The sequence below is a fragment of the Rhinichthys klamathensis genome, unplaced genomic scaffold (assembly GCF_029890125.1).
Source record: "Rhinichthys klamathensis goyatoka isolate OS25496 unplaced genomic scaffold, OSU_Roscu_1.1 h1tg000234l_1, whole genome shotgun sequence".
Taxonomy (NCBI): Eukaryota; Metazoa; Chordata; class Actinopteri; order Cypriniformes; family Leuciscidae; genus Rhinichthys; species Rhinichthys klamathensis.
Genome location: NW_026606757.1, coordinates 549,469 through 610,416, shown reverse-complemented (window position 1 = coordinate 610,416; position 60,948 = coordinate 549,469). Strand labels below are relative to the sequence as shown.

Sequence of the window (60,948 nt, the reverse complement as noted above, 5' to 3'; positions counted from 1 at the left end):
TGACTTTTTCTCACAATTCACGAGTTCACACTTACATACAATTAAAGGGAATAAAGTATAATGCGTATTTGGCGTGCTGTCCGGGGGGAGGGCTCCGAGCTCGGAATTCGGCCGAACCCAGAGTACTCCCCCTGTATGTATGTAAAGTGGTTTAGGACTAGAAGAGTGGAGAAGGGGTGGTGGAGGGACGCTGCCAAACTGTCAGATAAATGAGGTGAGACTGCTGAGTCTATATATACGTTTTAATCATGATTGCCGAGTGCTCTCCACCCGTGTTAATTATCTGAACGTGCTTCTCCCGAACTTTTTTAATAAAACATATTTAATCATGGTTGCTGAGTGCTCTCCACCCGTGTTAATTATCTGAACGTGCTTCTCCCGAACTTTGTTAATAAAACATAATTTGTAAGTTTACAACTCACACTTTTTACTTTTTTCAGAATTGCGTGATTCAGTCACAATTGCAAGTTATAAAGTCACAGTTGCGTGTTATAAAGTCACTATATCTTAAAATTCTGACTTTATAACAAGCAATTGCGACTTTATATCTTAAAATTCTGACTTTATAACAAGCAATTAAGTCGCAATTCTTTTTTGTGTGAGAAAAAAGTCTGAATTGCGATTTATGACTTTATAACTCACAATTGCGACTTTATATCACATAATTCTGAGGAAAAAAAGTCCAAATTATTATTATTTTTTATTCTGTGGCGGAAACAAGCTTCCATACACGGAGACAAAGTGAACCTAACTAGGTCTACCAACGTAACATACCCATAGAAACCAAAGCAGATATTCCGGAAAACGATAGAGCTCCACAGGACACAAATAGGCAGTGCTGGGTAAATTACAAATTGTAGTCAATTACTGAACACAATTTACATGATGAAAATTGCAGTTTAGGTAATATAATCTGATTACATTTAGATTTTTTTGACCTAACTCGTTTATCACATTGATTTGAAAAATACAAAGAAAAAGAAAATGTATTCCATTCTTTATCAACAACATGAAGTGCATTTGCATTAAATATTACATCAGGGTTTTCCGAACTATAGGGTTTGTGAGGAACTGCTTATAAGCTGATGAAAAGCTAATAATTAAATCTAAAAAATAATAAATGTAGATATTTTAAATTTGATGAAAGAACATGATACCCTTTATAATTTTTGGCTTACTAGAGATTATATGTCGTTATAGAGGCAGCTAAGATGTTTATGCATTCTATGGTTATGTCACACATTATCTATTGTTTAACAATCTGGTCTCAGGCGAGTTCAGTGACTCTAAAACCATTAGAGTCTATACAAACGTACACTTAAAGTTCTTGATAAGAAATCGATACACTTTCATCATTGTTCAATATTAAAAAAATATATAATCTGCTGAGTTGGGAAAATATGATTAAATATGCCAATGTATGCCTGATGTATAAGATTATCTATGGTTTAACTTCTCCCCCTCTTAGTCAGTTAGTTAGTATTAGTATTAGTATAGAAATTTATAATAATAACCTCTCAATTTTGTGTGTAATTACAACCAGCTGACTAGTGGCTGGTCTGTGCGTGCAATTCCACAAAACTGAAAGGCTATCTGAACAGAAGAAATACGTTTTTTTTAGAAAGGAAAATTTAAAAGATAAAAAAATATCAGGGAGAATAGATACATTTTGTAACGTAATGTAATCATGTAATCAATACTGTAAAAAGTAACTGTAGTCTATTCTGTAGTATTTTAGATAATATAATCTAATAACAAGTAATTTTTGGAATCTGATTGTGTAATCCAGATTAAAAATTATCAGCTACTACCCAGCACTGCAAATAGGATCTGAACACACACAGTCAAACAAATAGATCAAATTACAATCCGATACACAAATAAGTGGATTTGGACTGACAGTGTGAACCTAGCCTTAGATGGAACGCTCTATTTAAGGTATGCTAGGGCTGTGTCATTGATGTAGGAGTCTTTGTCATGAGCACTGGGCATTTCAGAATTCTGAGCCTTTGGTCCAATCCACTGCCATTAAAAGTGACGTGTTCCATCTTTTATGGGAGGTGTTGAGTAGTGGCTAAAGCTCAGTCAGAAACAGGACAATGAACCTTGTACCCTTAAACGCGGCTCCTATAACCTCAGGATGCTCCAGAGTGATTTTCTTTGTAACAGTTCTGTAAATCACTGGATAAACGCACTTCAGAGCACTGTGATTTCTGGGTTCAAAACTTCATCACCATTACATGCCCCTGATGGGTTATTAGACTGTCTATTTCTTGAAAAACAGGACTGCCGAATGTAATCCTGCCCTGGATGTACAGGAACAAATTCTGGTTTCACTGTTTGGATGGATGGACCCTGAATCCCAATCATAGTGACCTGCTGGAAGATCTCCATGGTGGTGTAATCACTCATGAACACAACAGCAGGTTGGGATGCTGGGATGAAGTCCGACCGTGTCATGTTGGAGATGGTCTCTCCAGGGTCTTTGCTTTCTAAACTTGTGATGTCATTGTCAACAGAAGTGCTCAAAGTGGAGTCTGTCATACCAAAGTCCATAGGGAAGGTCTCTGTGGAAACAGACTCTCTGGAGGGGACTTGTGTTGGGGTGTCTGGGGGTGTGATCTCATCCAGGATGGATGGGCTGTCCTGATCTCCACTGAGAAGATGGATGGTGGGCTTCACACCAGCGTGAGAAATGGGAGGACTGCTGAGAGGAGTCGCCTCCCTTTTGCTCTCAACAACACACACTGTACTGGAATCACATCCCTCACTCTCCTCTAACCGCTGCCTGTTCAGTGGCTCCAGGATACCCTACAGAGAAAAAAGAAAGAAAGTGACCAAAGGATTCAAAGTCCATATAACTTACACTGTTCAAACATCTCATCATGAATTAAAACTTAAACATTTTAGTAGTCCTAGAGGATCCATGCTGCCCGTGGCTTTTTCGACATAGTACCATGGTAATAAAGTGTTGTTTTGGACACCATCAAATTATTGAATACTATGGAGTTATAAATACCATAGGAACATGGTAATCATTCAGTATGATTAATGTTAATCTACTTATTCAAAAAATACATTAAAAACGCAATTCACACACTACAAAATTGATACTTTTATTCAGAAACGATACTTTAATTTGTTTTAAAAGTGACAGTAAAAACTTTACACCGTTACAAAATTTTGTTTTTAAATAAATGCTATTCTTTTAAACTTTCTATTGATCAAAGAATTCTTAAAAAAAAAAAATTTTAAGTTTCACACATTCCACAAAACTATTAAGCAGCTCTTTTCAACATTGGTAATAAGAAATGTTTCTTGAGCACCAAATCAGTATTTCAATCATTTCTGAAGGATCATGTGATACTGAAGACTGGAGTAAAGAGTCCTGAAAATTCAGCTTTGCCATCACATAAATATAAATTACATTTTCAAATAGAAAATGGTTATTTTAAATTTTAATCTTTCAAAATATAGCTGGTTTTACTGTATTTTTTATCAAATAAATGCAGCCTTGGTGAGCATAAGACTTGAATGAAATTCTTGCAAATAAAAAGTAGTTTGGTATAATCCTCAATTATTATTTCGTAGAAAAATATTTTAACAAAACTGCTTATTAATATTTTAACATGTATGCATTAAGCTCAAAAAGTTTCTTAAAACAACAGATAATTGCACCTTTTTATGGAAAGGTTGATTTAATAATATAATAAATACTTTTTGAGTTTTTGAAAGTAATTATTGGATGTGTTCAATCACAAGCATTCAATGTGTAAAGGAAATATGTTATTACTGTTTTATTTATGGTTACACCACATGACACCACGTGTCATTACATTTTAAAATTTTATTTTATAAACGTTTTTCAAAAACACGAAACAACGTGAATACAAATATTCAGTACCTTGGCATACCATGTAAACCATAGTATTACCATCTGAGGTCATCACTGCCTCAGTAGTTTTTGTATATTATTTTTTATATATTCTTTAGTATATTCTTATCACAAAGTATTGTTTTATCATTATATTGTCTCATATTGTCTTATATTGTATTATATTATTAAATTGTCATTATATTGCATCATGTACTGTATATTGTCACTATATTCTTCTTACCAGTTCATAGGCAATTTCAATTTTCTGAACAGCATTGCTATTCTCAGGATTTGGTATACTTGGCCACATCAGTTTCTTGGCTCTGTAAAAATCCACATTGAGTTTTACATTAGTTATTGGTTATATAGTGTCAGTCTTTCGGAAAATGAAATGCGTGTGTCTTTACCTGTGCAGAAGCCGACAGCTGAAGTGAACCGCTAGTAAAAGAACTATTATTCCCACAATCACCGCAGCTATAATGCTGCTCAAAGCAGTGAATTCTGTCGGAATAAGCCATGTTGTCAATGCATTTGTGACTTTTTTTAATTCATGTAATTCGAAAACAAACCTTCTGACAGACAGACACATTCTCAAACACATTTACTGTGTATCATGAACAGCTGTAAGGCAGATAAACTTTGAATAGCAGCTCAATGACAGACACAAGCATCTCATGAGTTATGAGTTTACCTGGCGGGTTTGTGACAAAGTGTTTGAAATCGGTGCGCTCTCCTTCTCCAGCCGCTGTAAATGCAGACAGCTGTACACGGTACGCACTGTTGCTTTTAAGATTCAGCAGCTTAAAACTGTTTAGGCTGGGATCCACTTTAAAGGCTGTGAATGTCAAATTTAATAGAAAACAGCCCAAATCACAGCAGTTAAAAAAATATCACATTTATAACCGTATTATCGTGCATTTCACTGATTCTTTCTTGAGAACTGAGACAAAAAAAAAAAGGTTTCATTAATTTTATTTTAATTTCAATTTATTTTAATTTTGCCAAAGCGAACTTTCCAAAAAGTTTCGCTCTGGCTGGTAAACAATATCGAACTACCATTGGTCCATGGCAATGATGTAACAGGTGATGCGAGTGATGATATAAACGCTGGAGAGCTGCTTCATAGTAGAAATTGAACTGTCATTCTCATTTAAAAGCAACACTGACACTTTTTCATGTTTAATATTGTAAATCTGCTATATTAATAAATGTGACATGACTTTAGTTGACTGGATTGCCAAATTGCTGAGCTCATGCAAACATCCACATCGCAATGATCAGATGTTTTCTTAACTGTTGTTTTCTCTCTGTCATTTTTGTTAAGTTTTTATTTTGTTATTGAGAGGACAGCAGTATACCACTGCAAAGGTATTTCTAACTTCTTTTTACCCCTAATCGAAGAACGGAAAAGAACTTTGCTGTGAGTATATTGGGCCTTAATTGTCATGTATTGTTTTGGTTTTGTTTCATGATCTTGTTTCATATCTGTCATGTTTCCTGTTACCACTGTTGGTAAGTGTCATGTCCGTGTTTCTGTTTTGATGTCCATGCCACGCCATGTCTTTGTTTTATGTCTGATCTGAGAATTAAAGCTGCACTTGGGTTCTTTCTTCAAACTTGCCTTCAGTGGATATCATTACATTAATAAACCACGCTTTGGTACAATTCCAATTGTCATTACATTTCATCAAAACATTTTTCAAATGATAATCAGTGAGCTGTTTATTAATATAATGCTAAATGTTATAAGACCATTATCAAGCCTGAGTTGACAAAATTTAAATTCTACTGTCTACTGAAAAATAAAATCTGTTAAATATTATAATTTTCTTGAAATAATTCCAGATCTTTCAAGAAATATGGGGTTGATGTGGCTGTTTTAGAGCACAGTTCAAATTAAATGTACGAAACTTAAGACCTAAGATCAGAAACAAGTGGTAAAGGAATGCTCAGAATTTTAGAAATATCTGACAATGTTGACAATCAGACACAAATTCAAGCCAAGTGACAAATAATAATAATAATAATAATACATTTCTTACATATAATTTGAAATCTACCAGTAATGTGTCAGATATTTCATTTTAAATATTAACTTTATAATAAAACATTTTAAATAACTAATTAAACGCTTACCTGTCACATCACAAGTTTCCTGGTATACAGTTGAGAAAGTTAATTCTCTTAATTAAGTAAATGAAGGTGAAAGAAACCAGCCTAAAATGTTTTGTCCCAGTTCTCAAGAATCTCTGATAAGCATTTTATGATGGTGAATTATATAAAGCTTCTACTCACATGTTTCATTATTGTCCTCTGTGTAGTAGATGTAGTAGCCTAATAAGAATCCACGCAAGTCTTCCTCAGACACGGGACTCCACGTGATCACTGAGGAATACTGGGTAATATTCAAAATGCTCACATTCCCAGGAGCACTAATCGGACCTGAAAGCCCAAAAGTGCTTCAGTTCAGTCAGATAGAAAGATACATCTGTTGTCTAGCAGACCAGTTAAGAATGTAAATATTCTGACAGTATATGATGTGAATCTTCTGCATTTTACCTAAAATTTTAGCTTGCACACATTTCAGTAGCACATATTTCTCAGCCAGAGAATTCAATTTGACACTTTTTTTAGACTACAAATAAATTATTTTCAAATAAACAATAGTATTGCATTTCAGATGTTAGCTTCTTAACTAGCATAACCAGCAAAACATCCTTTGTTAATCAGCTTAATAGCGAGGTTTTGCTAGTTAAAAGCACATACACTCAGCTAAAGGATTATTAGGAACGCCATACTAATATTGTGTTTGACCCCCTTTCGCCTTCAGAACTGCCTTAATTCTACGTGGCATTGATTCAACAAGGTGCTGAAAGCATTCTTTAGAAATGTTGGCCCATATTGATAGGATAGCATCTTGCGCCCGTTTCCGAAGCTCCCGTTCCACCACATCCCAAAGATGCTCTATTCGGTTGAGATCTGGTGACTGTGGGGCCCATTTTAGTACAGTGAACTCATTGTCATGTTCAAGAAATCAATTTGAAATGATTCGAGCTTTGTGACATGGTGCATTATCCTGCTGGAAGTAGCCATCAGAGGATGGGTACATCGTGGCTATAAAGGGATGGACATGGTCAGAAACAATGCTCAGGTAGGCCGTGGCATTTAAACGATGCCCAATTGGCACTAAGGGGCCTAAAGTGTGCCAAGAAAACATCCCCCGCACCATTACACCACCACCACCAGCCTGCACAGTGGTAACAAGGCATGATGGATCCATCTTCTCATTCTGTTTACGCCAAATTCTGACTCTACCATCTGAATGTCTCAACAGAAATCGAGACTCATCAGACCAGGCAACATTTTTCCAGTCTTCAACTTTCCAATTTTGGTGAGCTCTTGCAAATTGTAGCCTCTTTTTCCTATTTGTAGTGGAGATGAGTGGTACCAGGTGGGGTCTTCTGCTGTTGTAGCCCTGTTACGTTCCACGTGGGGTTTGTTTTGTTTTCACTAGTCTGTGCACGCTGGCATATTCCGCACGTGTTGATAGTATATGCTCATTATCTGTTTCTGTTTCTAGCTCACTCTTGGCTGGCAGGCTGTTGTGATTGGCCTAGCGGGACGTCACTCATCGTTGGGGCGGCGCCCGGGAGCCAATCAGAGTTGTCCAGCTGGGTTCAAAAGGATGGCGTTTTCATTCATTCGATCTCTCGGAAGCGGCCATGAGCTCGTGTAGCGTTGTGAGGTTACTAAACCTGTGAATGGAGATTCAGATAGTGATGACTGGCTCTTTGTAGTGGAATGAGTTGGGTGCTTTATGCTTTGTTTATATGTACCTTAATATTCAGTATGTTTTAGTCGTAGAGATCATAGTTTCAATGTGTATCCCAGTTTGACGCTGTGGGGTCCTGTAATTCGACTCTCTCTGGGAAAGAGAACGACAGGTCAGTATGCCGCGGTATACATAATGCCCGTAGTGTTTATTTGTTAGATACACTAGGTTAGGAGTGAGCGCCACTCTGTGTATGTTTTGTTTAATAGTTAGTTTATTTAGGTGCCGAATGCACTGAAGATTTCGGTTTTCTTTTCACCTTTTCCTTTGGTTAGGTTTAGGTTTAGTATAACGCTTGTTTTGTTATATTCTGTTCTTTTCTTTGGCGCCACTTTTTGGTTCTCTTTCCTATTATTTGATTATTGTTATTCTTTAAACATTGTAAATAGCACACCCATTGATCATCCGAACTGGAACTAGTGGCTTCGGCTTTGTGACAATAAAAATCCAGTTTGTTTCTCTTCAAGTTGAGTCTGTCATGGTTTCCTCTCCACCGTATACAGCCATCAGCAGTACTAATAAAACAAATGTTGCGTAACATCTCCTAGACTTTAAAAGGATCGTAACATTTAAGGGGGGCTCGTCCGGGATACTTTATATTCTTATTGTTTCCCGAGTTATTATCTACTGCTGATGTGAGTGGTGGAGTGACCATGTTCAGTACTTTCCTTGTAGAGTGTTAATTCGCGAGGCAGTGATTAGTGGATGGGCTGGTTGATTGTATGGTTAGTGATTCTGATAAGAGTAAGTATGGGTGATTTTGATTTAGACACCTTTTTGAGTGCACCTACGGTTGAGCAGTTAAATAAATGTAGGAAAGATGATTTACTGCGCATCGCTGCTCATTTTCAGGTTACTGTTTCGAAGCAGCGGCTTAAAAAAGAGATTAAGTTTGCTGTATCCCAAAGGTTGGTGGAACTTGGTGTTTTAGTGTTGCCTGCAGGTGTTGGGGAAGTTTTTCCTGGTGCTGACAGTCGCCCTGAGGAGGAGGAGCAGAGCGAGACGGCTGAGGTAGAGGGTTCCGAAGCCAAAGCCGTTTTGCCGCCCTTCGAACCTTTTTCGCCGGACTCAGATGAGTCTACAGGAGGTGATGCACGACTGAAGGTTCGTATAGCGCGACTCCAGATGGAGACCCGCGAACGGGCAGAAGTCCGTCGAGCGGATTTGGATTTTCGACTGGAAGTCCGCAGACTCGAAATAGAGGCGGAGACGCAGATTAAGCTGCGTGAACTTGAATTGAATGCAGCCAAAGTGACCCCTGTTCCAGTTGTGCAAACCTCACCGCCCGCTGATGCTTCGGCAGGGGCTGGGCTGGTGAGAACCACCTTTGAGGTCAGTAAACATATTTCCCTTGTGCCGCAGTTTCGAGAAACAGAAGTTGACTCATATTTTAGTGTGTTTGAGAGGATTGCTTCCACACTCCATTGGCCTAAAGAGGTTTGGCCTTTGCTGCTGCAGTGTAAGCTGACCGGTAAAGCTCAGGATGTTTGTGCTACATTGTCCTTAGCGGATAGTGTGAATTATGAAGTAGTGAAAGCTGCGATTTTGCGTGCATATGAGCTGGTGCCCGAAGCTTATAGACAGCGTTTTAGGGGTCATAAGAAAAATTCTAGTCAGACTTTTGTTGAATTTGCAAGGGAGAAAGGCACTTTGTTTGACAAATGGTGTACATCTAGTAAAGTGAATGATTTAAAAGACGTGCGGGAGTTAATTCTTTTGGAAGAATTTAAGAATTGTATTCCTGAACGTGTTGTCGTTTACTTGAATGAACAAAAAGTAACGTCTTTGTCTCAAGCCTCCGTTCTGGCAGATGAGTTCTCTTACGAGAGGTTCTCTCGTATTGCGTAAGCTAGCTTACGCTGCGGGAAAGATTCATCTTTGCTGAGATATTGAAGCCAAAAATTATTTCATAATTTGTATCCATACACAACGCAGTTCCTCTGCGGCAGACCTAGAGCAGGCTAGCTAGCAGCTCATTGGTTCGCTCAGAGAGAACTGCTTAAGCCTATGGGAGAGCGGGGCTGAACCCGCTTCCAATGAGAGGCGCCCGCGCGCTCATTGCGTCATGGCCCGCCAGAATGGGCGTGGCCATGGTGTATATAACAGTCTCTCCCAGGCTTATATGTTGATTCATTTCATCTTCAGCAAGCTGCACGCTTCTGCTGTCCTGAGAAAAGCCGTCGCCGTCGAGAAGGCATCACTCTAGCGAGCTCCCGGACCCTGAAGAAGCCGGCCGTCTTCGCCACCTTCAGCCGCCCTGCAAGCTAGCGCCATCCGACGACTGTATCCTTCTCTATTATATCTAAAAGAGCCGAGCGTCTTTTTAAAGATGTCTCGTTTTTCCTGCGGCTCTTGCCGCGCTCGTCTCGAGGACGGAGACCGCCATGTCATCTGCGCTCTCTGCCTGGGACTCGAGCACGCAGAACTCGCCCTCGCGGATGGAGGATGCGACTTCTGTGAGAGCCTGCCGTTGTCGTCCCTGCGGGCACGACTTCTGGCAGCAAAATCCGCTCCCGCGCCGCCTTCCTCTTCGCCGCGTAAGAAAAAACGCCGCTCCCAGAGGCCGCCGGAGCCCCCAGCAGAACAATGCGGGCCGCCACCGCCGCCTCCCGCTTCCCGCTCTCCCTCCCCGCCCCTGCCGGACATACAGTTGCCGCCGAGTGGCCGCTCTGTCGCTTCCGATGACGCCGCGGAGGAGAAGGACTCCTGTTCACTGCTCGCTTCTGACAGTGAAGAATGGTCATCTCTCGGATCCACGAGAGAATCGGCGGGGATCCGCGCCGGGATAGAGGAGGAACTAATGCGCCTCCTCTCACAGGCCGTCGAACGCCTCGGTCTCGAGTGGTCTCCTCCACCCGAGCAGGCCCCGAACCGGATGGACGGCAGCTTTTTTCATCGCAGAGCTGACGAAGTCCTGGAATGCCCCGCTCTCGGCTAGAAACCGCTCTGATATATCCGCCTCGCTGCGCTCGGTGGACGGAGCCGCCGAGAAAGGCTACTCAGCCATGCCGCCCGTCGAGGACTTGGTCGCCGCACACCTCTGCCCGCCCTCTGCTAGATGGCGCTCTTCCCCCACGCTTCCTTCGAAAGCTTGCAGAGCGACCTCGAGCTTTCATGCTCGCGCCTACGCCGCCGCCGGTCAGGCCGCCGCAGCGCTACATTCGATGTCTGTCCTCCAAGTATTACAGAGCGATATTCTCCGTGAGTGGGCCGAAGGCGGTAGAAACCCCTCCCCCGCTGTCACGGATCTGAGAAGTGCTACGGACCTCGCCCTTCGCGCCACTAAAGCCGCCGCACAAGCTCTGGGGAGATGCATGGCCAGCCTTTGTGTTGCCGAGAGACACTTATGGCTCACGCTCGCCGACATGGGAGATTCTGAGCGCGCCGCGTTTCTTAACGCGCCCCTCTCCCCGACGGGCCTTTTTGGATCTGCTGTCACGGGAATCGTCGATCGCTTTTCTGAGGTCCAGAAAGCTACTCAGGCGATGAATTTGTTTCTGCCCCGCCGCGCTAGCTCTTCCGCGGGCCGCTCTCGCGAGCCTCCTGCCAGAGCTCCACCACAGCGCCCCCCTCCGCAGACTCAAACAGCCCAGCGCAGACAGGGCGGCCGCCGTCAAAGCTTCGCCCTCTGTCAGTCCCCGTTATTTCGCCGACTGCTGTAGTGTTGACCGCCACAAACAAGCCGGTATCCCAGCCCGCTTGCGAGCGACAAAAAGCCGTTTTTACGGCTACCCAGAGAAATCTCAAAAAGAGAAAATTTGCCAGTTGTGTAGAAAATGTGCCCACAATCATGTGCTCACCCATACACACAAGCATAACATACCCCGTGTCTCTATCAGAGCCCCATCACATGAAACGGGCACAGCCCGCTCTAATATCAGAGAACATAAACACGCCCACGAGCTCGTGCGCGTGTCCCCTCTCTGCTCGCTCTGTTTCACGGCCCATAGACTCCTCTCTGAGTGCAAATCCCGTTGCCACACACATTCAAAGCGCGCCCACACACTGTGTCCAGCCCGCTATGTGCAGCAATCAGGGCGATATAGCCATTCGGCCACTAGCCGCATGCTCCAAAGCGTGGGAAGCCATTCCAGGCATTTCCCCGTGGGTGCTAAGCATTATAAAGGACGGCTATCTGCTACAGTTTCGCCGCCGCCCGCCTCGTGCGCGCGCGCGGCTCGAATCTACTGTCAGCCCGCTGGCCGCCGGCACGCTCCGCTCAGAAATTGCGACGCTGTTGCAAAGGGCGCCATAGAGAGAGTCCCACCATCTATGACCGAGTCGGGGTTTTACGGCCGTTATTTTCTGGTTCCCAAGAAAGACGGCGGCCTCAGACCGATTTTAGATCTCAGGTCTTTGAACAAAGTGCTCATGAAGAGACCCTTCAAGATGCTCACTACCAGGAAACTCCTCGCGCAGGTGCGCCAGGGGGACTGGTTCATCTCTCTAGACCTGAAAGACGCCTATTTTCAGATCCAGATAAATCCCCGTCACAGGCCATTCTTACGTTTCGCCTTCGAGGGTCATGTTTATCAATACGCCGTTCTCCCGTTCGGCTTATCTCTGGCGCCCCGCACATTTACGAAGTGCATGGATACGGCGCTCGCCCCCCTGCGGAGCCAGGGGCTGCGCATATTGAATTATCTGGACGACTGGCTGATTTTGGCCCAATCACAGACGGAGCTTCTGTCGCACCGCGCAGTTCTCCTCGACCATCTGAAAACGCTGGGCCTCTCTGTCAACTGGACAAAGAGCTCCCTTCAACCCAGTCAATCGATTTCCTTTCTAGGAATAGATTTGAACTCGGTCACGATGACGGCTCGCCTGTCTACACAGCGCGCGCGCAGTGTACAGCGACTGGCCGCCTCGTTTCAGATGGGCACCCGCTCACCTCTGAAAACTTTTCAGAGGACGCTGGGTTACATGGCCTCAGCCTCCGCTGTGCTTCAGCTGGGCCTTCTGCACATGCGTCCGCTTCAGCTTTGGTTAAACAGCCGTGTACCCCACCGCGCGTGGAACACGGGCCGCCAGCTGATCAGAGTTACGCAGACATGTCTCACGGCGCTGCAGCCATGGACAGTAGCAGAATGGTTTCGACAGGGCGTCACGATGGGGACCTTTTCTCGCCGAAAAGTCATCTCGACAGATGCATCCAACACGGGTTGGGGTGCAGTCTGCGAGGGCTCACCGGCCTTCGGCCATTGGTCGACACAGGAAAGCCCCTTACACATAAACTGTCTGGAAATGCTTGCGGTCGAGAACGCGCTTTTGCGCTTCCTCCCGCTCATTCGGGGACACCACGTCCTGATCCGTTCGGACAACATGGCTGTGGTCTCCTATCTCAACCGTCAGGGCGGTGTCAGGTCCAGGAATCTCTTCCTACTGACACACCGCATTTTAGTTTGGTCTCAGAGCCGCCTGCTCTCGCTCAGAGCGACGCATGTGCCGGGCCATCTGAACGACGGCCCAGACATTCTGTCCAGGAACCTCATCTCCTCAGGAGAATGGTCCCTGAACACACAAACGGTCCAAATACTGTGGCGGCTATTCGGCAGAGCAGAGGTGGACCTCTTCGCGTCAGAAGAGAACGCTCACTGCCCAATATTTTTCTCAAGGAGCGAGAACGCGCTAGCCCAGGAATGGCCTCGCCGCCCGCTCTATGCATTCCCTCCGATCGCTCTGCTACCACAGGTAATTCAGAGGATCAGGGACACACGCCACTCGGTGCTCCTCATAGCCCCGCGTTGGGAGAGTCAGAATTGGGTTCCGGAGCTCACTCAGCTGTCGCAGACAGCCCCGTGGCCCATCCCAGTCAGAGCAGATCTCCTCTCTCAGGCTCGCGGCACGATCTGGCACCCCCATCCACGGCGCTGGGCGCTACATGCATGGGTGATCAACGACTATTCGTTGATTTGCCAGAAGGAGTAAGAAACACTATCATACAGGCTAGAGCACCTTCCACGAGAAGGCTCTATGCGTCTAAATGGTCTGTGTTCTCAAAATGGTGCACCGACAAACATCTGGACCCACGGTCATGCGAGGTGCCGTCTTTGCTTGTTTTCCTTCAAGAGATGCTGGACAAGGGCAGGTCCCCCTCCACTCTCGGCGTTCTCTGAACCCCGACGCGCTCAGTCCCTGGGCAAAGACGAGTTAGTCATCCGCTTCCTCAGGGGAGCTAAGAGGATGAACCCTCCGCGCCCCCCTTCGGTTCCTATCTGGGATCTTTCTATAGTTCTCGAAGCTATGAAAGCACCCCCGTTCGAACCGCTCGAGTCTGTGGACCTAAAATACCTCTCGCTCAAAACCGTTTTTCTGACGGCTCTGTCCTCAGTAAAACGCGTGGGGGATCTTCACGCGCTCTCATCCAGCGCCGCGTGTCTCGAGTTTGGTCCGAATGATTCTGTTGTCATTCTCAAACCTAGACATGGCTATGTCCCGAAGGCGATTGGTACCCCGTTCAGGGCTCAGATTATTTCCCTATCGGCTCTGCCTTCATCCGATAGTGAGCGCGACGCCAATCTCCTCTGCCCGGTGCGGGCTCTGAGATTGTACACTACGCGCGCTGCCGCGTTCAGACGCGCTGAGCAGCTTTTCGTGTCGTTTGGGGGGCGCACCAAAGGTCTGGCCGCCTCTAAACAGACACTGTCTAGATGGATAGTAGACGCTATCGCCTCTGCTTACGCATCTAAATGCCTGCCCTGCCCTCTGGGCATCAGGGCGCACTCCACAAGGGGCATGGCCTCATCGTGGGCATGGTCCTGTGGAATTTCCATTCATGACATTTGTGTGGCCGCGGGATGGGCCTCCCCGTCCACTTTTGACAGATTTTACAACTTGGAAGTTCCCGCCTTGCAGGCAAAATTACTAGCTGTCTAACGACCAGCTCCCTAAGAAGCTGCATTACTGGGAGTCCCTCACACAACCGGTTCGCCCCTTGTGCTCTCCTTAAATGCTTATACACTTCATGTGCCCGCTCTGCCGGCCTCATACATGCTTATGTATACACTTCATGTGCCCGCTCTGCCGGCCTCATAATACATTCACTCCACGTTAAAAATCCCCCGGTATCACCCTGGGATTCATGAGTGGATTCATAGCGCGCACGGCGTTGACCAGGTGTTCCCGCAGCGTAAGCTAGCTTCGGTTACCTAACGTAACCTCGGTTCTCTCTAGAAGAGGGAACGAGTATTGCGTTCCCGGCCGTGCTTGCGCTACTAGCGTTTCGCTTCACGCTGAAATAAATCAACATATAAGCCTGGGAGAGACTGTTATATACACCATGGCCACGCCCATTCTGGCGGGCCATGACGCAATGAGCGCGCGGGCGCCTCTCATTGGAAGCGGGTTCAGCCCCGCTCTCCCATAGGCTTAAGCAGTTCTCTCTGAGCGAACCAATGAGCTGCTAGCTAGCCTGCTCTAGGTCTGCCGCAGAGGAACTGCGTTGTGTATGGATACAAATTATGAAATAATTTTTGGCTTCAATATCTCAGCAAAGATGAATCTTTCCCGCAGCGTAAGCTAGCTTACGCAATACTCGTTCCCTCTTCTAGAGAGAACCGAGGTTACGTTAGGTAACCGATTCGTTTTCATTGACGCATAAAAATGTGTTTGCTGCTGTGCGTTTTGAGAAAGCTGCTGTTCAAGTGAGCTCGAGTAGTCCATCTCGACCAAAATCAGGTACCCCAAAATCAAAGGAAGATCGAGAATGTTTTTATTGTCACAAACCTGGCCATTTAATTGCCGATTGTTTTGTACTGAAACGAAAACAGTCAAGCTCTGTACCTAAGAGTGCTGGTTTTGTGAAACGGATTGATTCTAAAAAAATTGAGTGTAACGGCAAGCCTGATTCCAGTTACGTACCTTTTCTGATGGAAGGGTTAATTTCCGTTACGGGAAATTCTGAGGAACGGGTAAGAGTTCAGATGCTCCGTGATACTGGGGCCATGCAGTCCTTTATTAGTGCTGATGTACTGCCGTTCTCGGAGCAAACGTTTTGTGGCAGTCATGTTCTAGTACAGGGCATAGAGATGGGTCTCGTTCAAGTTCCGTTGCATCAGATTCACTTAGAATCAGAACTATGTACGGGTTTTGTGAAGTTAGCTGTTCGTGAACGTTTACCGGTGAGTGGGGTACAAATTATTTTGGGCAATGATTTAGCCAGTGGCAAAATTATGCCTTTGCTGGAAGTCCTCGACAATCCAGTGGCGCTCGAACAGCCTGATAAGTTATCCCAGTCATATCCAGAAACTTTTTCGACTTGTGTAGTGACGCGGGCCCAAGCTCGTAAAGCAGATGCAGATGATTTGGCTACATCTTTTATCGCACCTGTTTTTTTCTCATTGATGTTGTATCTGATGACGTTAGAGCTGTTGAGAATGCGCATGTTCAAGATACTATGAGTGTAAATCTGCGCGTGACGCGTGAGAGACTTATTGTTGCTCAAAAACAAGATAAAAGTCTCCAGAAGTGTTTTGCTGCTGCTGTTTTCACAGAGAAAGCTCAACAGAGAAAAGCTGCATTTTTCGTTGAGGACGATTTATTGATGCGTAAATGGTGTTCGGAGATTGGGGATGCTGAATGGAGTAGTGTGTATCAGATCGTGATTCCCTCATGTTACCGACAGCAAGTTCTATCTTTAGCTCATGATCACGACCTGTCGGGACATCTAGGAATTAAAAAAACTTATCACCGAATTTTGAGACATTTCTTTTGGCCTAGATTAAAAACTGATGTCACACAATTTTGTCGCACTTGCCGCACTTGTCAGATCGCTGGCAAACCGAATCAAGTCATTCCGTGTGCTCCACTTGTTCCTATTCCAGTGCTGGGAGAACCGTTTGAGCACGTTATCGTCGATTGTGTCGGCCCTTTGCCTAGATCTAAGACCGGTAATCAGTTTTTATTGACCGTAATGTGTACTGCCACTAGATTTCCTGAGGCGATCCCATTGAGAAAGATCACGGCACCTGTCGTAACGAGAGCACTTGTTAAGTTTTTTTCTACGTTTGGTTTACCAAAAATTGTGCAGACAGATCAAGGCACAAATTTTCTTTCAATAATCTTTTCTCAAGTGTTGTCCAGTTTAAATATTTCCCATAGGGTAGCAAGTGCATATCACGCGGAGAGTCAGGGGGCACTCGAACGTTTCCATCAAACGTTAAAGTCAATGCTCAGAAAGTACTGTATGGAAACCGGGAAAGAGTGGGATGAGGGGGTACCATTACTTTTATTCGCGATCAGAGAAGCAGTTCAAGAAAGTCTTGGATTCAGTCCTGCTGAACTAGTATTCGGACACACTGTCAGAGGACCTTTGAAAATGCTCAAAGAGAATCTGTTGTCTGTTGAGTCTAGCCCGAAAATGAACGTGCTGGATTACGTGAGTAAGTTCCGTGAGCGCTTGCATCAAGCTTGTTCTGTGGCAAGAGAGTCACTTGAAGTGGCTCAGGGTAAAATGAAGAGTCTCTATGATCGTAAATCTGTACAGCGTACCTTTAATAAGGGCAATCAAGTGTTGGTGTTGCTGCCTATGGTAGGGTCTGCTTTATCAGCGCGGTTTTCTGGACCATACGAGGTGGTAAGAAAACTTAGTACTACAGATTATGTGATTGGAACTCCAGATAGGAAAAGGAAGACTCGTGTGTGTCACGTGAATATGTTAAAGACTTTTTACAGTAGGGAAGCTGTTCAGAATGTGTCACTTGCAGAAGAAGTCATTGATCCTGTGTCATCTCCTGTGTTATCTCCTGTGTTCACTTGTGCTGCTGTCGAGATTGCTGATCCGGAGGATGATGGAGTTGTTCTTCGTCACACACATCAACAATGTGCTCGACTTAAGAATTCTGAGGTATTATCTGATCTTACATCTCATGTATCTCATTTATCTGAACAACAAGGATGTGATATTATGCAGTTGATTGATGATTTTCCTGCTTTGTTTAATGATATACCTTCTCGCACTACAGTTTTGGAGCACGACATTAATGTGGGTGATGCTGCCCCGATCAAACAGCATGCATACCGCGTAAATGCAGCGAAAAGAGATGTGATGCGAAATGAGGTTGAGTATCTAGTAGAGCATGGACTTGCTCGGTTCAGCTGTAGTCCCTGGAGTTCTCCATGTTTATTAGTGCCGAAGAGCGATGGCACGGCGCGATTTTGTACTGATTACCGAAAGATAAATGCGGTGACGGTGCCCGACTGTTTTCCTTTACCGCGCATGGAAGATTGTGTCGACAACCTCGGTTCAGCCCGTTATGTCAGTAAGTTAGACTTGTTAAAGGGCTACTGGCAAGTGCCTCTTACGAGTCATGCTTCTGACATTTCTGCATTTGTTACCCCTGATAGTTTTCTTCAGTACTCGGTAATGGCTTTCGGCATGCGTAACGCTCCGGCTACCTTTCAGCGGCTTATTAACATCGTGTTGTCTGGAGTGCCCAAGTGTAATGCCTACTTAGATGACTTGGTAGTTTACTCGACCAATTGGATAGAACACATTTCGTCATTGCGAACAGTTTTCGAGCGTTTGGAGAAAGCCTCGTTGACTTTAAATTTAGCCAAAAGTGAGTTTGGGCAGGCCACTATTACGTATCTCGGGAAGGAAGTCGGTCAAGGGGAGGTGCGCCCGTTAGAAGCGAAAGTTACGGCTATAGCTGAATTTCCTGCTCCAACCACTCGACGAGGGCTCCGTCGATTTTTAGGGATGGCTGGCTATTATCGTGGCTTCTGTAAAAACTTTTCGACGATTGCACATCCATTAACTGCGCTTCTTAGTCCATCCCGTGCGTTTCTATGGTCTGATGATTGTCAACATGCTTTTAGTACGATCAAGGATCTTTTGTGTAATACACCTGTTTTAGCCGCACCGGATTACAACACCGCTTTTAAACTTGATGTAGATGCGAGTTCTGTTGGTGCTGGATCTGTATTGATTCAGACAGGTGAGGATGGAATTGATCATCCGGTCTGTTATTTCTCACGTAAGTTCAACAAACACCAGTTGAATTATTCAACGATCGAGAAGGAGGCATTACCACTTTTAATGTCACTTCAATATTTCGATGTGTATGTCGGATCGAGTAGCATTCCGGTCACCGTATTTACCGACCATAACCCTTTAGTTTTTTCATCACGCATGTATAATCAGAATCAGCGTTTGATGCGCTGGTCTCTGATTGTACAGGGTTACAACTTGGTGATTAAGCATAAAAAAGGTGTCCAGAATATAATAGCCGACGCACTGTCTAGAGCTGCCTATGGTGGCATTTGAGCGAATGCATTTGATCAACTATTTGTTGAGTTAATCCATATAGTTGATTCTTAAGGGGGGAAGTGTTACGTTCCACGTGGGGTTTGTTTTGTTTTCACTAGTCTGTGCACGCTGGCATAATCCGCACGTGTTGATAGTATATGCTCATTATCTGTTTCTGTTTCTAGCTCACTCTTGGGTGGCAGGCTGTTGAGATTGGCCTAGCGGGACGTCACTCATCGTTGGGGCAGCGCCCGGGAGCCAATCAGAGTTGTCCAGCTGGGTTCAAAAGGATGGCGTTTTCATTCATTCGATCTCTCGGAAGCGGCCATGAGCTTGTGTAGCGTTGTGAGGTTACTAAACCTGTGAATGGAGATTCAGATAGTGATGACTGGCTCTTTGTAGTGGAATGAGTTGGGTGCTTTATGCTTTGTTTATATGTACCTTAATATTCAGTATGTTTTAGTCGTAGAGATCATAGTTTCAATGTGTATCCCAGTTTGACGCTGTGGGGTCCTGTAATTCGACTCTCTCTGGGAAAGAGAACGACAGGTCAGTATGCCGCGGTATACATAATGCCCGTAGTGTTTATTTGTTAGATACACTAGGTTAGGAGTGAGCGCCACTCTGTGTATGTTTTGTTTAATAGTTAGTTTATTTAGGTGCCGAATGCACTGAAGATTTCGGTTTTCTTTTCACCTTTTCCTTTGGTTAGGTTTAGGTTTAGTATAAGGCTTGTTTTGTTATATTCTGTTCTTTTCTTTGGCGCCACTTTTTGGTTCTCTTTCGTATTATTTGATTATTGTTATTCTTTAAACATTGTAAATAGCACACCCATTGATCATCCGAACTGGAACTAGTGGCTTCGGCTTTGTGACAATAAAAATCCAGTTTGTTTCTCTTCAAGTTGAGTCTGTCATGGTTTCCTCTCCACCGTATTCAGCCATCAGCAGTACTAATAAAACAAATGTTGCGTAACATCTCCTAGACTTTAAAAGGATCGTAACAAGCCCATTTGCCTCAAGGTTGTGCGTGTTGTGGCTTCACAAATGCTTTGCTGCATACCTCGGTTGTAACGAGTGGTTATTTCAGTCAAAGTTGCTCATCTATCAGCTTGAATCAGTCGGCCCATTCTGACCTCTAGCATCAACAAGACATTTTCGCCCACAGGACTGCCGCATACTGGATGTTTTTCCCTTTTCACACCATTCTTTGTAAACCCTAGAAATGGTTGTGCGTGAAAATCCCAGTAACTGAGCAGATTGTGAAATACTCAGACCGGCCCGTCTGGCACCAACAACCATGCCACCCTCAAAATTGCTTAAATCACCTTTCTTTCCCATTCTGACATTCAGTTTGGAGTTCAGGAGATTGTCTTGACCAGGACCACACCCCTAAATGCATTTGAAGCAACTGCCATGTGATTGGTGGATTAGATAATTGCATTAATGAGAAATTGAACAGGTGTTCCTAATAATCCTTTAGGTGAGTGTATATACTGGTCAATCAACAACACTACAAGCACTAACCAGTATATACTGTATCAGGCTGGAAATGAATGAACAATTCTGTATATTAGCAGTTTTATGAATATTTGGACTTACTTTCTTCACTGAAGTAAGCTTGGGCTGTGCCATATGTCCTCTCACTGTTGTTCACATTCTTCAGGTCGCAGGTGTCCAGGTATGGTCTGGTGTGCAGAGAGAAATAATATCTCGTATAGGGCTGAAAAACTAAATTCAAAGAAAGACAACAACAAAAAATGTAGAGCACTGTTGCAATTCTTAATGCTGTTAATAAATAAAGTTCTTAATCACCTTATAATCGAGGTAAAATAAATATGGAAGTATCTGCTATGCTGAAAGTATCTACTATGCTGATAGCAAAGCATTAAATAATATACAGTGGCCAAAAGTGATGCCTGGCCTAGGAAAATGGACATTTTCATAAATGTGTTAAAGATTTTGTAATCATATTACGTAGTTGTGCTTGGAGTCACTTGTTTTATTTGTGAAAACAACGTAATGTCTTTGTTCCCTCCTTCAGGGATGTTCAGCTGTGTGTGATTACCATAGTTAAAATTTGCCTATATAAGCCCTGTGTTTTCACTCTAACTTTGCAAAGTCTTGTTTTGTGTAAAGCCTGGAACACACCAAGCCGACGGTCGGCCGTCGGGCAGTTTTTGTGCGTCGGCCGACTGAGTTTCCTCGGTGTGTTCCGCACGGTTCCGTGCCGTCGGCTGAAATTGGTCCTCGTCGGCTTTGTTTCGGCCGATTCGACATGTTGAATCGGCGTCGGGCCGTCGGTGAAAGAGGGAACTTTGATTGGCTGTTCAGCTTACGAGAGGCAACGAGAGGCGACAACACAGTCGGCTTTCATCGGCGCTAGTTCGTCGGCGTCGGCTTGGTGTGTTCCAGGCTTTACAATGCAATTCTGAGTGCTTGTATCCTGGTTTCCCATATCTTGGTTTCCATGTCTTGCTCTCCTGATTATCCTTGTTTGCCTGTGTTTTGGACTCCATTGAAGGGATGGAGAAATGAAGTCTTTTAAATCTTAGAAGCTTTTCTCTGATTCTTTTGGGAAAAGATTCAAACCATCAAGAGTGTCATCTTGTGGCAGGTCAAACTTTTAGCAGCCATAAACCCGAGAGCACAGCTCCGTTGTTTTATCCATTAAGCACAAACAAAAGCCGGTTTTCTGATAACATAATTCACATATTAAAGTGTGGCAATAAATTAAATCTAACAATAATTATAATAATACTAATTATAATTATAATTATACCAACAGAGTTCTTTAATGCAAGTAAATGGTGCTCTATTTTTTATACTGTTTATATGGCAGAATATATGATCATGTATTATAAGCAGGGTCATCCGGGTCACTGAAGTCAGCAGTGCTATAAGCCTGCTAGCAACGGTTTTTCTTCATGGAAGTTTTGCGTTTGGTGAGCTAAAATATTAAAACTCAGTCGAATCAATATTTTGTGTACAGTTATTTAATCATGCCATCCATTTTCGTGGACTCGCTCTCTCTTGTTTCATAAAAACGCAGCTGCTGCCATTTTGTGACTATTGTTTTGTCTACTGTTGGATTATGAGATACAATCAGGTACGATTTTAAAACAGTTTAATCTGAAATCAGTATATCTTACCCTCATAATTATTTAGGTGGTGAAATTCTGTGTAATAAGTGGTATGACTGTATACCGTATCTCTTAAATGTCCGTTTAGTTTGAACTTGCCGCGCTGCAACTGCTCTCTCCGCGGAAGCTTACGTTTAAAGACCTAATAAAATATTTCAACTCAGATCAATATTTCGTGTCTAATTATTTACTCGTGTAATAAGCGGTTACTTGCTTCAAGTCGGGGTCCTCCGACCTCCATTTCGCGTTGGGGTCCTCATCATCCTGTCGGAGGTTATTTTGAGAGAACCACCGGCTGGATGTACATTATCCCTTACTTAAAAGTAATTAAAAACACTTTTTACCTTGAGAAATAAGTTTGAAAACCTCTGAAATGTATTCCCATATTAAAATATCTATTACTTCTTTCTTACAAGATACTTAACGTTACACCACTTTTATTTATAGGCCTACCATGTTTTTAGAGTTATTAAATCAATAATTACAACATTAAAACTAAGATTACACTCCTAAGAACTTTTTCTTTTTCATCATTTTGGGCATCTTTGGTGTCCATTAATCTATTATACGAATATACTGTTATACATTTATTTCATCCTACTTATTATACGAGAATTAAAGGGAACAGTACTTCTCTTAGATTTCTCGGTTATTTCTCTGTGCGTCTGCTTCGCGTAGAATGATTGGAAAGCTGGAATCTGTCCTTTGGCCCACCACTCCACACAGTAACACACGCTAGAGACCGAGCTGCTCCAGGACAGACTGAAACTGTTGTTCCTGGTTATGTTAACGCTTAACAGCCCAAGCGAATCTAAAAAATAAATAAAATAATACCTCATTGAATGTTCAAATATACAGTGTTTACTCATTGGACATACAGTAAACCTAACCAGAGTACTCTGCATGTAGCATGTAACAAAATACGAACGCAATGTAGCCTACCTCTCCACTCATCCATTTGCTCAATGGCTATACTGGAAACAGGAGACGATCCAACACTGTTCAAAGCCCTGACGCTGATATTGTATGCGGAGTAAGACAGGATTAGGGTGAGAGATGGATCCTTAGTGCTGAAACTGTTACACAGAGTGATGTTTTCCCCAGATACTTTCCCCACGGTCACATTGTAGTCAGCCACAGCCTCACTGTTTGCATACTGAAAGAAAGAATGTTCACGATTGACAAAAAATCCTAATGTATACAGGGTTCCAATGGGAACTTCTATTCTTTTTTGGAACTAATCTTAAAGGATCTTGGTAATACTTTAGAATTTTGCTCCATCATTAATGAGTAACTACACAGGAACAAATGTGTAGTGCATTATCAATATTCTAACAACTAATATTAACAAGAAACTCTGATTACAGTTTTTTTCTACAATTACTAGGACACATTTCTCAATACTTGGGTCACTTTTTTCAAAACTCTTTCCACAGTGAGCACAACAGCAGTATATCTGAGTTAAACTGTGGATCATTTATCATTGCTTTGGCACAAAATGCATTCAACTACAGCATCATTCAAATTACGCGAACTTATTTCTCACTCAGACACAAACACCACCAAAACTCTTTACACAGTTCTCTTTAGCATCACTATTATTATCTCACATACATCGACTTTTTTCTTCTTCTTCTTCTTCTTCTTCTTCTTCCGTACAAATCTTAACACCTAACTCACCCCACAACATTTGCCATGATTGAAGTGTCAAATTGTGCGGCTTATTGAGGACAACAGACAACACTGCTCTGACTTTTATAAACGACTGGCGTATAATGTTCATCCAGCGGGAGAAAAATCCCATAGACTTAACATTGGACAGAAGTTAGTGACATCATATCTCCACATCACAATGTCATTGACACTTGTGGATGGGCTCATTTGACTCTGCCCAGCAAGCAGCCAATAAGTAGTGACATAACAATGACATAGCCATGCCCTAGCAACCACATCATAGATTTCCATTGAAATAAGATGAGAGGGTTACCTGTGGATTAAAACATCGTAGAGACATCTGGGTGGTATCTTTTGACTCATACTGGCAAGCAGTCTTTAAATATCACCATGGAAACCTTCTAGCCACGCCCTAGCAACCATTTAGAGCACCATGACAACTGTATGGCAGCATGAATAAACCATATCTCAGCACCAGAACATCATAGAGACACAGGGTTGGCCCAGACATTCAGTCATAACTTTCAACCATGTAACTGTCTAGCCACACTCTAGCATATGGCAGCATGGTTGTAAACAAGTATCACCATGGTACTTGTGTAGCCACACCCTAGCAACTGTATAGCAACATGAACAAGCCATATCAAAGCATTAAAACATTGCACAGACTTGAGAGTTAGATTTCTAGCAGTCACAGAAAAAAAAAAAAAATCCTTGTAACTGCCTAGTGCCGAGTTTTGCAAGGACCACTTCTTCAGCACAGCACACTTACTTCTAGAAGTCTTCTATATATTTAAAAATGCTATATAAAAATTAAACAGATTTACTTTAGATGAAAAACTTCTTGATTCTGTAATCGTATTACAGTTTTTTCACAAATAAAGAAATTGTTTTTAAAAAAATCTGATTTTTTCTCTTGATTTTTTTCTCTTGCATCCTTGTGTATTTAAGCCCTGAGTTTTCCTTAGCTCCCTTGTCTAGTGTTAACATTATGTTATAGTATGCAGTTCTTTGTTTTCCCTGCTTTTCATTAAAAAAGTCAGTTTGATTATCTTCTTGCATTCTCCCTTGGATTACTACAGCAAACTTGTAACAGTCGTCGTCTTGTGTAGTTATTCATTTATGACAGAAACATTTATTCTAAACTGTTACCAGTATCCTAAAGAGATAAAATAAGACAAATCTAAGAATCAAATAAGATTTTACTATATAAAACAAAAGTTATTATCCAGAAGGATTATCTTATTTGATTCTTAGAGGATTAGTATTGGATCCAATTAGGATACAAATGTTCCAAATAAAATAGTTAAGATATCTTAGATATCTTGTCACACATTGGGCAATTTTAAATGAAATACAGTTTTTCTCAGTCGCTTGGGTACATTTCTCGAATCATCCTCGAAATTTGCAAAACAGTAAGTGCATTTCTCAAAACAATTCGTACAAAAAGCAAAACACCATGGATTACCTGCAAAAGCCAGTCTCTTGCTCACAATCCTTAGTTCATCTCTCAAAAGTAAATGCCTGTGTCAATGAACATGTCAGTGCCATCAGAATGACAAGTCCTTGTGTCATTGTGTACGGATAAGACAGTCAAATTGCTTAGTCATGTTGTCAATATAACAGTATATTCTGGAGGGATGTTCTGATGTAAACTATGGCTAAAGTTTTGATGACAATTATTGTAAATTGTAGGTTACACTTTAGTGTATGTGGGAGTTTGATTGCAAGAGACTGGACAAGATTCACATTACGCTTTTACTGTTTGTACTGTCATTTGTTGACAGACCATTGCGATACAGAAAGGAAAAGACAGCACTGCAAAGCACAAAAAAAACAAAAGTAGAAATGTGAACAAGACAGATTTAGAAAAAAAGCCTAATGGAAATGAATATGCTTGACATATTATGACAACTGGTTCAACCATTTTGCATGTAAAGACTTATGCTATGAACTAATGCCTAAATGTTGTGGGGGGTGAGACTATTCAACAGAGACCCATTATAATACATTTTGATCAACATGACATAAGCAATTGATAATGTAGGAAACAGCAGAGAATTGTACATAATCATTCGCATGGATGTACCAAAGCATATGAAACTTGTTCAAAGAAATGAGAAACTGCTTTTTTGATATGCACAAGTGACACGATGATGTGAAGATTGAACAGGTTTTGAGAATTTCAATTCTGATCTGAGAAATGTACCAAAGCGACTGAGAAAAACTCTAATAGATGAAAAAAAAACACCCAACACCTAAAATATACATTGACACCACAGTTGGCTTTGGGAAATGACATAACTTAGTACCTCCCACATCACGACCACTTTTCTCTGTCCTGCTGATATAAAAGGGTTTTGTATATGGTCTTGAAACTCCCATTGGATTGATGGTGCATCTGTGAGTTCTGAAGAAGTAAAATTTTGAAAATACAGTGGTCAATTAAATATTAAATATAAAGTGTGTAATTTCACTGCCACCAGCAGCACAATATAGAATTATTTGTTTGAGCGGAGCAGATGGGAATAACATCGTCTCAACTAATGCTGTGAGTGTAGCTCTAAGATTTGTGTTTGAATTGAAGAAGTGTTTGTAACTTGTAACTGTTTGTTTCATGACAGAAATGACACACTTCTCTATTAAAACAAAAGTATACAGTTTCAAGAAAATACAGAAATCAGTAAATACACACATTTGTATTTAGCCACTTTGAAAACCCCTGTCTTCAACTCACCCCGCGGGACCACGATGACCTCACTGAGTGGACACTGCGCGCACTCTTCATTGTGAACACAATGTATTTGCAACTCATACGGCAGAGAAGACGTCACATTCCACATATCACACTCTCTGCTGTTTTTAGACTGTTTCTGCAGAGTACAAGAGTACAAAATGAGGAGAAACAAGCTAGCACATTAACATCTCTGGTGTCAGTTGGAAAAGGCCCTGTAGAAGGACTGAACCTATATCTTTATGATTGAAGTTGAAAAAGTGTAAAAATTTGAGGGTTTAAAGGATGGATTTATGGATGGATGGATGGATGTAGATAGATAGATGTACAGACAGACAGACAGACAGACAGACAGACAGACAGACAGACAGACAGACAGACAGACAGATAGACAGACAGATAGACAGACAGACAGACAGACAGACAGACAGACAGACAGACAGACAGACAGACAGACAGACAGACAGACAGACAGACAGATAGATAGATAGATAGATAGATAGATAGATAGATAGATAGATAGATAGATAGATAGATAGATAGATAGATAGATAGATAGATAGATAGATAGATAGATAGAATATAAAATGTACCTCAGATGGAAATAGATATAAATTCAGATCAGACTTAACTTTCATCCAGGTGTCGTAATCATCATAACTAACTGAATAGGGATTGTACATAATAAGATCCTCATATTGCGTAGTTTGTGCTTACGCATACTTTTGGGGTTTAAACCCACACAAAGGTTTGGAAACAAGGCCCCACATCTTTAACCACAAAGCCACACCACACCCTAGTGTACAGTGCTTTCTCAGATCTACACTGATCCACACTCTTTTACTGTAAACTCCAGTGCTGTGAACAAACACACCCAAGATATTCATAATTGCGACGGCAAAAAATGTCCCCATTTTGTACTCATCTGACATAAGGAAGGTTAAATTATTTAATGTGTGCTAGCGAAAATACATTTGTAATTGATTTGATTTCATAGATATATAAGTATTCATAATGAGAATTTATTTCAAGTAATTTACACAAATGGATGTCACAATGTGTGTTATTTGGTTAAGAAATAATATGCCCTCATAAAGTTAATAAATGTGTCTGAATATCAATTCCACGGGGTGAATATTGTCCCAGGGCTTTACACTATTAAGGTAACAAAATGAGTTGCACATTATGATGTGTCATATTATTTTATATGCAGATATGCAGGATAAAAAAGGTGACAATGATTGATCGTTGCAAATAGACACTGATATACTCTGAAACTGCCGGGTGCAATAATCAACCTGATCTCACAGGAACTATTTTGCGAGGTGTCGATTTCGTATGAATTCGTACAATGTATCATACAAAAACAATTATTAGGAAAAAAAGTAAGCATGAAGGCCCACCGCTAATCCCACCCCTAATCATACCCGTCGTTGGGGCGTAAGCAGAATTAGCCACCAATTCACTAAAATTAGATTGTGTTAGTTGTTACTGACCTCTTTCCACATTGCAGTGTTGAACTCTCTATACTTTACAGAGAACTTTTTAATATAATTTCTTTCATCTCCCCAGTCCACTTTAACAGACAAATGACCAGAGCTTCTTTTAAAAATTAGATTCTGTTTAGAGGGAGGACCGCACCGCGCTGAAATGAAAGAAAACATCAAACATTCTAATGCAGAATCACATACTAACCTGTGGAGATTTCTGTCTGGTAACAGAATTGTCAAGCAACTTTTACTAATATTAAAATTTCAATAAATCAGTATATTAGATTAAGGTCAGAGGTTAGAATACATTGAAACTGATTTATAATATTGTTGATTAACATACTTATCTGCGTTGAATATCCACTGAAATTTTTGTAGGTGCACCGGCTTTGATCTTCACTGGTTGCAATTACGTGAGCTGTTATACTCCATTTTATTACTTTAAAGGCATTGAAAGTAAATTCAGTTGCATTCTTCTTATTTATGGGTTCACAACTGCATCGCCTCCTATGCAAGAAACAAACAGTGTGGATTGTTTAATATAATTCTCAGTTATCACGTGGATAATTGTACATTAACTTTTACATTGTATTAAGCATCAAACAACAGCAAGAAAGTGTGAAGCTCAGCCTCAGACTTCTTACATTTACTTACTGTTGTGCGTAGAGTGTTAATGGGGTTGATAAGTCTCCTCCGTTTTTCCATTCACAGACGAACTTACGATTATTTTTATTAATCGTATGTTTTATGAAGCATGTAAAATCATTGACTCCTAATAAATGAGAAATAGCCACTGATAATATAAACAAAAATGAATGTCACTTTCTACAGATACTGAAACAAAAACTTGAAACTCTTCCAATTGAAATGAAGAAGCGCTCGACTTTTAGAAAATATTGTTCATCCAACTTTTATTTTCTATTCATTTTCAAGATTTGCAAAGATTTTGCACACACACACACACACACAAATAATAATAATACAAATAAAATAATTATATTGTCAACAAATGTTGGTTTTGTAAGTTACTGTAGTTACTGTTTCCCACTCATCTCATGAAAGTGCAATAAAAGCAAGGAATATTACCATTTCGTCCTAAAATGTAACTAACTTCATTGATTAAAGGGAAATATTTGTTTAAACATTTTTTTCTAATGCCTTTGGTAACAGGGCTGAATGTTGAGCTGAATGTTAAGCTAGTAAAGATAGTTACACTTTTTGTGTAAATTTAGAAATGATGTCAAAATGATGACATCATTTTAATTGTTTGTTGTTGTTGTTGTTGTTGCATAGTTTAGGCCTATTAAATGCCAGGTAGATACTTTATTCCCTCTATTGAATACACGTTAGGCACTTTATTTAAACTTTTTGAATATTTTCTTCATTATTTTATTTTATTTTAAATAAACACCTCTCCAAGCTGATATGCAATGGAAAAGGGAAGAAGAATGGGAATTGGAAAAAGGCAAACTCGAACTTGATCTGTCGCATCAAAAACTACATCCACTGTCCTTATACTTTCCACACAACTGTCCAATTTGTCAGATGGGTTTCTTTTGTAATTTCGTCTGGCTCAATCAGACAATGGTGTGTGGAGTTAGCGTAAATAGCAAGACAGGCTATTTGCTCTTAGTGTAAATAGACACTCTAAAGAAGAAAACAGTTATCCTTAAATGGTATAGGGGAAATTATTAAACTACACTTCATTCAAAGAATAGCTGAATATGTTTTATTGAAACATAAAGATGTTTGCTTTGACATGTCTCCGTCAATTTAGTGGGGATATAAAACCAAAAGATGTGTCATAGGCTACTTATTCCTAATACAAATAAAGTAACATTTATGTTACACCAAGAACAAGTATTCTAGTTTACTCCAATCTAATAAATAAAAAGATAGCTTACATCATTTGTGCTGGCCATTTCTTACCTTCTGTGTTGTTGCATTTATCTTTTAATAAGTTCAAGTTGTTGCAGTTGCAGGAACCTTTAAAGTTTAAATGAAAAGCTGTGTCAAGTGATTGCCATTTATCCTCTGAACAATGTTAACAGCATGATTTGAGAATGTTTCAAAGAGCATATTGTGCTTAAATGGAAACACAAAATCTGTACAAAGATCTTATGTATAAAGTTCACATATTGTTGATTACTGGCCTGTTAACACGGCATAATCTAGGCTATAGTCCCGACGTCAAAACGTTTATTTGTTCTATTTTTAAAAACAGAAAAACATTTTTTTTTTTTTTTTTTTTTTTACAGGGTTCAATGTGGTCTCAGACTCACACCCAATACACACAGTGCACTAATGTCCAACGTACTGACCTGCTGACGCTTCGGTTGTACAGAGAGATACGAAACCTGAAATATTAATAAACCTACTGAAATAACATAATTTCAGCAATGCTATCAATGAAATGCTATAATGTGACATATTTCCGTGTAAATACTTGCTTGAAAACACAGCTAAAGCACATACCTAGAGTGAAGTAAAATGCAGCCGAGCACTTGCGCATTGTCGGATCCTCTTGACAGTCTGCTCATCGTACACACACGCAGTTTACCAGCTAACGGAAGAGTGAGGGGTATTCCCATCACTCATGAAACTACAGCGCAACAGGTCCTCTTGAAATCTCATAGGCTGTCTCTGAAGTTAGAACAAAGTGAACTGCCTACCTAGACAGCATATCTGAGCAACGTTTAGACGCGCGCAACATTTTGGCCTTGAGCCAATGGGCGCCAAAAAATGCTGGCACATATAGCAGGAACTCCGCTGATTCTCCAGCACCAGCAGTGTGTAGCCTATCATATGCACTCAAAAACTATTTTTGGCGTATAAATGGCACGATAAATAAAATTCGTGCTATAGATATAGGCTACGCACTTTCATGATATAGTGTTGGATTAAGCCGCTTATGTGTGGAAAAAAAGTGTTCTTTTATTTATATCTCAGAACCAGAATAATTTTCATCACATTTTGTCACATTTACGAGATTAACATGACACACCATCATGTCAGAACACAAAAAGAAAATATTTTGAACAATGTCTGTTTATATAGGCCTATAGCCTAAGAGATAGAGTTCCTCAGAAGAAAGAAATGTTAATTAATCCTCTTCATTATCAAATTGCAATGAAACTGACTTATACACAGCTTGTGCTGAAAAGAAGTTTCACTTCTGCAAACTAGGAATAGAACTCACATAGGCTATGGTTGAACTTTGTAGAGGTTCTTGACATTTGAAATCACTTAGCCTTTGGGTTGAGAACACATTTTTTCACTAAACTGTGGGTTTGTCAACCCTAAAATATGTTTTACAGCATTTTTATGATAAAAGTATTGCCTGGTATAACTTGAAAGAATAAATTGTACAGACTACTCTTTAGTTTTTCAGTATGGGAAGACATGGTAACCAAAGAAATCCTCAAAAAACAGCTAATCAATCTAATTAAAAAACATACATGTTTTAAAATAAAAATCTAGAACTGCCGAAGGTTTTCTGTGATTGTTAGGTTTAGGGTTAGCTGATAGCATATTTAGTTTGTTCAGAATAAAAATCATTATATGAATGTCCCCATAAAATGAAAACCCAACATGCTTGATATGTAGTGAAAAAGAGATAACCAATTATTCAGATGATCCATGATTACAGATCTAGGCCAAACATGAACTTTTTTCCCCCATGTAAATCTTTTATAGTTCCCAAGTAATTTATAGTTCCCACCATTAAATAACCAATAAGTAGCAAATATGTAACAGTTAATTGGGACATATTCTTTGGTATTTAGCCTATATCACATAAACTATCTTTTTGACTTTGAAATATGATATTTTTATCTCATGGAAAAATTCAGTTGTTGTTTAATGTTCACAGTTGTGAACATGCAGCATAACAAGTTCAAAATGTGTGGTGAGAACTTGCCTTTTTAAGGGAACAAGCACTTTTCCTAGATTACTCTAAGGCCCTTGAAACTTTTGAGAAATGAGTGAACGGTTTCACATGACAGATCTCAGAAACCCAAAGACAAACTGAAGTAAGTTCACTTCTTTGCATCTGTAGAGCTTTCAAGGAAACATAGGCCTATTGTCAGTTTGAAGTACAGTATATAGGCTACTAAAAGAAATCTGAATGTTGACCAAATGATATGCCAATTGTTACTTTTCTATATCTGAAAGGGAGTCTATGTTACTAATAAACTGCATAAGGGAAGTTAATCTAATTCAAGCTTATAAATATCAGATTTTTTTTTCCACACAAACAAGTCCAGTTCGTAAAACAGCACAACATCAGGATGAACAAACAGCGCTATCTAAATAATGTATTTGGCAGTTATACAGTTACTAGAAACTGTACTAGAGAACATGTGGTATGGGAGCTGTGAGATGTTAAATATCTCTCTTTCTCCTAAGTGCACACACACACACACACACACACACACAGGAAGAGACATGTTCACACTTCAGAGACTTCAACGTTGGGAGGCCCAATGTAGGAAACAGTGTATTGTAGTGTAACACTTAAACCTTGTGACCCTTAACAGCATCTACACATTTCAGTTATCAACACAGAAAAGACATCCAGGCAAAACCAAGTCTGCGACATCTACACTATTTTATGTAAGATTCACTGTGTATAGTTGGAGTCATCTAACAACCTGCAGTGTTGTTTATGTAGAAGTCTGACAGCTTTCAAGAGAGTTTTTACCTAGCTTGATGCTAACAGCACATGGAACATGTGACAGCGCGAACTACGCCAACCACACGATGATCAAGAAGTTTGATAAAATTTGTAGACACCAAGAACATCCTCTCATTTTGTTTACTTAAAGCACAACTCATTCTGAGAAATGGATGTGAGCAAGACTGAAATATAAAATTTCCTTTGCATATTCCAAATTTGTTCCTACATCTTGGTACTGTACATCATCAAAATGTGAGTTAGCCATTTGTGTTAGTCGTCTGCTTGACAAAAACATAGTGCAGTCAAAGGGACATTTACAGGAAATTGGTCATATATTGAGAGTGGTGTACACTACAGCACAGTTTTAAAATCCCCCACCTGTATGTTTATCTATAGTTTTACTACTCATCGCTTTGATCACCTGACGAATGGAAGATGATGGTCTTGATCCCTGTCTTAGATAAGAGTGTGTGGGCTGTTTTTCTCTTTCTTATGTGTGTTTGGCTGATTTCATAAGGTCTTTTTTTTTGGTAAAGGTTGAGGTTGAATCAACATATTTTCAGAACGGCACAATGATGGTGAGATGATAATGAAAGTTAGAAAAATTCAGAAAGTATTCAGACACTTTGTTTTTTTTCCCCGCACATTTTTGTTGTTACAGCTTAATGCTAAAATGCATTAAATTATTTCCCCCCCATCAGTTTTACTCTGATATGCATTTTCAGCTTTTTTTTTTACCTTATATTGCCACCACAGGTGGACTCCAGTCAAAGAGAATTGGAATGTGTATGAGCTAATAGCAATATTTATGCCAATGTGATATTTCAGTTTTTCTTTTCAGTAAATTTGAAGTTATCACAAATTAGTTTTTACTTTGGGGTATGAAGTGTAGATTGACGTAATTTTTTAAAAGCATTTTAGCATAAGGCTGCAACAACAAAATGTGAAAATGAAGGGGTCTGAATGCGTTCTGAATCCACTGTAAGATTCAGCTTCAGATAAATCTCTCTCATAAATTAAATCAATTATTCTTTAATAAACCCTAAACCACCAACCCTAACCCCAATACAAACAAACAAACAAAACCATTTTAATTGCACTGTGTACATGCAATGTTTTCCCCAAATTTTTGTTATATCTTTATATAAAAAAAGGACTTTAGATCATATTTGGAATAGCACAAGCCATTCCAGTCATACAATCAAACTATTATAGATGAGCGCCATCTGTTGTGAAGTAAGTGTACTAACTAACTTGTACTTTTGTCAAAAAATTTCACTGCAGTTGCATCTTTTAAATTTAATGTGCATAATATATATATTTTTGTGCTAATAAATTTTTATAACTACCTGACTACCAAATATTTAAATACGAGTGTTTATGTTTCTTGACATGTGTTTGACAGCTACAGAGTGAATCTATAAGTCTTTCTGTGATTTATAAGTTTTGGTTAGTTATGTCAGGTGTGGCACAGCTGCCATAGTGATGAATATTAGACCAAACACTTGCTGATTAAGAGATCACAGAGCACCTCTCATTGCTTTTTAAAACTTATAAAGAGACTTGGTTCTCTTAATACTGTGGGGATCTTAAATCAAAGAAGATTTTAAGAAATGGAAGAGAAAACAGAGGTTTGGCATTTTACCTTGTGGTTTGAGTTATAATCCCCTGAGTTATAATCACAGAATGATAATCTGAGAGCACAAGACTCCATTTATAAAGCACAGTGACCACAATATTGTGTATGATCTTAGCATGTAGAAGATAAACAGGTACTAATATGCCCATGGAGCCCAGACTTATCCTGTTGGGGGGACATTTCATTACTTGATAAGGCAAAGGTTTATCTGAGGTTTGTAGCTCTTCTAGCAGCCATAAAATGTACATTGAGGTAGGAGAATTCTGAGCCTCCTTCCATCTCTATGTGGGCTAAGGAAGTATAATCTTATCATACCATAAAAATAATATTTCGGTTGAAGAAAAGTCAGGATTTGTTTGTAAAACACTGGGGAAACTTCCTCTGTTATCTGGGTATAACAACAGGACAGAATACATAAACCTCATCCGATTATCTATGCCCTCTTGTTTAATTATGTTTGCTTGATGTGTTAAATCATGCTAGCAATATGTTAAAACATGCTAGCAATGTGCTAATCATGCCAGAAACATGCTATCAACTTGCTAAAACATGTTAGCAATGTGCTAGAACATGTTAATTGACTTATTTGAGTGAAATCTTCAAAGTACAAGCTCAAAGTTATTTAAAACTTTCAGACAAAAAGGCTTTGTCAAGCCAACATCAAAGTTTGTCATCAAACTTTACTCATAGTTTATTTATACTTTGGCACTGGATGGAGGATTGGGATGTGCTAGGGTTGTGTGTATGGATCTGTTCTAAATTTGTATGTTGTAGCCTACTGATATATTTGTACTTATTACAGTTTTTCTTAAACACTTTTCTCAAAACAATAAGTTCAGATCACTGAACAAGTTTATTTTTTTCAGATATGAATTAAAGTAAACTACATGTGTTGGCACATGTGCAAGAGAGTTAGTATAGCCTACAATTTGCACAATAACTGAATGCACATGACTTGCTAAACAAAAAAAGATGTGTTGATTATCAGTGAAGTTGCCACACTCTATTCTAAACAATTCTAAACATTCTTTTTGCTACTACATTGACTTTTCCCAGGAAAGTTTTACCTATTGAAATCTGTAGGCCTATCTAAAAAGCTTAATGTAATACACAGTAGCATTCAGCTATACAAAACTGACATTCTTGTATACTATACTCAGTGTTTAAAAAGAGAAAAAACATATTTATAGATATATATTTGTTAAAACAAAGAGGTTGACCAATAAATAAAAATGACATTTGATGTTAGCCCAACCCACCCAAGTTCACACAGGTGTCCTATCAGATAACCACAGGTTGTAGTTCATCATATAAACTAAACATGATACACATTTGTTTGTGAACCAGAAAACACTTTTGTCATAATTTTAAACAATGTATAGGCTTTGAAACCTAAAAAATCTTCCATTGAAATGTTTTTCTTGACAAGAGTGACTGAGATCTTTCTTTAAAATAAATGCTACTTGGTTTAATAATTCAATTCAATTCACATTTATTTGTATAGCGCTTTTCACAATACACATCATTTCAAAGCAGCTTTACAGAAAATGCATGAGTCCACATTACAATTTTGATCTGTTATCAGAGGTAACTGGCTAAGTTATGTATGTAGGCCTACATAACAAAATCACAGTAAGCAAAAAAGGTATTAATTTAAACAATGTAATAATTTAATGCAGAAACAATGAGCTCATTGAAGAATACTTGTTTGTTAACAAATGATTATGACATTTAGAAAAAATTATAATATTTAATATTATGTTAAGCAATTCAAATTCATGGTGCACAATAAAGCCAAATCACAGCTATACATCTTTAAACTCATGTAAATAATTCGTTTCTATCGTTATAATATCGTAAAAAAACTAAAATTTTGTTTTTAGCAAACCATGAAAGGTGAGAGATTAACTTTACCAGTGTTCTCGGCTACTACATCACACTTTTGAAATGACAAATTAAAACAAACTTAATATAATCTTTTACTGTTCTCACCTTTCCGCAATGTTTCAAGTTAACACGCCTCTTCCAACGTGATTACTCGGCAACTATTGTAGCCTATTATCGTTTTATTTTATTTATTTACTTATTTAGGCCTACTTGTAAATAAGACTTCGCTTGGTCATTCTTGTGCTGCTCGGAACTCTTACTTAAATCTCAAATGCATGGCATGTGTGGTATAAAAATGGCCAGTGCCCCTTACTTTAATAAAACGATACTGTCCCGTTTATATTCCTGCTGTAATTGGCAGCCCTACACCTGTCCGTGCTCTTTGGACAAATCTTTTTTTGAGAGCTCAAGGGTCAGTTCGCCATTGATTTAAAAGGATTTGACCAGCGCGCTCTTTTCTCATTGGCTGATGGGCGGGGTTTGGTCAGCCAATGAGCGCAGACTTCAGTTAAAGACACTGCAGCGATGAGTTGAGCAGGACGCGCTCCAGTGCTGCACTACAAACTTCACTTTCAATGGCTGAGTAACACTAATGTTCGTTCAAATTACAGCAGCACAGTGAGGGAAGTTCTCTCGGGCGCTTAGCTGGAGCTCAGATGAGTTGTCCTTCAGCATGTCATTAGTTTAAGACAATTACCGAGATGTTTTAGGGAAATGGAGAGTGAGCAGTCAGAAACATTTGGAGACGGTGGTGGAGACGATTCATCAGGGTCCGACACGCTGTCAGAAGGCGAGGCGCGAGCCGAGACGTATGAGCCCGAATTACAATTTGAGGAATTTCAATGTCACTCCTCAGATTTTGTAGGTCTTGACGAAAAAGTGAAGGGAAATGATTTCGCTGAATGCTGCGACGAGATAAAAGCAAGAAATGGGGATGACCAAGATGAAGGAGAAAATGAACGGGACAGTGACGAGGACGAAATGGTAAAGTACCTTGATTATAATAGCACTACTAAACACTCATGAGACATTCAGTCTGTGTATGTTGGATCACCGATGTAAGCGCGCGACTGCAGGTGTGTTTGTTTGTTTGTTTGAGTGAAAAGTGAACCCTCCGCAGTGCTGCTGTTGACACGGTGAAAAATATTTCCCGTTTTGTGGGTTTAAGTTAGTTTTGGAGTCTGTTTAGGAGATACTACAGGTGTAATAGATTTCCCCTCTTTCGTGAGAACATGCATACTGAATTGCGCTTGTCACATACTGAGATTAGTCTCGTATATTTGCATATTACATTGCCATGTTTTTCTTCTTCTACACGTTTAACCATTTACAAAGATAAAGTTGCTTTATTCATGCGTGGCTGACAAAAACGTTTTTAATATGCACAAATTTGCAAAGTTACATTACAATAAAATACAGACCCCACAACAATGTGACAACTTTTGTTGTTGTTGTTGTGATCAACAATTCAGTTTGTTCATTAATAGGCCCCCAAACAATTGTTTATTTAATCAAATAATAATTTACAAATATGAATATACTTGTTTGCTTCATCAAAATAATTAATAACATTATGCAAATAATAATAATGCAATAATGTTACAATGCAAAAAGACAATTTAAATTAATTTTTGCCAAACCAATGTAAACATGATATAAAAACATAAAAAGATTGTTTGATAAATTCTTTCTTTCTTTCTTTCTTTCTTTCTTTCTTTCTTTCTTTCTTTCTTTCTTTCTTTCTTTCTTTCTTTCTTTCTTTCAGAAATACGCCACATTATGGAAATTAAATGAGTTGTGAATTTCATTAAGTTATAAGTCTAGAAGTATATTACTATAAACATACTATATTGTAGGCCTACGTCTCAATACTTGCAGACTCTTAGATGGAGTTTCAATCATTCAGCTGTAATTTGTAGGTGCTTGTTTACACAAACTTTCTCGCATGCAGTTTTATCTTGTTTCAGTTTCATTCAGCTGTATATGTTGTGCTTGGTTCATAAAAACAGATGGTCCTTTTGCTTGTTTCATACAAGAGGTTTTTAAAATCAAAGAGGGAGGGATAGTATAACTTGAAAAGTAGGTTAGTCATTGTCAAACCTTTTTCTGACTGGTTTATCCAGCATGATGTCAGACCCTTTTCACTGGATGTGACGTCTTATTGCCTTGCTTGAGGATTAGATGGCTTTGTTACACCAATCAGATACCTGAGATTCTTGTCACTCTCAGAGCCATGTCATCTAATGCTTGCTTGCAGCCAGGTCAAGTGGGTGGGAACGAGTGGTTGGAGAGAAAGATCTACCCTTTTTCCACAGTGTTAAGGGCCTTTTACACTCAGTGCGATTAAGCGACGTAAATGTATGCCGTGCAGAAGACAGACTTCTGAGAAACAGTGTGACTTGCATTCCCCCACTCCTATTTGTTTACATAAAGGAATTCCAACTACTGCATATTTGTAAACCCTTCATATGAACAATCATTAAAGGGTTTGATCTAGCTACATGTACTATGATGTTTTAGCCACCAGAATTTAGGACATGTAAATATCTGGGTTATTGACCATGTTGTTGTAAAGGAGGAAAAAACAAATACGTTCATTAAAAATAAACTGTCATTATCATCTGATACTATCAATAACGTACTTTGTGCTGTAGACATGGACATTATGGACTTCTTTGAAGTATTAACATTTTAAAATGCATTAATATAGTAATCATTCGGTACTATATATATACCATCACAATATTTAACAACATTCTTTGTAAGAATGTTGCATGCTCCAGTCACATGTTTTACCATGCATGTAGTCTTGCTGCATGTCTAAAGGGGGAATGTTGCAAAATTTCAGCATGTTCTGGGTTCTCAAAAAAAAAAAAAAAAAACTGCATTTCATCCTAAAAGTATGTTCATGCACAATCAGCAGATTTTGTATGCATATACAGTGAGGAAAATAAGTATTTGAACACCCTGCTATTTTGCAAGTTCTCCCACTTGGGAATCATGGAGGGGTCTGAAATTGTCATCGTAGGTGCATGTCCACTGTGAGAGACATAATCTAAAAAAAAAAAAAATCCAGAAATCACAATGTATGATTTAACTATTTATTTGTATGATACAGCTGCAAAAAAGTATTTGAACACCTGAGAAAATCAATGTTAATATTTGGTACAGTAGCCTTTGTTTGCAATTACAGAGGTCAAACGTTTCCTGTAGTTTTTCACCAGGTTTGCACACACTGCAGGAGGGATTTTGGCCCACTCCTCCACACAGATCTTCTCTAGATCAGTCAGGTTTCTGGGCTGTCGGTGAGAAACACGGGGTTTGAGCTCCCTCCAAAGATTCTCTATTGGGTTTAGGTCTGGCGACTGGCTAGGCCACGCCAGAACCTTGATATGCTTCTTACAGAGCCACTCCTTGGTTATCCTGGCTGTGTGCTTCGGGTCATTGTCATGTTGGAAGACCCAGCCTCGACCCATCTTCAATGCTCTAACTGAGGGAAGGAGGTTGTTCCCCATAATCTTGCAATACATGGCCCCGATCATCCTCTCCTTAATACAGTGCAGTCGCCCTGTCCCATGTGCAGAAAAACACCCCCAAAGCATGATGCTACCACCCCCATGCTTCACAGTAGGGATGGTGTTCTTGGGATGGTACTCATCATTGTTCTTCCTCCAAACACGGCGAGTGGAATTATGACCAAAAAGTGCTATTTTGGTCTCATCTGACCACATGAGTTTCTCCCATGACTCCTCTGGATCATCCAAATGGTCATTGGCAAACTTAAGACGGGACTTGACATGTGCTGGTTTAAGCAGGGGAACCTTCCGTGCCATGCATGATTTCAAACCATGACGTCTTAGTGTATTACCAACAGTAACCTTGGAAACGGTGGTCCCAGCTCTTTTCAGGTCATTGACCAGCTCCTCCTGTGTAGTTCTGGGCTGATTTCTCACCTTTCTTAGGATCATTGAGACCCCACGAGGTGAGATCTTGCATGGAGCCCCAGTCAGAGGGAATTGACAGTCATGTTTTCTTCCATTTTCTAATGATTGCTCCAACAGTGGACCTTTTTTCACCAAGCTGCTTGGCAATTTCCCCGTAGCCTTTTCCAGCCTTGTGGAGGTGTACAATTTTGTCTCTAGTGTCTTTGGACAGCTCTTTGGTCTTGGCCATGTTAGTAGTTAGATTCTTACTGGACAGGTGTCTTTATGCAGCTAACGACCTCAAACTGGTGCATCTAATTTAGGATAATAAATGGAGTGGAGGTGGACATTTTAAAGGCAGACTAAGGCCTTGTCCACACGGACACGGGTATTTTTATAACCGGAGTTTTTACTACAGCGTTTAAAAAAAAAATCCCGTCCACACATGCTCGGTCTCCGTCTACATGAAAACGCAAAAACACGCTATCAAGCGCGGTCAAGAGCATGCCACGCCAGCAGGCGGCGATATAACCCTTAACCGTAAAGCCACGTTGGCCAATCAGAAGCGCAAATCTGACGTCAAACACAGCGGATAACGGCGCCCACTCTGACGTCGCAAGGCAAAAACCCCGGCAAAAACCACATTGGACATGCACCTACGATGACAATTTCAGACCCCTCCATGCTTTCTAAGTGGGATAACTTGCAAAATAGCAGGGTGTTCAAATACTTATTTTCCTCACTGTATGTAGATGTCTTAAAACCAAATGTATGGTTGAATCTAGGCATCTCATTTCATGTAAAACACCTAAAAGATTTGGGTCTTCAATTTTATTTTTATTGTCACTGATTTGACAGTATGCATCTGGGTTCACAGAATAAACACATTTTATAAATGTATAATTTATATTGAATAACACCACTTTTAGTATGAGAAATAATTTCTTTACTGTTCTTCAAAGAACATCACTCACTGCACAAAATTACCTACTTCTCAAATTTGACAGTTCATTATTTGTAATTTTTACTATCGTGAACCATATTGAATAGTTGTGGTGGTGGTCTGTCTCAGCCATGTGGGTATAGCAAAGCTGTCTTGCGCACTTACAGTAGTTCGACCCAAACTTTTTCACTTATCAACCTCATTTCAGGTCTTTTTAATAGCCTCTTTCCCTTTTCACCCTTCCCTCATGAATACTGCCCCAGAAAAGTAAAGGCTGTGAATGCAAAGACCGCAACACTGCGACACTGTCCTGGGGCCTGTACCATGATGGTAGTTGAACAAACTCAGGGTTACAGGATTAGTTTTGAGTTGACAAAACCAAACCAATCCAACCAGGCTTTTTTGGTACCATGATGCTGATCATCAACTTTCTCTGTCAACTCAGGCTTTGATCCTGATTTTAAGTGTGACATCAGTAGCGAACAACCAATCACATGCTGAGAAAGAGTGAAACTGAGATTAATTTCTCGCGAGAGAAGCAGCGTGATTCACTACAGAATATTACGAGTTTGAAAAATATAAAGCATTTAAATAAATTTACACAGCAAGAAGAAAATAGCTGTCTATGAAAGAGGACAACTAAAATACAAAATCTTGCTATTTCAGTGCAAGTAAAAGTTAGTTTATACATTTGATAAAGGTAGAGAAAATGTAACATTTAACATTATTACCTTTATATATTTTTCAATTAAACTGTCCGTAATAATAATTGATAAACTTAAATTGTACATGTGTGATCGATTAAGGGTACAATAATTACATAAATAATATCTAAATCATACATAATTATTATTCTAAATAAGCATTACTATAAGCCGGACGATTTTGTCTTTAAAAATCATTTGCTGTGTAGTGATCTTTAATTTGGAGTAAAAACAGGTGGAGTGACTTTATTGCATCAGACATGTTTGCTCACAGCTGATTGGTCCATGTTCGGTTTGCAACCTCTTACCTGGAACATAACCTGCCCTGGACCAGGTTAGTCGTGGAGCGTAAGTTACTATGGCGGTGAACACGGCTAAAAGCCAAACCACTTTCATGGTGCCTAAAACCCAGGGTTGGCTAAACTAAACTGAAACATATTGGGGCTAGCCACCTAAACCGGCTTCATGGTATATGCCCCTGAACATTAATTTTCTTTGATGCTTAAAGGTGTGGCGGATATCTTTCTGGGACTGGTTGTGGTGTAGTGGCCAGGGTATAACTTGTTTTAGCCACAATGTCAAAAAAACTTCAACTCATTATATTTGGTTTCTTTTTCTGTTTTAATTCCTCTCTATACCTTCTTTTTTTTCTTCTTCCAATTTAAATACATTGGAAATGAAGTAAATTAAGTTTAGTTTACTAAAATAAAAAATGTACAGTGCAAGTGGCTCTGAATGTTAAAAACTTTCTCCTTTCCAGTCTTAAAGGTGCAGTAAGTGATTTCTGAGAAATGCTGTTGATATTTGAAATAAACCCAAACAAACATGCATGCTTCATTGCATTTCATTGCTCCGCCCACAAATTGCAAGAGCATGCAATTCAAGAGTGGATGTCTCTTTATCACAGCTGAAGCGAAGCAAACTAATGCTTCATGAAAAATAAAGCAAAGAGGATGACTAACAACAAGGAAAAATAAACATAGTATACAAGAGTTATATCTATGGTTCTGTGAAAAACGACCACAAGAAAAGATCTCGTCTGAGACCCCAATAACCTTTGATTGTAACAAAACGAGCCAATGGACAATATTGTGATTTAATATTCGATTATTTTTAAGCTCTTTATCTTTTGTATTATTCAACAAAGACAATCAATAAATCATTGTATTGTAGGGGTGGTAATCTTTAGGCACCTCATAATCCGATTCCAAAACGATTCTTGATCTTTCTTTTTTTATTAATTTATTTTATTAATAAAACTTAAAATATATTTCTATTTAATTACATATGTAATTAGTACTTTTTAAAATAATATAGCTTCAAAACATAAAAGCTAGTTTTTTTTTTTTTTTTTACAAGCAATAAACAAAGTGCTTTCAGTATTTAAGAGTAGGCTATCTGAACGTTTTCTATTCAAGAGCTGTGAGGGATTTTTCTCTTTCTCAGCTTTACTGTTGTTTGATTATTACTGGTAACATCATAGACAGCGGGAGATCTAATGAGCTGCATTCACACTAATGCACAGATCTCTTTTGAATATAAGACGTTTTGTCCTGTCTGTTTAATCCCTTAAGACATAACTAACTGTTTACACATTAATTTCACCTAATACACCATTTTGAGATGAAAGTACATTTAACTATGGGGTCGCACACAGCCGCATGAGAAAGTGCTCTTCACAAAGCGCGCGTGAGTATTTGAAATTGAAAGCAGCCTTCTGCAGAATCGTTGAATACTGGTCTGACTGATCGATATAAATATACTTCTATGAGGAATAAAGTAATACAGACTTTACGAAAGGCCAAAGCCAGTTTTTTTATGAACATTATTGAGGGGTCAAAAGGGAATGGGAGAAAAATCTGGCAAACTATTAATAAATTAGCTGGAAAACAAAAGAACATGGATACAAGTCTTGAACTTAAAATGCTCTTGGGGTCCCCCTACAGTTGGGAAACAGTATTGTCTTCTACTACTGTCGTAAAATCTGTCATGGTTACACGTGCATTTGTTTACAAGCCGATACCCCCGAACTCTGCAGAAGGAGTTCTCACGTCTTGGGCAGAGTGCCTGCGTTGCGTGTGAAATGTCTTCATCCCAGGTACAGTGGCATATATTTCAGCATGTCATATGAATATAATTTCATGGGTTTTATTTTTTTCAAACGCCAAAAGATCGCGTAGCTCATGTTTACAAGCCAGCGTCATTATTGTAACCTATTGGCGAATATTTTACAGAATGCATGTGCTAATTCAATTCAATGTTTGTGTGGTAGGTAATAGCCATATATCGGCAATATTATAATATCAAGCTACCATTGATGAAACTGCAAATTTGAAAAATCGATTCGGTCAGGCACCCCTCTTGCTCTTTTAGCTCACACCAGCGAGCGAATGCTGGACCAATATTGATCCTCGTCCGGCCTTTGATTCTATCACTCTCCCTTTTTCTCTTTCTAGTCTCCTCCGACAAAACCTTCGCCGCCTTTGGTTTAGTTGCTGCTTTGGCCATGATGATGATGATGATGAATCATGACAACAACATCCGGCAAACAAACGATAGTTGGGCTCTCACGTCCGAATTTGAGAAAGTGGGGGGTGGTAGGCGAAGTGAGGTATGCCGTAAAGCAGTCAAATTTTGTAGTTCTTTTTGTGCTCAGGTTACTACCCGAACCCCGAAGTTACGTAGTGCCAGTAAAAGCGATACAGACCCCGTCAGGCTATGGCAGACGTGTCATTCAACCTATTGTAAGTCGATGTACCATCACAAGGGTTTTGGAAATATATTATGAAGGTTGAAAAACTACATAGTGTTGCTTTAACAATATAAAGGATTCTTTAACTATAGCTACTAATTTGAATACACATTTTATAAATTCAGTTGATGAATTAACCCAGCTTTTTACCATAAAAGACATTACTTATAGACCTATTCATTTTGATCAACCTATTTTTCAAATAGATTAAATAACTGAATTAGAAATTGATAATATTATTGATGCATTAAAAAGCTCTTAAGCAAAGGACTAGTGATGGGAAGTTCGGATCATTTTACTGACTCTCTCGTTCATCAAAATGAATGAATCTTTATTCGAGTCATTTCGTTCATTTAAAGCTGCAGTCCGTAGCTTTTTTGGGTTAAAAATTATCCCAAATAAATTTTGGAGCAAATACATAAGCAGCCAGTGTTCAAAACTATCTGCTTGCCTTAGCTCGATTCAAAACGGTAAGCTTGTAATAATGTTTTTAATTCCAGTGGTACTGGTGGATTTCCGCGGGAAATTCGAGCATGTCTTTGCGTCATTACGTCACATCTGTACACATAAAGGCGGATTCTCGGCTAGTAGGCTATATTGCATGTGAGGATGTTGGAGGTGGAGATTTATAGCCTTTTCTCTCAGCACTTATTATAATTAAACTTATCAATTTGATGGCGGATCCAGAAAGGTTCAGACAATCACCAGTGACAACTGGAGATTCACCCATTGTAAAATGCAAAAGACTTCATTTGGACTTCGGAGTGGCTACAGAAAAAAAGAGACTGCAACCGGGCCCATGCGAAAACAAGGATAAATATTGGAAGGGCATTAAATGTAGTCACACAATGATGATGTTGAACATTAATAATTTGAGAACAAGTTTTACGTGATATGATAAGCGATTGTTACATTTAATCAGCGTGATTTACTGCAGTCTGCAATGATTTTTTTCCCTTAGTTGGTCAGAACCAGAACAAAAGTGGATGTTACTTACTTGTTCAGATGACATTTTCCGGTGACATTTTCCACACCGGCGCGGCGACTGACAGCCGCACACTCTCCTCAAACATTAGATTCATCCGCGCTGTGCCGTGTCGAGACACAACTCACGTAAAGTTTATAATTCCGCGAATAACTGCAATTGCAAATTTCGAACAGAGATGGCGACAAAGAGGAAAAACTGCGGACTGCAGCTTTAGGTCAATTCCATGCAAAGGTCATCTTTGCCATGAAAAAATAAAGTTTTAACCAAAAGAACAAAACCCTTTTTAAGTTATCCATTTAGGTCTGTAATATACTGTATTAATGTGCTTTAACAAAAATTTTAAGAAAATTGCCTTGTTTATCCACCAGATATGAGGTGAGCAACAATGCTTAAATTACATTTTCAACCAGCCATATTTCATGCTTTCAAAAAAAGGTATCAAAGACCCCCCTTTTTAAACTTTATTTTAACAGTAAGCATTTTGCAGAAAGATGGAGGCATGCCTGAGAAATAAATATACTAATTTGGTCATAACAGCACTGCCTGTTGAATTTATAAGGGCTATAATAAAGAGGTCTTGACGCTTCAGTGCACTGTCACGTCCATAACGTTTTAAAGGTTTAGTTTATTTAATATGACAATTATAAATGCAAATAACTTGAAACTTTATTTACAAAGCTAAATTATGTTTATGTTTATTAGGATAGACAATTCATCTCACTACTTTGCTCTGAACAACCATAATGATGCGTTACGGACGTGACCGTTACGGAGGCTTCATATTAAATTCAGACTATTGTGATCTGTTTCAAGACAGAAATGATTTTGGCCACTTCATTTCAAGTTTTGTTTTGTAGAAAGACTTTATTTAAAGTGAATTTCGTTTTGTATAAATTGTAACTTAATTTTAAATCAAAGTTTCATCAACCAATTGCCTGGATTTAATAAATAAGCAAATATAGCATGGAGGTGCGATCACTTGCAACACGTAAACTTGAGCGCGTCTCATAACTGAACAGAATCATTTCAGACAGTCTTCTTAATGTGAAAATACAGCCATTATGCGTCAACAAAAGTGCCATGATGGTTTGATTGTTGATTTTCCAAACAGATTCTATGTATTTCAGACGCGTCACATCCATAACGTTGGTTTTTCCTCATAATACACTTCATAAAAATATATATATTTTAAACATTGATATTTTTATGTTCAGCTAAGACCCCTTCATCATGTGGATAGCAATATTTATACATTGGATTTAAAAGTTCACAGACTTTAAAGGAAATCGAACAGTATACCAAAAACTCTGTCATTTCCCGTCACATCCATAACGCATGCATATTTTCCTTTTTTGGGGGTGCTTAAATATATTTTAGAAAAACATATTTTGCCTGTCAATTCCCCAGATTGGGTGCTCTGAGAATATGCATTTCCAATTTAAATATTGTACGAAGTTTTTTTTTTCTGAGACATTTCACCTGTCATTATGAGTTCAAATGTCACATCCATAGCGCTGGAATTACCCTTTAAATGGCTTTAATTTTTTTACTTTTAACAGCCAAATTCCCCAAACACATCCACCTACGCAATCTTGATCATATTCTGGATTAAGAAATCATAATACAGCCAACATAAATAATTACTTTACCTTCCGAGTCTTTCGTTCATTTGTCACGTGACAGGCACAATGAACGGATCGTTCATCAATGACCCATCACTAACAAAGTACCCTATGGGCTTGATACAAATTTTTAAAAATCAAATAAAGATTCTTTAGTACGCCCAATAACACACACGGTAAATTTGTCCTTTAGGCAAGCAGTTGTTCCATCTGCTTGGAAGATGGCTACAGTTATCCCATTTTATAAATCTGGAGATAAATCAAATTTTAAAAATTATAGGCCAATTAGCATCCTTCCGATTATATCTAAGGTGGCAGAAAAATGGGTAGCTAAGCTTTTGACTAATCATCTTAATAAGGGTTTTACTTCTTTGCATCCAATGCAATTTGGTTTTCACAGCAATTATTCAACAGAATCAACAAATTGTTTGTTTGAGAGAGTCAAATGCTTATTAGATAAGAGTGCATGTTGGTGCTGTCTTTTTAGATCTAAAGAAGGCCTTTGATACTGTTGACCATCCGGTGCTTTTATCTGAACTAACACATTTTAATTTTTAAAGAGGAGGCAATACTTAAAATCATATCTTTCAAGTAGGAAACAATTTCTGTGTATTGATGGTACAACATCTTCTTACCTTGCTTGCCCCAAGGCGGTTCCAAAGGTTCTATTTTGGGACCAATTTTATTTTCGCTTTATATTAATGATCTACTTGGATTATGTAAAGATGTAAATGTTCAGATGTATGTAGATGTAGTAATTTTTACCCATGCTAAGAATTTTGAAAAAGCTTTGATTACTTTGACCTCTGCTATGACCAATATTCCGGATTTGCTTAACAGAACAGGTTTATTATTGAACACAAATTAATACTGTGTCTATGATGTTTGCAAAACAGTTAGTAGAGATGACACCTTCAAATGTATTCCTTAGAGGGGAGGAGCTTGAAATTTACGTATCTTGGGGTTACTTTGTATTCTAATCTAATTTTAATCACTTAAAAAGTTGTCTAATTTCGTACAATTTTATTTAAATAATTTTAAGTACACTGAACAAAACTATAAACGCAACACTTTTGTTTTTGCCCCCATTTTTCCTGAGCTGAACTCAAAGATCTAAGACTTTTTCTATGCACACAAAAGGCCTATTTCTCTCAAATATTGTTCACAAATCTGTCTAAATCTGTGTTAGTGAGCACTTCTCCTTTGCCGAGATAATTCATCACAGGTGTGGCATATCAAGATGCCACAATAAAAGGCCACTCTAAAATGTGCAGTTTTATCACACAGCACAATGCCACAGAAGTTTTGAGGGAGTGTGCAATTGGCATGCTGACTGCAGGAATGTCCACCAGAGCTGTTGCCCGTGAATTGAATGTTCATTTCTCTACCATAAGCCGTCTCCAAAGGCGTTTCAGAGAATTTGGCTGTACATCCAACCGGCCACACAACCGCAGACCACGTGTAACCACACCAGCCCAGGACCTCCACATCCAGCATCTTCACCTCCAAGATCGTCTGAGACCAGCCACCCGGACAGCTGCTGCAACAATCGGTTTGCATAACCAAAGAATTTCTGCACAAACTGTCAGAAACCGTCTCAGGGAAGCTCATCTGCATGTTCGTCGTCCTCATCATGGTCTCGACCTGACTGCAGTTCATCGTCGTAACCGACTTGAGTGGGCAAATGCTCACATTCGATGGCGTCTGGCACTTTGGAGAGGTGTTCTCTTCACGGATGAATCCCGGTTTTCACTGTACAGGGCAGATGGCAGACTGCGTGTATGGCGTCGTGTGGGTGAGCGGTTTGCTGATGTCAATGTTGTGAATCGAGTGGCCCATGGTGGCGGTGAGGTTATGGACAACAAACACAGGTGCATTTTATTGATCGCAATTGGATTGCACAGAGATACCGTGACGAGATCCTGAGGCCCATTGTTGTGCCATTGATCCACGGCCATCACCTCATGTTGCAGTATGATAATGCACAGCCTCAAGTTGCAAGGAAGGATCTTCCAGTTCCTGCCAATATCCAGCAATTTCGCACAGCCATTGAAGAGGAGTGAACCAACATTCCACAGGCCACAATCAACAACCTGATCAACTCTATTACCCCTTTTCCACCAAAGCATTTTGAGAGCCGGTTCGGAGCCGGTGCCTACTCGCGAACCAGTTCTTTGTGTTTCGACAGCCAAAGAACCGGTTCTCGGCCAGGAAAATTGGTTCCAAAGAGGCACCAACTCTTTGCTGGACTAGAACCGTTCTTTTACCACATCATGCTAAGACGTATGGTGACGTACACAGTGATGTAACGACATCGTTCGCTGGGCTCTCAAGTCAGTGGAAAAACAAACAGGTTCTGAGAAGGTTCGCAAGTTGAACCAACTTTGAACCAGCACCAGTTCCGAACCAGTTCTTTTTTGGTGGAAACGAGGCATCAGTGAAGGAGATCTGTTGCACTGCGTGAGGCAAATTGTGGTCACACCAGATACAGACTGATTTTCGGACCCCTAAGTCATTCATAGGTGACAACTCAAAAGTTAATAGAATCACTGTATAAGAAGGCGATAAGTGTTTCATTACCCCTCTCATTTAATCACTGTAACATTCTAAGAAAAAACAAACAAACAATTAATTCTGTTTTGAAAATGTTACACATTTTAAATATGCCCGTTTTATTTATAAGGTCTGGCATGGGCTTTCCCCACCTCCGTTAAATTAAATTATAAAACAGAGGACAGATTGTGGTATTGATACCAAGTCTATCATTAAAGGGGATTGCGAAGTGGAGGCGATAGGCGGACATTTTTTGGCCAGAAAGTATTATCTGTAATAGGGAGCAAATATTGGAATAGTTTACCACATTCAAAAAGACAATGTTCTACTTAAGCCACTTCTTTAGACGATCTTTAAAAGTGTGATATGACGAATCAGTTGTGTAAACATTTTACTTAGAAATTTTAATAATGTGTTTGGGGTATTTGTGTGTGTGTATAGCTGAGTATTTGTTCTTGTGTGTACAACTATTCAGTGTTTTCAACCACATAATGTTTATCTTAGGTTTCAGACATTTAAATACACATAAGTACTTGCACAACAATACACAAAATAAGATGACATGGTAAGCAAGTTTGTGAATATTTTGAATAAAGGAAAAACAAAATAAAAGCGATACATCTTTCATACAGCGCTATTTTGGCTGCGGTGAGTCAAGTGACAAGCATGACGCGTCGCCATGGAAACAATACGGGGAAACGTTCTAAAATAATGGTTGCCTTAAAAAAACTCACTCAGCTAGAATATTTTAAACTTGCGTGTGGAAGTCTTAAGATGTGTTTTTTTTTTGTGGGCGGGCGCAACATTGTGATGTCTGTCAGCCATCAGTGATGGATAATGGCATCGTCTATCGGCCCAACCCTAGCCTATTCTAAACAGAAAGGGACTCTAAGGAGACCACATCCTGCCCGTAGGGAGGTAACGTGGAGATAACACATTTGGACTGTAGGGGTGGGGGGAAAAAAACGATTCTTAGATGCATCGGGATGCGGATCAAAAATCGATTTTCTAAATGTCAATTGATAACGTAATGTTGACTGAACGCAAAAGGCGCCTGGACATTCTGTGGCGTGCAGCAAAACGAAAGTGAAATGAAACTCCGCTTTTCGTTTGAGCTGCGCAAACTATTTAGCGCAGTTTTACTTGTGGGCCGATCTCAATCACGCGACACTGTTATTACACCGCATTGGGAGATCCAGTGAGAAAGTGTTTGAATTCACCACAGAATTAATAATATCACAGCGAGATCTAATTGGAAGCATTCAAATTCGGTGGAGAATTCTGTTATAAACCACACGTCAGATCCGACAGCGCTGACGTAGAAACCTGGACAACCTTAAAAGCTTTCACCCAACTCGGATAAGGTTGGATAAGGTAGCGTATTACAAACTCTATCGCAGCATTTATTGTCAAATCACTTCCATTTGTTTCATTAATAAAATATATTGGAAGTAAATTCATTATGGATCATTAAAAATACTTTGTTTTAAAAGTACCAAGTAGTCACACAGTGAGAAAAAAGAAAATCTGTATAGAAAAAAAGATGCGTCGATAATCGTTTTATCATCGCATCGCAGCCCTCTGAATTTTAATCAAATCGAATCGTGAGGTGCCTAGAGATTCCCATCCCTAATGGACTGACCATTAGGGAAGATCTACATATGTAAGGTCTCTGGGGACCCAGCCTTGCTAGGGTGAAGTCAATACTGAGCAGAGACTATACTCTGCCAAGGGAAAGACACGAGTTTGCTGACGGAAGCCGTATCGTGGAAGAATATGGGGATCACCTGTAGGGGAATCACAACACATGGGGACCTAGTCTAGCACAGGAGCTGACCTACTGGACATACACACGAGTGCTAGACCTAGCGTCGGTCGCAAACGCCGCGTCTGACTGCCGAGGGTGCTGGAGGAACTCCAACCAGCGAGACACCGAGTAGCCACAATTACTGGCTACTTGTAACGAGTGCACGGGAGGACACAGATTATAAAACTTTGCAAATGTGTTTGGTGTTGCTCAGCCCTCAGCTCTAAAAATGTCTGCTTGCTAGGTGCTGTGCGCCAACGCCCAGGAGCAGGCAACACTCAGAGTGGAGGACTCCAATTCCAGGAACGATTCATTGACCAAAAATGCCTGAAGGCCCCCTACCCTCTTGACCGAAGTGACCGCAGTCAGGAGCGCTGTCTTGAAAGACAGGAACTTAGGCTCTACTGACTGCAGCGGCTTGAAGAGTGCTCTCCGCAATGCTGACAAGACCAGGGAGAGGTTCCCATGGGGTACAAGGTGAGGGCGGGGAGGATTTAACCTTCTCGCGCCCCTCAGTAACCTGATGATCAGGTCGTGATTTCCTACGGACTTACCATCTACTGCATTGTGATGTGCAGCGATAGCGGCAACGTACACTTACAGGGTGGAAGGAGACAGCCTTCACTCCAACACTTCATGCAGGAAGGAAAGATCCGATCGGCACTCGGTGAGAAGAACACCACTCAATGAACAGGTTCCACTTCAGATCATAATTGTGCCTCATAGAGGGCGCTCTTGCTGAAGTGATAGTGTCTACCACTCCCAGGGGTAGATCACTTAAGTGTAAAATATTGGTTTGACCTCTGGAACCTCCACGTCTGGTCTCTGGACGGGACGTGGAGGTTCCAGAGGTCAAACCAATATTGGGGTCGGATTCATCCGAAAATACGCTTCTGCTTCAACATGCAGGTCTAAGATTTGCCGTAACCCACCACCTTTTTTGGGGTACAATGAAGTATGGGCTGTAAAACCCGCCTTCATATTGGCTGGAGGGACCGGCTCTATAGTGTCCTTTGCCAGTAGGTCTCAACAAATGATTCTCAACCCGGCCCTCTTCTGGGGGAAGGATTGGTGCGTTCATCTCCCGAAGAGCTGGCTCCTCCATCTCTGGGACAGGCTGTGCCGCTTTTCTGCGGCCGCAGGGGTGCGCCCTCAACAGCATTTCTCAGAAATTGCTTACTGCACCGTTTAATGTGCAGAGTCTTTCGTATGTTGAATCTCCTCAGCTCTTTTTTTTCCCCCCTCAGATGTCTTGTCACTTGAAATGCAACAATTACATAAAGCAAATGTTGCTTACAAAAGATACAGTTTATTGGGGAAAAATTTGCTTAATTGTTCTGAAAATGTCACGATGCAAAAAAGTGTGAGAAGTAGACTTTTTTATTTATTTATTCATTCATTTCACCTCTTTAATTCTCTCATTTTTGCTTGCTCTTTCCACAAATAGCAAACCACTGTATGTAACAGTCACTTGTGAATGAGCAGTTTTAATTATGCATGAGAGAGCATTATGTTGATGCTTACATCATTACTTAAGCAAAAGTTTGATTACAATGTCTGAATAAATCGATCTGATTTCATATCTGTCAAAATAGTCATAACGTTTAGAATCAAATATAAGATGTTGTACTACAGTGTGAACAAAGTCTCAGAAACGCTTGCAGTTCCGCAATAATGCAATCCTCAAAATTATATTACATTTGCAAGCCTAAAATAATTACAGTATTTTTTTTTTTATCTTGTGACCTATTGTCGTAATCTCTGTTTCAAAATTTCATACCTTTAATCTTTTCTAGTCATATTTTGACCAGTGACCTCATGACAGTACATTTAATCAGTCTGAATTATCTGTTGAGGAGCTCTCGATAGGATTCAACAAGTGAAAGTCCATTTCCGGGGTTATAAATAACCATCCATTTATTTTAACAGGGTTTCTCGGACCTGTAAAGAGGATGTAGAGTGTTGGTGAATGGCTTACTTGCTAAGAGGATTTGCCCTTAATCTGTTTAGGGTTTCTCCTGTGTCCATTACGGGTGATGTCATCCTCAGCATGCCTGTCTGTTTGCTGTTGATTTATTGGTTTCGCTTGGTCGACTGTTGAAATGAGAGAGATAGCATTGGCTTTTGGGGGAACCTTTTAATGGAACAACAATGGCATTGAGAAGGAATTTCACGTCACCAGCGTGGGCATCTTCTGATGGGTGTAGGGTAAGAAATCCTCAAACATTAACTTTAAGAGAACTGAACAGAGACCCCCCCCCATAATCATATAGCTTTGAATATTGACCGTTAATGTATTAATATTATTGACTAATTACTTTTGCTTTAGGTTGTCAATGTTGCAGATTTTGCATTTAGTCTACTTTATGGCTAAGTCAAAATAAACTCCTATTACTCAAACAATAATTTAGCATATTCACAATTGTGCTTATAGGTTTTATACAGTATGCGTTTGTTCTAGAATATAAACTTTTGAAAACAAAATGTTATTTGAAAACTGAAATGGTGTTGAATTTTAAGCTGCTGATTATGTAATAGCTGTAAAGCTGACAAAGTGTTTGATTGGTGCTATTATAAGGGTACTTTTTGTTTTTGTACCCATATATATATATAATTATTATTATTTTAATTGCCACCTGTTAACACCTGTGTGGAAACTTGGAAAGACCTGTAATGTAAACTATGGTGTCTGTTCTTCATAACTCAGTTCCATTACTTCACAAGATTGAATATAGATACAGTTTGAGATGGATTCTGTTAATAATACTGGATTATAAAACACTTAGCCTGAGGATCTAGGGAGAGTGAAAGGCTTGGTAAACATCCGTTTTTTTTTAGGGAACTGTGTCCTGGTTGCTCAACACTCTTTCATGCACTGTCTGCAATTAAAAGAAAAAAAAAAGAAAAAACTAAATTGCTCTCATTATACAGCTTTGTGCTATTTGATGTCCAGTGTGCTTGGATTGTTCAATATTATAATTTTTATATATAATTTAAGTGACGTGTGAAGGCCAAGTATGGTATCCCATACTCAGAATTTGTCCTCTGCATTTAACCCATCCAAGTTAGTGCACACATTAGGTGTAGTGAGTAGACACACTGCAAACCGTGGACACAAACACCCAGAGCAGTGGGCAGCCATTTTGCATATTTATACCGTGGTATGTACCATGCTGGTGATGATTTGGTTGTGTATTAAAGGATTAGTTCACCTTTAAAAAAACTTTTGCTGATAATTTACTCACCCCCATGTCATCCAAAATGTCCATGTCTTTCTTTCTTCAGTCGAAAAGAAATTAAGGTTTTTGATGAAAACATTCCAGGATTTTTCTCCATATAATGCACTTTGCTGGGAACCAAACGGTTCAAGGTCCAAAAGACAGTTTCAGTGCAAACTGTAAACTGTTCAAATGGCTTTAAACGACACCAGACGACGAATAAGGGTCTTATCAAGCGAAACGATCGCTCATTTAAAAAATAAATAACAAAGTTGAAGTTTTATAAGCTCAAATGCTCGCCTTGCTCTGTTCTGTGTGACTCTCCTGTTCTAACTCGTGCATCAAAATGAACGAATCTTTTTCCGAGTCAATTCGTTCATTTCGTTCGTTAAATGAACCAAATGACTCGAAAAAAGATTTGTTCATTTTGATGAACGAGTTCGAACAGGAGAGTCACGAACGTGCATCACAGAACAGAGCAAGGCGAGCATTTGACATTATTAAACTTAAACTTTGTTATTTATTTTTGAAATGACCGATCGTTTCGCTTGATAAGACCATTATTCATCGTCTGGAATCGTTTAAAGCCCTTTGAACAGTTTGCAGTTTGCACTGAAACTGTCTTTTGGACCTTGAACCGTTTGGTTCCCAGCAAAGTGCATTATATGGAAAAAAATCCTGGAATGTTTTCATCAAAAACCTTAATTTCTTTTCGACTGAAGAAAGAAAGACATGGACATCTTGGATGACATGGGGGTGAGTAAATTATCAGCAAAAGTTTTTTTAAAAGTGAACTAATCCTTTAAGGCCACTTTCATTAATTGCATCAAAGAACAGACTTTGTTGCATAGTGCTGCAACAACTATTGATACTGAATAATCACATTCAATGGATTAATTTGCTGGCTGATCATATACTATTGAGATAAGTGAGCTTTTATAGACCTCCATGATTCTCCTTGCACTACACAAAGACCTTTTAAATTAATAATTAGTCTGAATTATTGAATCAAATTCTTAATTTTGTTGTATTTTTATATATATATATATATATATATATATTGATTAGGTGTTCTAGTCCTTGTCACATGGTTTGCAAGTTAATGTAATTGTCTAACTATATACAGGGAAAGACTATATTCAACCTTGCATTGAATTTTCACTAAAATACTGTTAAATGTATTGTTTTTGGAAGTAAAAATAAATAAATAAATCACCTTATAAAGTTACAGTGAAAAGCCAAAAACAGATTTTCCCAGAATTATGCTGCTTATGGTGTGTTCACGCTTGTAGTTCAGTTCTCTTTGTTCTTTTGGTCTGGACCAAAGAGAAAATTATACATTTAGTCCCGATTTCCAGCAGTGTTTGTTTTACAGTGTATGCTACCTCTAACCCTAAACTGTAATCCACAAATCCCTCACCTAAGAAATGGGCACGCACAAACAATCTTGAAATTCAACAATACTTATAAATGTAGATCACTATTTTCTAGAGACATTAATTTATCACAAAACTGTTTCAAATCACTAAAATCACACAAATATTGGTATTTAAAAAAAAAAAAAAAAAAATTAGGAAGAGCATATCCATTCCTTTAATAAAAATGACAAAAAGTCCAAAAGTTAAGTTCAATTGACATCTGAAATATCTTTAATTATCCCAGTTTACTGAGTAGTACGCAGCCCCCCTAGTCCCACTTTGTCAAAAAAATGTATTATAACTATCTCGTGGCCTCAAGATAAGTAACTCGTGGCCTCAAGATAGTATCTTGAGGCCACGAGTTACTTATCTTGAGGCCACGAGATAGTTATAATAATTTTTTTTGACAAAGTGGGACTAGGGGGGCTCCGTAGCGTAGAGACAACTTCAAGAAATATGGCATATCTCGCCCTAAAGAAAAAATATTTATACTGCCTATTATGAAAATCTTGCAGCTCTTTAGTGCATAAGCTAACGTCATCACTGTACATCTGCCTGACCTTAACATTTCCTCTGCTCCATTTCCAACTAAATCATGTTCCTCTGGAGGTTAAACAGCTCACATTACTGAACTGAGCTGTTCTGCTGAGGTCAGCCTCACCAGAACACCCCGGTGTCACAGAAGTTCCCACTGTCTTAAAAGAGGCATAAAGGTTTCCTGGTGTCAATAGCCCTGCACAATCTCAGTAGCAAAGTCATGTTTCCTGTGTTGACACAACCTCCCTCTGGACATAAACAGATGTGTGGTTTAGAAGCATGATAGAGTATACGCTCTTGCACATTTCTTGTATGTGGAGGAAAAGGAAATTGCTCTTCGTCTTTATTTGGACATGTTCATTCATGAAGGAACTCCCAAAATGACAGAGAAGTATGCCAGATGTCAGTGTCTGCTAACACACACCATGCAGACTCCATGGTTACAATGTAGGAATATGGCCAAACCATGAATGCTAAATTATTTTGCATTAGTAAAGTTTCTATTGTAAAGTCACAACACTTAAAGTTAGGATAGGCAATTAAGTAACTTAAAACCGCATGGATCTCGCTGAGGATGTTTGATGTCTGCGCAAGCAGGAAAAAAAGAAAAAAACTTTACAGCTCAAATAATACACGTTTTAACAGAATAATTAATGTAATTGCTTTTATAAAATTACAAGCATCACATTTCTGCTTTAAAAAACCTATTCACTTTCATTGTAAGTTCTTCTAACTCTGATTTTTGAATTGGGACACAGTGTGTTTATATACTGTATAATGTGGCAACTAGATCACACTTGCAGTATAGACAGCTTTGTGGTTATAATGGAGATGTATTATAGGATCAAGTTGTCACTGTTTATTTGCTCGCAGTTAAGATAGGGAGTATAGCCTACCTGTTTAAAATAGTTCGCAAGATACGATTAGTGCATCCCAAATTATAGTATACACTGAAAATAGTAAGCCGCAGACGCCTGGATAATTTTTCTGGTGGATTTCTGAAGTATCTATCCTTGTATGTGTTTTTTTATTTTTTTAATTAGTGCATTTATTTAGTAAGGTAACTGACTGTGACATTTTCTTTTAAATTAGTGCATTTATTTATTAAGGTAACTTACTGTGAACCAATTAAAGGGATAGTTCACCCAAAAATGAAAATGAAGCATGCACATTTAGAATGATATGAAGCCCGGTTAATAATGACAAAATCTTCTTATGTTTAAGGTAAAGTATTCCTTTTAATAATGTCCATGTAGGAAAGAAAATGACATTTTAGAAAAGGGGACAATCGGCGAATGATGCAATCTGGGCTCAAACTCGCATCGCCTGTTTAAACAACATGGGTTTACGTGTAAAAACATGCACTAACTACTAGGCTGAATGCAATTAATTCTTGATGTGAAAAAAAAATCTGCTCACATTTATTGTTTCTGTGTAGCACTTTGGTTTGAGTTTTAACCTTGAGTGAACTGTGATATTAGGGGATTGATGAACCCCACTGATTTACTCTTCATCAGACTGTGACTGTGAAGGATTGTTTAAACCCACTGTGTCTTAATAGCTTGAAATTGTGTGGGCAGCCTCCTTAATATTAGGATGTTGTTTCAGACACTGTCAGACTGAAATACTCCAAGGTTTCAAGGCTAAAGTGTTAGAAAGGTTTCCTCTCACTGTTATTGATTGGCATTTCCATGCATGCCTGTTTACATGTGGACTGCAAATGAGGTTTAGTCCAGTAGGGCAAGTTCATGGTTGCTGTGTAAATCAGGGTTCAAGGTTTGGCTAGTTGGCATGGCCTCATTAATCTTTGTTGGTAACTGTACCATCTGGATTCTTTGTCCATTTAAAGGCTCTTCTTAAGTTTCCATATATTCTGATTTGATTAAAAAAAATTGCTAGCAACATTTACATTGTAAATATTTAATTTGGTAAGTTCACCAGTCTCCAATATATTTACACTACCATTAAAAAGTTTGGGGTTGTAATATATATATATATATATATATATATATATATATATATATATATATATATATATATCTCTCTCTATCGATTGACAGCCCTATATATATATATATATATATAGGGCTGTCAATCGATTAAACATTTTAATCTAATTAATTACATACTCTGTGATTAATTAATTTAAATGAATCGCATACATCATTTTTGCAGTGAAAGTATTTTACATATTTCAATTCAAACAAATCAATGAATAATCAGCATTAGTGACATTTAAAGTTCAAAAACTATTTTATTATTATTTTCTCTGTTCAAATAATGGCCATAACAATCAACAATATGACCTAATAATAATATGCTGAGGAAATAAATTCAAAAAATATTTTTTTCTCTGTACAAGGCATCTCAGGCCACAGTAATAACCTAGGGGACACAAAGAATAAATGAACACTGCCCTCAATGTCAACACTATTTTTCTTGTATGTGCCATGAAAAAACTCAGGCAAGAGACCAAAAGTTTAACATAGTGCAATATCAATTCCAGGGCTATTTTGTGCAATTGAACATAAACCTTCAATAAAAAAATCAGCCCCCTTTACCACATTTCACACAAAAAAATCAACAAAGCAACAATTTTAAATTTGTAGTCAGACACATCTGCCTCACTTCTACTTCTCCTTCAGCCAGTCACTCTAACACAGTCTCATCCCAAGACGTCATATGACTGACGCTTTTGACCATACGTCAATATCCGACGTTTTAGGGTACCCTTTAACGTCAGTTAGATGACGATCCTAGGGCGTCATCTAACTGACGCTTTACCTTTAGCGTCAGTTAGATGACGCGGGTAGGTTTAGGTCTGTGGTAGGGTTAGGATTAGATAGCGTCATCTAACTGACGTTAAAGGGTACCCTAAAACGTCGGATGTTGACGTATGGTCAAAAGCGTCAGTCATATGACGTCTTGGGAACACTCACTCACTCGTGCACTGGTCTCACACACGCTTTCTCTCAGACACACACACACTCACTCGCTCACGCACACGCACGCAGATTTGCTAAGTTTGCGCTTCAGTGTTTGCTCGAGTGTGGTTTAAGTTTGAAGATGACGTTGACCGCTAGAGTTGGTATCACGGGACGTGCTAGGTCATACCTCTGGATTAACATTAACTCCTGGATGCTTTGCATTGATGTGGTAGGCTACTTTAGAGTTGACGAAGTCCGGTGATATGCAAATTCCTTGCGGCAGACATTGCAGACGACTTTATTTTTCTGAATACTTCCATCAAGCCGTTTTTTATAAGTAAATGTTCCAATCAATGATCCAGGCAGCGCGTTCCGTGTCAAAGGTCAATACGGAATGGATTAATCTGCGTTTTTTTTTAAATTTTGACAGCCCTAAAATATATATAATGTTTTTGAAAAGTCTCTTATGTTCACCAAGGCTGCATTTATTTGATCAAAATACAGTAAAAACGGCAATATTACAATTAAAAATGAATACTTTCTATTTCAATATATATTAAAATGTAATTTATTCCTGTGAAGCTGAATTTTCAGCATTATTACTCCAGTCTTCTTCAGTGTCACATGATACTTTAGAAATCATTCTAATATGCTGATCTGCTGCTCAAGAAACATTTCTTAAAACCGTTATACTGCTTAATGTTTTTGTGGAAACTGTGATACCTTGGAAACCTTGTCATTCGTTCATCATCTGCGCTTTATTTTTCGTGAAGCATTATTCTGTTGCGCCTTTGCTATGATAAACAAACACCCTCTCTTGGATTGCGTGCGTAACAGAGGCCAGGTAGTCAGTCGCGTTGACGACTGCTAGTGAATGCGGTGTTTAGCGTCATTGTTAGTGCACTCGACTCGGTTGCAGGGGGATCGGGGTTTGAGACCGCCTCCAAAGCTCACCCTCCAAATCCTACCAGTCGGAGCAATGAAGGGGTGTGTTTGTTTGTGTTGATTTCAAATAAAATAAAATTAACCCATTGTTTCTTCAGAGGCTCAGATGAAGGAACTAAAAAATACTTTTGTGTTCATGTGCACATCCACACTGAGCAACTGCCATGCTTCGGCTGCGCAGTTCCGCCTGGCATTGAGGGCTGGCATTATGCAAATATTTGGAGGCGTACATATTAATGATCCCGACTATTGCGTCACAGTCGGTATTGTGTGGAGAACCGACCGTTTTTCAGGGGTGTTTTTCATAAACGTGAATTAAATGAGAACGCGAAAACAGTCCAGTTTGAGATTCACTCTATGTCATGTCCATGCACTGAACTCTTGTTATTTGACTATACCAAGGTAAATTC

At 39.5% G+C, this 60,948-nt stretch overlaps 2 protein-coding genes across 2 annotated transcripts in view; one reads left to right on the top strand and one right to left on the bottom strand.

The window, feature by feature from the left end:
• Nucleotides 1–1,488: 1,488 nt before the first annotated feature.
• On the bottom strand, nucleotides 1,489–28,789 carry LOC130099678 (leukemia inhibitory factor receptor). The gene is made up of 13 exons (XM_056265470.1): nucleotides 28,652–28,789; nucleotides 28,341–28,504; nucleotides 28,004–28,152; nucleotides 26,511–26,646; nucleotides 26,086–26,183; nucleotides 23,042–23,255; nucleotides 22,731–22,910; nucleotides 20,559–20,687; nucleotides 6,173–6,319; nucleotides 4,569–4,712; nucleotides 4,285–4,378; nucleotides 4,119–4,200; nucleotides 1,489–2,811 (listed from the first exon to the last, which is right to left on the bottom strand). The coding sequence occupies exons 3-13, from the start codon at nucleotides 28,013–28,015 to the stop codon at nucleotides 2,197–2,199; spliced, it is 1,851 nt and encodes a 616-aa protein (XP_056121445.1). The 5' UTR covers nucleotides 28,016–28,152; nucleotides 28,341–28,504; nucleotides 28,652–28,789; the 3' UTR covers nucleotides 1,489–2,196.
• A 7,935-nt stretch (nucleotides 28,790–36,724) lies between these two features.
• The window catches only part of mast4 (microtubule associated serine/threonine kinase family member 4), a 160,972-nt gene continuing 136,748 nt past the window's right edge, over nucleotides 36,725–60,948 (top strand). Inside the window, exon 1 of the mRNA XM_056265469.1 lies at nucleotides 36,725–37,185. Within this exon, the coding sequence (XP_056121444.1) occupies nucleotides 36,916–37,185 (270 nt within the window). The 5' untranslated portion in view covers nucleotides 36,725–36,915. The remainder of the gene's footprint in view (nucleotides 37,186–60,948) is intronic.

Bases quoted from the DNA above. Each gene is read 5' to 3' on its own strand.
- LOC130099678 (XM_056265470.1), bottom strand. The intron at 26,184-26,510 runs GTGAGTTGAAGA...TTACTTCTTCAG, and splicing joins GGTCATCGTGGTCCCGCGGG to AACTCACAGATGCACCATCA. The intron at 4,713-6,172 runs GTGAGTAGAAGC...TGACATTCACAG, and splicing joins AGAGGACAATAATGAAACAT to CCTTTAAAGTGGATCCCAGC.